Genomic DNA, 72089 nt, shown 5'->3' with positions numbered 1-72089 from the left:
TGAGGATCAAAGTGGCTTTCAGTTAGCAACCAACCTTAGAACTTACTGCCATTCTCTGTTCCTTGAGTGTGGGCATCCCATGGAGCTAGGAAACCTCAGGGGATGCTTATCACACAAAGCTGTCCCTCAGAATCTACTCCCGGTCTGATTTACTGCTGGCCCCGGGATTCCCTCTACTGAGCTTTATGCCAGCTTTATGACCAATCTAGTAATGTCAGACCACAAGAGAAGGACAGAATATGATATCTCTGGAACCCAACAAGATGAGACCACCATATAGTTTCACAAGCAACCCCTTGCCTATGATCTTCTCAGTTTAGTCATTTTGGCTTCAGAATAGTAGCAACCTTGAATCTTGTCTCACTGAGATACCACGGGAATCAGACTCATGGGGAATTGCAAGTTGGGTCTTGTATTAGTCAAATTCCCTGGGTTGTAAACAACAAAACTTGACTTTGGTATGTGTTAGGGGAAAGCCTACTTTAGAACAATATACTGAGTGGTTTGTGTAAACATGGCTTAGGAAAGACAGGGTCCCTGGTATTTCTGAGGATTTGATTTGCAGAAATTTCCAGGAGATTTCAAACTATTGATCTTCAGCCATTTTATGCCTTTGGGTCAGTCAGTCAGACTGCCATGGACATCTTTAAGTAGTCTCATTTCAGTCCATTCACAACTCCAAGACACTGTTGGTACTATGTCATTTAACTTGAGAGGAATTTGCCTCACCTAGTTCGTGCCAGAATTACACTCAAAACATACTCAGAACCAAAGTTCCTAAGTCAAAATTTTATGTTCTTTATCTTCCCATATTGCTTTCATGACTTAGAAGAAAGTTGCTGGAAAGACATTGAAGTTAATTGTGGTGTGTTCTCTTCTCCCAGGAGAGTTTGCTGTGAGATGCTGAGATGCTACAGGGAGGTTTAGAAGAATGAGGGCTTTCCTAACAAGCAGTATCAGTTATGGAAAAGCATGGCCTTGGGAATCCTATAATACAAGTTGAATTCTGGCCTTTTCTCCTATTAACTGCATGACCTTGAACAACCTTCTTGTATCTATAATCTAGGAAAAGAAATACCTATCTTAAAAGAATTAAATGTGATGATGTAGGCAAATCTCCCAGCAGAGTGAACCTAAGTGACTTTAATAGAATGAAGGAAGAAAGAGAAATAGAAAATAATAGAAACTAGTAAAAAAATAAAAAAGAATAGAAATAGGGAAAAGCCAAATGGGAATAGAACTCATCTAGGGAATATATGTCACTAAACCAGAGGCTTACGTTGTCTGAAGATGATACAAAATAGAGATAATCAACAGGGCTGTTAGGGTTTGATCGACTGGCCTTCTTAGAAGTAGAGGATACAAAACTTAGGGACCACTGCAAGAAGCAAAAGATAGCTGATGGGGCACTGTGATTATTCACCAAGGAGGAGATGAGATTCCATGCAATGCCAGAGATGGAAATATCACCTTAACAAGCATGGACAGCCCCCAATGGACTATAAAATTCATTTGGTGGCTGTGATAATTCAAAAGAGCCAGGTGGCACATCAGTAACAAGGGAAGACATAAATTTTAATTTATGAGGCTCATCAATGTCCTGGTCAGAAAGGGACAAACTCTACTCTTCGGCTCAATAATCCAATCTAAAGGGAACAGAAAGTATTTTGAAGTGAAACTCATCACTACTAAAGAACCCTTTAAAAAAATTATTGTGTGTGTGTGTGTGTGTGTGTGTGTGTGTGTGTTTGGTGGATAAATTGTTGACAGGGTAGTGTGGTAGGGAAACAATCAGTAAATTTTTGAATTATATATAAGCTAACATTTCACATCCTCAAGGCAATTTCTTTACTGAAAGTCTGATGGCTTTATGAGGAAAAGTAGGGCTGACCAGGCTTTGTGTCCTGCCAGGAAAAGAAAACTTGCTTATATAATACAAACATGATTCTAAAATGAAAATACATTTTCCTTTACTAACACACTCTAAAAAGTAATTATCTTCTTTGAGAAGACACAGAGAACATGACAGGCACAATTCATGAATTTGCTAAGTATTCTTTGCGGCAGACACAGTCCATGTTGTTTTCTACACAACAGACCTTCCTACATAAATTCTTGTGTATCTACACACATGTACCATACGTCTGAGTGTCTAGTGCATGGGCCAAATCAAGCAGCTGCTCAATAAAGATTTAAAGAATGACTGAGGCCTCACTAGTTTACTTTTAAAACTTATACCATTTATATATTTATTCTCTATATTTATCTTTTATCTACCTATTGATCATCTATCTTCTATATTGATCTATATACATACATATATATGATATATAGGTAAATATACATACATATATATACATATACATATATAGATCTATATATTGATATAGACTGTTCTGTATCTCACGGTCACCCCCATCCCAGCCACTGCCACCTCAGCCTGGTACAATTACAATGATACCTAAACCCCAGCCCCATTCCACCACTATCCAAACTGCCCCTCAAATTTATCAATAGAGCTCTTTCTCAAGTACAAAACCACCCCTAAAAATAATATCACCATTTGCTTCCTCTCAAATGTATCTCCATACCCTCACTCACTTCCACTTTCCTAGCTTTATTTTCCATCGTATCGCTTGCCAGCATCTGATGATATTTGTATGTTTTTATTTTAGTTTACTTGCTTATTGTCATTCTCTGTTCATATTACGTGAGCTCAGCAGAAGCAGAGACTTTGATGTATTCACTTCTCTATCATTAGTGCTTGGAACAGAGCTTGGCACTAATAGGGGCTCAAAACAATTTTTTCCAATAATGAATGAATTTCTCTACTACCTAGGTAGAGCACAGTGCCTGATACAGAGCAAGCAATCCAAAAATGTTCATTGAATAAATGAATGAACACACGGACATATCAAAATTGAAAACATGTCTTAGAGGTATCTAAAGACTAAATCTCCTCCTCTCTTTATTCTCCCTCCTTCTCTGATTCAGTCTTATGGTTTTGCAGCTAATGATCAAATCTGTGTGAATGCTCAGGTTGAGCAAGACACAGCAGGAGAAGGCATTGGGCCTCTTCTGCCTACCTAACCAGCCCATCTGGGTCACAGCATGCCTTTACTCCCCACCCCTTGAAAAACTGGCATGAACCAGAAATTAATAAATTGACAATATTCTGCTTATATGTGTAATCAATTAACACTCTGCCTACTCATTCATTTCTTTCTGGGCTTCCTCCAAAAGCTCTAAATCTAACAGACAGTGGGGAACAACTGTGAGACTATTATCCAAACGATTTAAATGAGAATAAAAAGCTTCCAAAAACAGAAGCAAAATATTCACAAGATCCACACTCCCTCTCCACTGAACTAAGCCATCATATGCACATTTGCAGAACACACTTCACAAAAAATCTAAAGAATTTTGTTGAAAATCCTTTAAAAATCCATTTTTCTAATGTCAAGAATCACAAGAATTACATTAACGTAAACTTATTTGAAACAGATTTCTCCCTTTTAAAAAAAATGGATGGAGATCCTCTAAGATCAATTAGTTAAGGTATTTCTCATCTTTATTACTATGATCGCCCTTCTATTCCTAATTTTACAGTTATATAGGAATTTTATTTTATTTTATTTTTTAAAGTTGTATTTATGAGAGGGGCGCCTGGATGACTCAGTGGGTTAAGTATCTGCTTTGGCTTGGGTCATGATCCCTGGGTCCTGGGATCAAGCCCCGCATCACCTGCTGGAGGGTAAATCTGCTTCTCCCTCTTTCTCAGTTCCTCCCCCCTACTCATTCTCTCTCTCTCTCTCTCACTCAAATAAATAAAATCTTTAAAAAAAGATTTATTTATGAAAGAGAGAGCAAATGAGCGAGCATGAGCAGGGGGAGGGGCAGAGGGAGAAGGAGAGAGAGAATCTCCAGGAGACTCCTAGCTGAGCACAGAGCCTGACAGGGTCTTGATCTCACTTCCCCAAGATCTCACGACCTGAGCAGAAATCAAGAGTCCAACACTTAACCAACTGAGCCACTGAGGCACCCTGGTTATATATGAATTTTAGTTTGTTTTTTAAAATGTAAGAAAAAAATAATCACAAATTTCTTAGAAAAAATGGTAAGAGATACAAATAACTCTAAAACAATTGACCACTCATTAAGCAAATATTTATTGAGTGTCTACCAAATGTCAAGTGCTGCTCTAGGGGCTGCAGATATAGCAGTGAACAAAAGAGACACGTATTCATGCCTCAAGGCACTTACATTCTAGTTGGGCAGGGGGATGTGGGCATATAACAAAATTAAAAAGTTAAAAAAGGTGTGCAAGATGTGCCAAACGAAGCAAGGAAAGGAAATGGGGAGGTTGAATGGGTTAGTTTATTTATTTTTTTATTATGTTATGTTAATCACCATACAGTACATCATTAGTTTTTGATGTAGTGTTCCATGATTCATTTTTGTGTATAACACCCAGTGCTCCATGCAGAACCTGCCCTCTTGAATACCCATCACTGGCTAGCCCCTCCCCCCACCCTCCTCCCCTTTAGAATCCTCAGTTTGTTTCTGAGTCCATCGTCTCTCATGGTTGGTCTCCCCTTCCGATTCCCCCCCCTTCATTTTACCCTTCCTGCTATCTTCTTCTTCTTCTTCTTTTTTTTTTTAACATATTATATATTATTTGTTTCAGAGGTACAGGTCTGTGATTCAACAATCTTACACAATTATTTTAAATAAAGGGCCATGAAACCCTTACTAAGAAGATATTATCTAAGTAAAGACTGCATGGAGGTAAGGGAGGCAGCCAAGTGGATATGTGCAGAAGGGACTTAGATACCATATCTCATCTTTGATTTCATCTGTGCACTTAAAAAGCACATCTCTGTGAATACTATGTTATTTATGGCACAGAGTTTTGAGTGAGGAGCAAAAGTTGTATTTTGGAAGTTTACCTGCTCTTTTCAAACTTGTAGCTCTCCTCTTTTCTTTCCGAACAATTCATTTTTCCTCACTGTACCTCTATTACTCATTTTTTTATAATGAGGGTATTAAAATATTTGGGTAGATCTGTCATGGGATTGATTCTACTGTGTAATGATCAAGACATTTGTTGCATAATTATCAGAAAACTGTGTTTTTTAGCACAATTCAAGGTACTCACATGGTTCATGATCCAGAAACAGGTTGAGGAGTCTGAATATTCATTGTTCTCTCTGCCCCAAGGCTCATTAAGTTTCCTTCTCTTAAACTTTATAAAGGAAATACATAAGCAGAATTGGGGGGGGGTAGTTATTTTCTTTGGGCAACTTGTTCAGGCTTAGATGCTCCCATCCCTGTTGGACCCTTCCTGTAGTCAACTTGATACTGACCAAGGCATATCAAATTATTTGTAAACAGAAGGTCTGTATGGATAAGTTGCACCCAAGACTCATAGAATAAGAGATTGAGGTGGAAGGAGACTGCAGGTGAATCTCTAATATTTAGCCTTTTAGGAATACAAGGGATTCTAAGACGTGAGAGGTAAGTGGCATGTCAGTTACATCAGAAAGGAAAGCAAAAATGTGGACATTACAAAGAAGAGAAAGAAAATGTGCTAAGAGGGACATAACCGAGAAAGGCACAAGAATTCATCTTGTTAATATGGTATGGTTAAAGCATATTTCATTTAGAAGGAGTTGAAAGTTATGGGCTGCTAAAAGAAAAAGGCAATGCCCTGCTGTTTGAGAATATTTTATTTATCATATTCTTGTGTGACATCATCCTAACCTCCAAGGCATTCCTCTTCTCTTACCTCTTTTCCTTCCCTAAGCGCTACTGCTTTTCCACTGTTCCCTCTCTGGGCTAATACCATTGCCATACACTCAAATGCTCAGGCAAACAATAAATTAAACTAAACTAAACTAAACTAAACTAAACTAAACTAAACTAAACTAAAATAAAATGAAATAAAATAATAAGATAAAATAAAATAAAATAAAAAAAGTTATCCTTGACTTTTCTCTTTCATTAGTGCTTGGAACAGAGCACCCCACATTCCTACCTTTCCTTCTCTAGATTAGACAGCCACCTTCTCGATTCTGAAACATCTCTTTTTCATCTCCCTACTTCCGGTTTTGCACTATCTTCCAACACCAATCTATTTTCCATAACGTTGTCAGAGTCATCTTCCTAAAACCCAAATCACATCATGTTTTGTTACTTCTTTAAACTCTCAAAAAAAAAATTAAAAAAAAAAAACCTCTCTAACATCTACCTATGAATTTCAGGTTAGGAGCCAAACTACCAATGTGCTATCCTAGGCTCTTCAGGGCAGTCCTGTTGCTACCTCTTAACGACTATCTCTTGACACTCCTAGTCCACACACTGAAAACTCCATTCCTGTTAAGCTTTCCCACTTCTCAGAATGGCCATCCTCGAATGCCCAGTCCTTGGCTTGGCTACCTTCTCCTCCCCTGCAAGACTCAGCTTAGGAATCGTCTCTTCTAGGAAATCTTTCGTCATTCCCCAAGCTGGGCAAAGGGACTATCCTACCTTGTCCCACAGCTTTTTCTACATAGCTCATACTAAAAAAGGAAATATGATATTTATTTATCTTTAAGCCCTGGAATAGTCCTGGCATATAATAGATGTAAATTAATGTTTGTTGAATGCATAATTAAATGCATGCCAATCTATTGGGCTCCTGAGTAACAAAGAAAAATAAAATAGGCTGACTACTTTCAAAGAGCTAACAGTTTATTATATTTGGTTGTGGATTTCTCTGATAGTTTATATAATGATGTAAGTTCCTTGAATAAAGATGCTTTTGAATTATGACGAACAGCCCTAATGTTTCATTTGTACTTAAATTTGAAGGAGCTTGTTTATTTCTGAGTTGGCTTTGAACACCATTTGCTACCACATTACCAAATTCAAATGATCCAACCCGCCTTTCAATTAAGTGAAAGGAGCAATGACTTACAGGAACTGTAAATGTATTAAAAATGTCACAATCACTTTATTTATAGAGCAACATAAAAATGTAATTCAGGTACTTTAAAAAAAAATTGACACAGACTAAGCAGAAAGATGAGCCAGAGGGGATTACTTAGTGATCTAAAACTCAGCTCTGTAATATCTTGAACCTCAGCTTCAAACCCAGCCTGGGTCAAGACAACCTGTCATTCTCCAGAGACCAAGCACTGCCTATCTCCTAGTTCACTGTGTGTGTTTTTCATATTGCTTGAGGACTCCATGTACTTAAAAAACCTCATGGAATTTTCTTATAAATGATAATGCTATCCCTAATAAGCTTAGCCAAATTCAGAGAGCTTCTTGATATATAACTGGCAGCTCTGGATAATGCCCTCGGGTTGTTAGCCATTCTACAAAAATCAAGTTCAGTCAACACTTCAGAACTTGAGTTTGCTAGAAAGTTACCTCATGCCACTTTTTCCGCTCACCCAATGTCCCATAATAAAATGAGTGTATAATTACTATTAACTGATTTTGCATGAGTAACAGTCTGTTACTTAAAAGCAGTGAGAAACATGTCTTTGTTTTTTCAAGCATATAGGAGGAGTGACCCAGTCAGGTTTCTCACTTCTATGCTTCCAACTTTCTGTGCACTATCCACATGGCAGAACAAACAGAATAGAAGGAGACATCTGCATATCTTGGAAATTTTATGATTGATAAGCCTTGCCCTGTCAGTTGAAGACATGTGCATGACAAGTATTTATCATATAAGGAGATTCCCAGTTATAGAGAAATAGAGTTTAGTCTGATAAAGGACTTTCAAGATTCCAAACACCATTTCCTTCAAGGCAAGAGGATTAGTGTTGATATTTCAGAACATAGTCTTATTATATTCTGAATCTACTTACTAAGTGGAAAAAGAAAAGACATTTGGCTCTCAGAATACCAACACACACACACATACACACACACACGAATACATAAACACACATTTAGAGAATTCAGAGTCATGGTATAGAGAGGGCTGATGAATAGGGACAGGGAGGGCCATCAGGCCTCAAGGGAATAGAAGCAGAGAAATTAAACAATTGTCGGACTGGCTCACAATTATCTATCAGCCAAGGATGAAGCTGTACAATAGCATCAAAGGAGCTTTCAACCATGCACAAACAAAGCTGTATTTAAGGAGGGCACCATAACACCCAGTGCTATATGCAACTAATGGATCATTGAACACTACAACAAAAACTTATGATGTTCTATATGCTGGCTAACTGAACAAATTAAAAAATTAAATTAAATTAAATTAAAAAAATAAAGTTAGGCCAAACAACTTGTGACCTTAGAGGAGAGATGGAGAATCTTAAAGGTAGACGTATATCAATGAGCAAATTGAATTTCAGACCATGAGGATGCTTGGATTCAATTGACAGTTTTCCTGAGGTTTTTCAAAGGAATAACAAAGCAAGTAAACTCTTTGGAAAATTATAACCACCTCAAACTAAAGAGTTTCACATTTTTCCCTCAAGTGTTCCAACCAATTTCTGAAGGAACTTTTGAATAAGACAGAGCTGACTTGCTGTGTTGAGAAGACTGAAGTGAGCTTGCAGAAATAGAAAATTTTACCAGCCTGAACCCTTTTTAGGTGGAGGCAACTGGGGAAAATCACCTCCATTGCACACCATAACACATGAAATCAAGCTAAGGTTCATCTTCAGAAAACAATTTGGAAAAAGTAAAAGGACAAAGTGGAGTCCAGGGAGTATAGTGAAAGGCCTTGACTTGGAGATGGATCAGGAATGATTGTATGTCTAAGTGTCTGCAGGCATATATCCATGCTCACTGGGTATCAGGCATATGTAAGCATGTGTATCAGCCCATAAATTTACCTGTGAACCCTAGGTGGTCTTTGTTTTTTGTTTTATTTATAATTTATTTTACACTAGCCATCTCCTACCTGCAAGTTTACGTTCCATTTTCCTTTCAGTGCAATGGGCCTAGAAAGTATTTGCAACTTCCAAGAAATGGTTTAATCCTGGGTGTAGTAGGCAGAATGCCACCCCCCTCCCAAATGTCCACATTCTAATCCCTGGAATCTGAATATGTTACTTCACATGGCAATTTTGTAGGCGTGATTAATTAAAGACCTTGAGATGGGGAGATTATCATGAATTACATTGGTGGGCCCAATATAATCACAAATTCCACTAAAGGTGGAAGAGGGTGGTATACCAGTTAGAGAAGGAGATGTAACAACAGAAGTAGAGGCCAACAAAAGGCCAAACCACAACACGTAGCCTCTGGAAGCTAGAAAGGGCAAGGAAAGATTCTCCTCTGGAGCCTCCAGGAGAGATGCATCCCTGTTGAACCATGTAAGACTTCTGACCTCCAGAAACAGAAGATAATACATTCATGTGGTTTTAAGCCACCAAGTTTTTGGTGATTTGTTACAGCAGCAACTGGAAAGTAATACACTAGGTGAGCCTCTTCTCACATATTCTTCCACAGGAATATCATGTTTTGACCATTCATTTTTTGGGCATTCATTTGTCATTCATCCTCTCATGTGCCTTGTGTTGACCCCTGTTATATCCTTCTTCTTCTTGGAGCTGGCAAGACAAACATCTGGATCCTGTCTTCAAACTGAATGGGAAGACATAATGGGGATAAGGATAGAACTGTGCTCAGCCTATGGGTGGGGTCCAAAAGAGAGAAGGTCAGTTCTGCTTAGGAAAATGATTGGCAGGTACTTTCTCAAATGGAAATTTGAAAGGTGTTTTGTTAGTTGTCCAGTGGAAAAAAAGACGAGAAGAAAGATCACGACAGGCAGGGGAGTAGGATGAGAAAAACTTCAGATGCTGGAACAGGTACACGTGGTTTGGGGGGTAATGTAGGGGTGTTAGCATGCATGTTGACAGAGACAAAACTGAAGGTCTAAGTCCAGAACATAAGGTCTGAATTTTACCTTGTGAGTGATAGGTAATATTAATAACAACAGCATCAACTTTAGATCTATGTTTTAGGAAACTGCTTGGGTAGTAAGTCAGAGTCAGAGAGACCAGTTACAAAGGTAAAAGGCTATTGTGATGGTCCAAGCCAAAGGTAATGCAGACCAGGCTAAAGTAGCAGCATTAAGAGATGGGCAGAATGATATTGAATCAAGAAATAGTAAGAAGGTAGATTCAGCTGGACTTGGTGACTGATGGGAACAAGTGAGAAGAGAAACGATGGAGTTCAGGTGAAATCTGAATTTGAGGCTCGGGTAGCTTGAGTACTGCTTTGCAAAAGAGGACATGTAGAAGGAGAGCCAGCTGACTAGACACAGATAATGGCTTAATCTCTATTTATAAGTCTCAGTTTTATGTATTCTTTCAGATTCTCTCTAATTCCTTTATGAAATAGCATATGTTGTCTCGAGAGGAGGGACCGTATTTTCTATCTTTAGCATTTCCCTTGCCTACCATAATGCTGGGCACATGATAAATTCTTGTTGAATTGAAAAGAATATTGTGCTCAGCAAGAAAGATGTGTGTTTTGAATCCAATTCAGATGTGGTGCTTGGGGTTTAAAATTGCCCTGAAGGTCAATCAACATAGCCCCAGGCAAAGGCATATCTCTTAGAAATGGATTAATGAACTATTGATGTTAGAATTTTTTTCTAGCATGATGCATTATCTTTAATATTAAGGAAAAGAAACAATTCCCCTTGTATTCTGTTACTTTGATTTTAGGCATAACTAATGAACAGGGTGGAATTTCAATATCTTTATTGTTAATCCAGGAAAGAGGACAAGTGTTTTTAAGTACCTACTGTGTTCATGGAGTTCCTCTGACATAGAGAAAGAGGTATTTTTTTTTATTCTATTAAAAATCAAATCAAATTTCTGCTAGGTTGATCAAATCCTCTGCTGTACAATTAATGACCAAAAGTTTAAAATATTGAACTACAAACACCACAGCTAATCCAGCCACAGTGGTAGACATGACAGAATGAAAGAAATGTTAATAATTCTCTCAGAGTTGAAACTACTTAGCCAAATGGATTTTTATTCTGACTTGAATCATATACCATCCCAATTCACCTGTTAATATACCAGTTTATTTTGCCTCTGTATTCAATTATGGAGGAAAAAATCATCCTAAATGTTTCTTATTCTAATATCAAATGGGAGTAAGACCTTCAACAAATAGTCCTTAGGACTGAATACTGAGTTATATTCTGAGTTATTATACTGAGTATAATATGCTAGAAAGACCTCAACACCACAGTAACACACTCAGGGGCCAAAGCAGGTTAGAGTCCTAATTATATGGTAATTTGCAGAACAAACATGGTGTCATGGCACTTGGGGAAAACAGCTGGTGAGAATTGTCTGGATGCTTTCATTGTGTCTTCCTGGCATAAAGCAAAAACAAACAATAGGTCAAGTTGTAGGAGTTCATTATTAACCCATGGCAACCAGCAAAGAAAATGGTGATACTTCCTGGCGAAGAATATATTAGCAAATGCTGTTTTGAAGATTTAATCTTATAACCAGAGTTAGTAATTGTTTCACTATTCCTTGAGCATGAAGAACTCAGAGAGTTAATGATTTATTGTTCTGACAACATAGAACAAATTTTAATGTTTTGAAAAAAAATTGAGACCTATTAATCCTGGTGTGTGTTACTCTTAAACCCAAGGAAATGAAGAAACATTGATCTAATTTCTGCCTTTCAAGAATGAAAGTATATATTAACCACAGAGCACCCAGCAGCATACACAACCAGCACCCCCAGAGACACTTAGCCTGACATCAGAATTGTGTTCTGCCAGCAAAATACTGATTACCTCTTGGTATTATGCAATTTATTTCAAACAGGCTGTTAGATCCAGCAGCTAAGAAGTCAGATGAAAATCCTCAGTAAGGACGTGCTGAAATAAAGGGGCAGGTCCAGGCAAAAAGGCCAGGCACAAAAAGGCAGAAACAGGAAGAATAAGTACCAACTGCTTTTAGCCGTGCCCAAAAGTTACTCGGTTTTTTTGTCGAATGCAGATTCTGAATCAGAAGATCGGAGGAGGTGCTTTCTAACAAGCTCTGGGGATATGCCACTTATCCCAGGAACGTGCTCTGAGTACCAAGAGGAGCACTTTGCTGGTGTTTGAGAAGGCTCAAACCACCATGATATACCTGCACAGCACACCTGCCTCCAAGTTTCTTTCATGTTCTCTTTTATGGGAAAGAATTTTGTTTCTCTGTAATATCATTTCACTTGTTTTTTTTTTTTTTTTTTTTGTCCCTTATTATGTCTGCTACTTTATCTACTGGCCTGGTTTTTGGACAAAGAATAAACGCAATGTCCTGAAACCATCCCTTCCTTTAACACTGGTCCCCAACTAGACTATGAAGCAGGCGTGGCATCTTTTGCCCCTTGCCTGATAACCTAGAGTAAGACTTCTTACCTACCCTCGAAAAGGAGAAAAAGGAGAGTAAATGACAGAATTCTGCAAAAATTAAGCCAGTGAAGAGGAAACAAAAAAATAAATAAATAAAAAACAAAGAACAAAAACAAACACACAAACCAAAAAACCCTGACTGCCAGCCTCCAAAGAGGAGAGTACTGTGATGATTAAAAGTAATTTTAAAACTTCTGAGACATGTCCTTCATGCTTCAGTTCTCCCATGAGAAAGACTGGATTGGGCCAGAAGTTCTGCCACTGGTGGGGTATACAAGTCTGTCTCTGCTGCTGTCTAAATATTTCTTCAGCTGAGGAAGAAACATTTCCTGTAAATCTTAATCATAAAAGCTAGACTCTCTTGCCAACTAGGAAGACGGGGAAAAATAAGGCGTAGGGTAAGGGTAAGGAAGAGAAGAGGCACTTCAACACCTGTTTCCTCTCTTAAGAGCTACTCCTCCTACTAGAAGGAAAACATCCAAGCCAGCTCTTTACCTTCCCCTTCTACCTTTTCTGCTAGGAAAAAAAAAAAAAAAAGGAAGAAGCTAAAAAAAGAGTAAAGGAATTAAATAAATATCATATTACCCAGAAGGCAAGAGTAGTATAGCACAATGGCAGTCAGCTTACCCAGATCTGTAGAGTGATGTTCTAAACATTTGACGTTTACTCCTGGGTAAACACTGCTGTGGCTCACATGAGTGGCCCACATTTGTGAAAGAGAGTGTGCTATGCATTCCAAAGGGCCTCGGTCTTCATCACTTTGACAAGGCCAGTGCAGGCAGAAGGGGTTTGCCATTGCCTGCTTCATGGTCAACATCTGTGAAATGGGAATCCTCACAGGAAAAAGCATGGCCAGCTCTCATGCAGGAATTAAGATGATGGAGTTTGTGACCAACAAGTGAAGTACTGTCACCACCACTTACAACTGCTGCCTATCCAGAGGGAGGACAATTATCTAGGAAAAGAAGAGGAGTGGAAGAAAAGCAAAAGGGGAGAATAAGCACTGGGCATGAGAAAGCCAAAGACCTGGGGAGGAGGGCAGTCAAACCCCAGGCAGCTGACTGTACTTTTAAAGAAGTGAATACATTTCATTTCCGTGGGTGACTGCACGTGGTCTGCGTGGATGCAGCAGCAGGCTCCTCAGTACTTGCCCACCCCTCGGCTGTTTTCCTGCTCGCATATTATCAGGCTCGCTCATCAGACATCCCTGGTTCTCTGTCTTCCACAAGCTGACAGAAAGCAAAACAAAATAAAACAAGGCAGGAGAAAAGAAAACAGGTAAAAAAAAAAAAAGCCTGACTCAGTACTTTAATACAAGGGAAGACAGAGGAGGGGCACAGGAGGAGAGGAGATTAGAAAATGTATTAAACTCGCCCCTAGCCTCAGGTATGGTGCTTTTGCACATTACCAGACTTTCTCCCGAGCAAGAGAATATAGTTTGCCCCATGGCCACAAGCAAGGTGGACTGGATAATAAGAATATTAGGGGATAGCAGTTCTGGAGATGTAAAAGGTACAGATTCAAAAGAAGAAATGAGAGAAAACACGGGAATGAAGAATAAAATAAAAGATTAGCAAGAGCCAGAGGAAGATAAAAGAAAGCGCAAGAGAAAAGGGGTTCATTTGTAGAATTGATACATTAAACTCTAAAACATTGTCCCAGGTTTCAAAGAAATCAAGGGGATTTTAAAAGAGGACAAACCTACCAGGAATCTGGGTAGATTATATAATATGTGAAGCTGACTTGCAGAGCAAGAATAAGAAGATCTACCATTTGTTGAACTCCTACTACGTGTCAGGCATTCTCTTGGGGCCTTACATTAATTAAATCCATCAATGTTTGTTGCTGTCATCTGATAGAGGCCGCTCAGAAAGCTCAAATACCCTGAAACTTCTTCCCCAGCCCCACCACAACCCTCACTTTCACTATAGCTTGAAATTGCAATTGAAAGTCCTTGATTTCTACTATTACAATATAGGAATGTAGAGTATAATGGCACATTTTTCAAGAAATAATTTAGCCTGGGTTAGCCATGAGATAGCTGAGAGAAGGTAAGGTCAGTGATAAAGTGGAGATGAGAACAATGAAGATACTGGGGAATAGACAGCATTCTCGTAGTTGAGGATCTGGGGTTCTGAAACAAGAGATGCATAACTATAGGCACCTATTTCCTAGTCCATCATTTTACCTGGAGCTGGTGCCAATGACAGGTATGTATGGGGGAATTTTAGAATTAATAATAAATATATATCTCTGAGGAAAGATTGGAACCCTGCTTTTGTGATAATTCAGAATATTTCCAGTATTCTGAAAGAGTGGGGGCAGTCAGATGTCTTCCAGTAAAACTAATTTAAACACGCATACACACTCCTTGAGGATCTGGCTTTGTTGAGTTGCAAGGCTGTTACAGGTAATCTCTTCTAATCTCATCTCATTTCATAGGTGGGGAAACCATGGCACAGTGAGATCAAGTGGCTTCCTCAAGCCACGCCATGCAGCAGTTAGCAGCATGCCTGAAATAGATGATGTCTGATGACATTCACCCAATATTCTCAACATTACTCACCATATCAAACACCTCTACATCACACTAAAGGAAGTATACTTTGGAGTGAAATTAAACAGAGTTCAGGCAAATTCTTTCAGACCTATATAACAATGGTTAATGGTCTACGGGGAATCACACTTATACAGTGGAGGAATATGGGCTTCCTAATCAAACAGGGGCAAAACATGCATAACCCAAAATTATACTAAAATTATGGGTGTTTTATTTTGCCAGCTGTATTATTTATATTTTATGTTATTGGATTGCATGTTGTGAGAATTAAATGAAATAACAGATGTAAGAGGCCTACCAAAGAACTGATTCTCATTTCTTTCCCCGATTACCAACGGATCATTTCTTTGGGGAAAAAAATATAAATGATTCTTTCATTAGTCTTCCTAGATGCCTTCAAGATCTCTTCCCAACATCCTAATTCTGTTTAAACTTCATTCTCTTTTTCACAGATGATGATCAAAAGAAGGTATAAGATTTTTTTCCTTGATTATATCCCCACCCCAATCTTAGAGGTGTGAGACGCTTTCTGCCTTATAACGGTTATGCAAAGAAACAATGACAAAGCAAAATATCTGTGATATTTCTCTAAGAGCAACAAAAATTCTGAAATACAAGTAATACTGGGGTTGCTTCTGCATTTTATAAGGAAGAGACTGCACATGTTGTCATGGGGAAGTATGTAGTCTGAGGTACTTGTGCACTTAACCCTTACTGTGTTATAACACCTACCTCGTTCTGGCTGGGCATGTAGGAATATAATTATTTTAGATTCTGGCTGGCTTTCACAAAGTCCTGTCCCTGGAAATTTATACGTTTCTTTCCCAATCTATGCTGAAGCTCAGGAGCAAAGAGTCTCCTGATTTGGGGCATTGGTTTTCGAGAAAATAGGGTAGGGAATGAAAAATGTGTATTATTGAGCATGCCCTTTGTGCCAGGAAACACTGTCAATGTTTATTTAATTCATACACCTGTCTTGCCCTCTGGAAGGTAAGGTAAGGTAGAGCATTTGTTTTCTGGCTCACTACTAGCACTAAGAAGAAGGCCTGACTCATAGCAGGGGTTGAATATATACTTGTTCAATGACTAAATGAGCAAGCTGGGTAGCATTCTCTTGGTACTGTTAAAGGCAAAGTGGAAATTGATTAAATTTCCTGGACATAGGTTTTTTTTAAATTTTTTATTGTTATGTTAATCACCATATATTACATCATTAGTTTTTGATGTAGTGTTCCATGATTCATTGTGTGTGCATAACACCCAGTGCTCCATGCAGAATGTGCCCTCTTGAACACCCATCACCAGGCTAACCCATCCCCCCACCCTCCTCCCCTCTAGAACCCTCAGTTTGTTTTTCAGAGTCCATCGTCTCTCATGGTTCGACTCCCCCTCTGACTTACTCCCCTTCATTCTTCCCCTCCTGCTATCTTCTTCTTTTCCTTTTTTCTTAACATATGTTGCATTATTTGTTTCAGAAGCCTGGACATAGTTTTAAAGTTAAACACTACGTAGAGCTTGAACTTAAATCTGAGCTATTACCAGGTCTCCATTCTGTCTACCCTGTTGCTTTGGTAAAAGGAGCAGTAGATTATACTTAGTTCATTAGTCTCATGGCTTAACAAGTTCAGAGGTGAAGCATTCTATACCAATCAAAAATATGTGAATTTGATTGTCCCTAGTCCATGATGTGACCTTCTTCTCTGCCCTCTGACCAACTTAAGTCTTACTGGAAAAAAAAAAAGTGCATCTTGCAGCCTGCAGATATAAAAGATTATAAAAGATCTTAAGCGATTGCATGTGCTGAGATAATTTCTAATGATCAAGGGCAGCACCATGTCTTGGCCAAAGATCTTGTATTCCAGACCTTGCAAAAGGTGAGTAGTGTGACCATGGGCCAGTCATTCAACATTTGATTCTCGCTTTCTTTATGTGTAGTTTCTGAGGTGTGGAAGAGGGTAAATGTTAGCAAGGGCCATTCCAGAGCGAAGGGTCTATGATTTCTTTTCCCTCAACCACAACCAGGCAGCTTACATTTTAAGAACTGAGAAAATGTGAATTTTACTTTGCTTTCTCTCTCCTCAAGGAATCTCATGCATTTTTATAATTGTTACATATTTGTCTGTAGAGTCTACTCAAGGACATTATGAATTGGGGAAAAAATGGAATATGTTTGTCCTTGCCTACTCACAAGAACAGTTAAGATTGTTTTCAATAGTGATCCCCTGTTCATTAGATAATTTTTTTAAAGATGTTATTTATTTATTTGGGAGAGAGAGAGAGAGTGAGCAAGATGGAGAGCACAAGCAGGGAGAGAGGCAGAAGAAGTGGGAGAAGCAGACTCCCCGCTGAGCAGGGAGCCCCATGTGGAGCTCGATCCCAGGACCCTGGGATCAGGACCTGAACCGAAGGCAGATGCTTAACCAACTGAGCCATCCAGACGCCTCTAGATAAACCTTTCTACATCTTTACCCCTTCTTTATTTTTAAAATTATTATTTTGATCAGGTTAGATTTTTTAGTTTCACTCATTATTTCCACTTTAAGTTTCAAAAATGTAAATTTCCTATAGATGTAGGTTTGTTATAGATGAAAACATGACAAATTTGAGTTGTAGTTACTGCCACTGAACAGGTTTAGCCAGAAACTAGAACATTTTACTGATTTTCCCTGACTCAAAATTATGGGTTTTGACCGTGGCCTATAATGGAACAGTTAAGATTGTCAATTAAATTAAATGTCAATTAAGCGAAGTGGATCAGGAAAAACAACGATAACGAAGTGATGAAGAACAACTAGCATGGCCTCCATGTTGGGAGTGGTAACAGGAACTTAATAGAGACTATGGTTGAATGAAGACCACAGTTCCTGTCTAAAGGAGGCAGTGCTTACTGAGTTTAGCCAAATTTTGTTATGTCTACTCATTGGTCTAGTGTATTGAAATCTTATGGTTTTTTTTTAAGCAAAGCCATAAATCTTGAACTTTCTATGAAATGTGCCAGTTTTTAATGATATCTTCAATTCTTAAAGTAAACAAAAACTGTATAGGCCAATAAAATACATAGTTGTGGAATGAATTTGGATAGGGTAATACTAGTTTGAGTACTTGCATTTAGAAAGATCTGTTTCTGAGAATTAATGTTTCCTTCTTGAGCAAGCAAAGTATGTATCTGTGTGTATACGTGTTTGTGTGTATCTGATTTAGCAAGTAATTTCTAGACACTAAAAAAAGGAATGGCGGCGGGTGGGGGGACATATTGATGAAATAATCTATGATCTCATGGGAAACAAAATGGAGTTCCGATGATACCGTAGATTGTTCTGTTAGACAAAAGCTACCCAAGTCTATTCTGGGCTGGCTTCTCTAGAAATAGATTCCACATTAAAGACAGAGAAATATCCTGCTAGGAGTAGGAAGATGGCTAAGATTAGCTCCTGTGGATAGAGGATGAAGTGCCCTGCATATGGTGGAGATGTGTGCCAATGGTTTAAACAAGAAAAGCCCCTCTTAAAAGTAGAAAGATCAAGGACTAAGACAGTAATGTTATAAACCAGACTGTACACACAGATAGATCCCCAAGCCAACACTAACTTCTTGAGCGAATTTCTCTCTTTTTTTAATGAAAATTATATATGCATATAAGTTTTTTCAAATTTAATTTTATTATGTTATGTTAGTCACCATACAGTACATCATTAGTTTTTGATGCAGTTTCTCTTAAACAATGAATGCTCTAGTATACAAGTTAAATTTTTCTCCATGTTTTTAATTTTAAAATAGTTTCCCAATGTTTTAGTGGTGTGATATATATGCACATATAGTTTTTCAAGTACTATTGTCGGGGAGAGTAATTGACAAGGGAATAAAAGAAGATCTACCCCTGCACTCTCCTCTTTCGCTGTGAGAGAATGGGTCTCAGCTTTACACAAAAATGTCTGCCACCCAGGGCCTCTCTGACCCACCAGCAACAAGTGTGCAGTGAGCCATGGCACAGCAAAATACGACAAAACAGAGAAAATACTAAGCAGAAAATACAGTTGAGATGAAGAAGCGGGAGAGGAGGTGGCACAAATCCCTCCTATCCCGGATACATTAAGAAGTGATCAGAAAAAAAAAAAAAAAAGTGATCAGAAAAGTGATGGTAACCATACAGTTGCCACCCAGTGAGATAACAGAGCTCCAGCTGGGGTTAGATTAATTTTCTGTCCCTTATTTATCTACTAAATTTTAAAAATTCCAAATATTATATCTATTATGAAAGAAGATTTTGAATGTAAGTACTACTTTTTATGCAATACAAGCAATTTTCTCATTGTCTCCTCTGAATCTTACTAGCAACACTGACATGCTTGCAGAGTTGAACCCTGTTTCTAAAGCAACATATTCTAGGAATGAACCTTGAAGATGAAAGAAATGTAAGGAGATATGATTATCTTTACCAAACAATGAAAAACAATGGTACATATTGTGCTTTTCTGTATAGCAGTTTCCATACTATCATCCCATGATATTCTCCCCATCTACGCTGAGAGTTAAAGAGAACAGGGATAATTATTCTATCTAAAGACTCAAAGGCATTTCCTAAGTTCCCATTTCTGGGTGAACTGAACCCAGACCTTGATTCCTTTGAATCCAATAATGGATGGAGCTTTGTTAATTTGCCCATGAATCTTTTTTTCTTTTAAGATTTTCTTTATTTATTCATGAGAGACAGAGAGAGGGGGAGACAGAGGCAGAGGGAGAAGCAGGCTCTCCACAGAGCAAGGAGCCCAATGCTGGACTCAATCCCAGGACCCCAGGATCACGACCTGAGCTGAAGGCAGACACCCAATCGACTGAACCACCCAGGTGCCCAATTTGCCCAGGTGCTCAGTTTGCCCAATCGACTGAACCACCTAGGTGCCTAATCTTGATTTTACATTCCCATCTCTCAAACCCTTATTTTAGGATAAAAGGTATCAAAGGGAAGATATGAATTAATAATTAAGAATAATCACTTTAACAAGGCCTTTATCTAAGAATCACCACTGGTGAAATGTGGATAGTATGTATAACAACACAACCTCAGAAATATTCTCAGAGTTCTAAGAAATAAGGACATGCAAACTTACTCTGGCAGCTCTCATGCTAGACAATGCATGTGCTATGAAGTAACCATCTTTTTCCTCTTCCTTACAGCACAAAGTAACAGATGGGCTATCTCAACTAAAAATGTCAGCACTTTATTGACCAAATTTCTACTGGATTTCATAACAGCAATATGTGAATTACGATTTCTCTTTTCAGGAACTAAGGGGGCATAATTATCATTCAGGAAAACGTGCTTGTTTTTTTTCATGTTGCCATTTCAAATGTTATTCCATTTTTAAGACACTTGTATTTTTCTCATTCTAAAACATTGTCCTATATAAGAAGTATTTCCTTTCTGACTCATAATTCAATGCTCAGACTATTAGACCATACCACCTGCTATAGGGTGACATGCATCTCATTAAAGATAGCTGTCATTATTAATGATCAAGCACAGTTCAATGAGTACAGTAAAAACTTTAAACAGAAGCATAAAGCAAAACGCTAAAGATAAATTAGGGTTGCAGTGAAACTCAGCTTCAGTAAAGCATCTGGCTGAAATATCTATATTCGGCTTCCATCTAATATACTAGAAAATACTGGCTGTCGAGTATTAACTATGGGCCTTCCAGAGAACAAATATTCATACTTTTATCTCTCACTCATCCTGCAAGTAAACCTAAACCTAAATCTTAAAACATACCTAAAACCTTTAATGGAAACTCTATATAATTTACAGAATTCATCTCTTTTGTGGGGCACATTTTATGAAACAGGTATTATCTGCATTAGCATGGTACAAGAAGTGTGTTAAATATTTTAAATGACTTGATTCAAATTTCCCTTCTGCTTTCATATTGAGTAAAATAACAAAAAGCACTTCTCAAGATAATATTGTTCATAGCTTACCATTGTTTCTCCCAAATGTGAGAAAGAGTCTAATTTATAACATTATGCTACAGTATTTCCTTATCTTATTAAATGATGCCATTTTCTGCCTTTCTCACTCAAACAGCATCTGCTAGTCACAAAACTAGAAACACATCTTTTAATTAAATGCTTATTTTATTTTCCCTTGGGACAATGGATTGTAGAATTACTTTTTCAAGATTTACTGTTTTCTTTCCCTTTATCTCAAGCCCCGATTTACATTCAACATTGTCCTCTGAAGTAACAACCGTCCCATCTGGCTGAGAAGTGATGGACATGGCTCCTTAATCACACCATACACTCCGTTCTTGGCACCTCCATGCCCGAAAGATATCAACAAATTGGATGGAATTCAGAGAACAGCAAGAAAAATGATTAAAGAGATGGAAGCACTGACTTATGAGGAAAGATGAAAGGACAAAATCTGTATAGCTTGGCAAAGCAACGACTGAGGTGCCGTATGATAACTGTCTACAAGTGTTTGAAGAACTGTAAATACCAAGAGAGGAGAGGGAACTTTTTAGGATGGTCTACAAAATAAGCAGAGCAAAAGAACAGAATTGAAGAAATGGGAGAGATTTCCTAAGAGGGGGTGTTTGCTCATCAGTTGCAGATTCTGATAAATAACAAAGTGAAGTCTAAAGAGAACAACTTGCATTTCATGCTTTTAGGTTGCAATCAGGATGGACCTACATTGAAAAATGGCAATCTGTTTGCATGTACACATATAATATCTGTTCTGTCTTGTTTAGTTTACCCAGTGCTTCCACATGCATCATCTCATTAAATTGACAGAATGACCTTATGCCATTGCCAATTAATTTTAGATAAGAAAAAGCTGGAGTTTCCTTCTTCATAGGTGTTGAGGCAAACAGGGAATTCACATGCCAAACATTCATAACCTTGAGTTAATAATCTGTTTGCTCTCACAACACACTATCTTCCAGATTTCCAATACAGTGTAGATCATGCTCACTCACAATCTAGAAAAAGTATTTAGAGTTATGTTGAAAGCAACAGTCCTCAACCTACCTGTTCTCTTGCTGTTCTTTGCTGGAATAGATCGATTATGAAGTATTACCTGAGGAAAATTGTGTAAGTAATCTTTTAATGCTACAGATGACCCAGTGTGAAAATGATTCCCATTTGGTTATTCTCTTCCCTTGGGTGATGGGCTCCATCATGCCTTGACTCCCTCATTCTGTCAGCTGCAGCCCTTAGATCATTCATTAAAACAAACTGTTGAGATCCACTTAATATGATACCCCACGCCTTCCAAGAATATGAGTTGTATAACATGAATCAAATTTTTTAAAGAGATGCTGTTCAAATGTGCTAAGAGATGTCATTTGTGTTTTGTTGATTGGTTCCAGGTTGTGAATCCTTTCAGCCACCTACCACATGTGAGGTTGCTCTTGGAGATCTTTAGAGATAATCCAGGTATGAACGTTATTGTTTCTAACTAGAGCTTTGGGTCCAAATCCCCACTGATGAACTGGTCTGGGATATGTATGAGTTGTAAAGACACTTCTGCATAGATAAGAGTCTGAACTATATTCTCTGTATCATGCTTCCTTTCCCTGGTCCACAAAATGATTTCCTATTAGCTTTTTCTAAATTATTGCTGGAAAGAAGGACACATTTCTTACCCATTAGGAAACCCCAAAGTACCTATACCATAATATATATTGGGGAAGAAGGAAAAGAATCAATCCCAAAGTAAGTAATCCAGTGAGAACAAAAGATCTCCCCTAAATCAGGAGAATCTTCCTTGTAGACCTAAGAGCTCTTAGAAATTTTTCTCTTCATCCTGAAATTTGTGGACCTTTGCACAAATGTGTGCCCTTGATATAGAACATATAAAACTCTCTAGGGGAGTATAAGGCAGTTGAGTTGGGGGTGGGGCAACATTGGCCTTCACTCTAAAAAACTACGGGATTTATCCTAAATACAAAGAATTTAGCAAGGGATGGTTTTGGTATGACAACATTTCTGAGATGCTATCATTAAAATAGTGACATCTACTTTAAGGTCAGTTCTGCCTGTTATATGTTAGATGACTTCAAGTTTTTGAGTGTATATGTTCTAGAGCAGTATGTCTCAAACTTTAACATATATATGAATCACTTGGGAATCTTGTTAATGTGCTATTTTGATACAATAAGTCTGGACCAGGGCCTGAGATGTTGAATTTCTAATAAGTTCCCAGATTAGGCTGTTGCTATTGGTCCATGTACTACATTTAGAATAGCAAGATCTATAGGACATTTTCATTCTAGCTGTATGACATAGCAGTAAAAAAATGGCTACAGACTAGCCATGCACATTTCCAAGAAAATTTATATTTGAAATGAAATTCTTCACTTCATATGGTATTAACAGACTGCATTCAGGTAATAAAGCAGGCACATGGGGCACCTGGGTGGCTCAGTTAGTTAAGCATCAGATTACAGCTGATTATGGCTGAGATCATGATCTCATGATCGCATGGTTGTGAGATCCAGGCTGGAGTTGGGCTCTGTGCTGGACATGGAGCCAGCTGAAGATCCTCTCACTCTCCCTCTGCCTAGCCCTCATGTACCTGCACAAGCTCTCGATATCAAAAAAAAAAAAAAAAAAAAGAAAGAAAGAAAAAGGAAAGAAAAGAAAAAAACAGGCACGTTTATTTGTGGTTTCATTTACATTAAGATTTTATAACATTTTCCTTCTCTTAATTCAAGCTCAATTTTTATAAATATGTTTCTAAGTCCATGCCCTAATAATAATCTTATCCTACAGAGCCCTGTAGAACAGCCAGAAGAATCAATTTGCCATAACTGTAACGGCAAAAGCCTCGCATGTAGATCATTGATGCTTTACCAAATAGGGTTAATGTGGAGTTGCTATATTTTTTTTCTGATAAAAGCATTAATTCCTATAATAGAAATTGACATTTAACATTTCCTCCTTTTTTCATATAGAAGACACTTCAAAAAAAGGTGAAAGAAAGAAAGAAAAGAAAGAAAGAAAGAGAAGAAAAGCAAGCAAGCAAGCAAGCAGAAAGAAGAAAGAAAGAAGAAAGAAGAAAGAAAGAAAGAAAGAAAGAAAAGAAAGAAAAGAAAAGAAAGAAAGAAAGAAAGAAAAAAGAAAAAGAAAGAAAAAAAGAAAGAAAAAAAAAAAAAGAAAAAAAAAAAAAGAAAGAAAAAAGAAAAAAAAAAAAGAAAGAAAGAAAAGAAAAAAGAAAAAAAAAAAAAAAAAAAAAAAAAAAGAAAGGATACAGAAAAAAAGTGGCTCCAGCCTGTCTTGACATCTGAGAGATAGTTTTGCAAGGAAATTTTAAGTTTTGGCCCAAAATGTGGTCTTTCGTTCTTCTTCCTGAAGGATAAGACACAAACCCAGATGAAGAACCCATCAGCTGCTGTTCTGAGGGGTGGAGGAGGGGCCATCCTGACCCAGTGAATCACCAAGGAAACCGAGGTCTATTTTTCTGTGAAGCTAAACTTCAAAAAAACAAGCCAAGAGATACAAAGGGAAAAGTGTGATTGCTTTGACAGCAAAAACAAGCAAATATCTCTAGAGGGGATTAGTCCCTCTGCTTCAAAGTAACCAAAACAAAGAGAGCCCAGCCAGCTTCACTGAGAACAACACCTGTCTATCAGACAAGGATGAGCTGATCGAACAGCAAACAGCACCTATGTGCACCACTCAGCAGCCTGGATGGCTATCCACTCAGCAGCCTGGATGGCTAATACCAAGTAACACATTTTCACTATCTAGATTTAACTTTCTAAACCCAATAGCCTCTCCTGGTATCATAGGGAGGTTAAAGATCACCCACATTCAGGCCAAACCCCCTTCTCCACCCTCCATCCCCCAATGCCAGTGTGTTCTTCTTGTTCATCCTACCAGCCTGCCTTCTAGGCTCCATCCTAGCAGGGTGATCCCTGTTTTACAGAACTTTCATTCTCGAACACACTTTAATTACTAGGGGAAACACAAACAAACAAAAAAAAAGAACTTCCTTAAATTTGAGCCAAAAGTTAAGTCTAATTTATGAAGATGGTTTTGGCCTTTGGAGAACAAGTTTAATTTCACTTCCACTCAAGACCTCTTGAAATAGGGACGCCTGGGTGGCTCAGTCGGTTAAGCGTCTGCCTTTGGCTCAGGTCATGATCCCAGGGTCCTGGGATTGAGCCCCGCATCAGGTCCCGCTCAGTGGGGAGTCTGCTTCTCTTTCTCCCCGCACCCCCACTCATGCTTTCTCCTGCTCTCTCTCTCTCTTAAATAAATAAAATCTTTAAAAAAAGAAAAAAGACCTCTTGAAATAGAAGGATGCCTCTCATGCCCCCATGAAATATCCTGCTCTTAGTTTAAGCAACTCATATGGTGGTATACAGAGTTATTTATCTTTTTTAACCATCCAATTACTATCCAGTTTTTAATGGGTCCTTTAACATATATTGGCTAAACATAAGGCTCCAGATGTAATCGAGTTAGTTCAGAGTATGTTTCTATTTTTACCTCCCCAAATCTGGATGTTATACATCTCTGAACTCAGTGTAAGTTCACTCTACTCTTTATCATAAATTGCGTCAAAAGTCATTTTATAAACGTTTTTATATAAACTGATGTTAAGTGCAATGGAAGTTTTAATCTAAGTGTGGGACTTCACATTTATTCCCGCTGATTTTCAGCTTGTTAGTTTTAGCTCACTGTTTAAGCTGACAGTCTTGAAGTTTTATTTTGTTATTTAGAATATGAGATATCCCTCACAAATTAGACTTTTGAAAATTTAATAAGCTGGCCCTCTATTTTGTTATCCAAGTCACTGCTAAAAATATCAAATACAAAAAGGCCCAAAGCAGGTATAAATGCAGGTTGATAGTGACTTTCAGCATATTTCCTCAGCCAAATACAGATTAGCTTAAACATTCCTCTCTCTCTCTTTCTGTCTCCTGTTTCATTTACTCGCCTTAAACAAGGCTCTTGTATTTGGGAGAACACACCAGACCTAAGAGAATCTTCACTTAGACTATTAGTTTCTCACCCTTCCTTCCAATTTCCTCCTTCCCTAAAGATAAGATTAGTACTCAAGAAAATACTCAAGTAAGATAATACTCAAGGCTAACTAGGACTTGCTCTTAACCTTGCATGTCTTGGACTACATTATACTGCTTCGCAGAATACAGATAAGTTCACTGGACATTCAAGGAGGTCAGATTAGAAAGTTAAGTGACTCTCATTTGGGGAATTTAAGCAATTGGTGACCAACTATTGCAGTAAGAATCCTCATGGATGGACTTAGGGGTGTGTTCCCTTTACTTGAATAAAATAAAAAATAATTAGAGAGTTGGTAAGTTTACTATAAGAAACAATGTGTTATTGCAGTAAGTCAGTAATTTAGGCTTTCAATCAGCCCACAAAGTTAGATTTTGTTGAAGGGGAAATGCTCAGCATAGTTACTAATCAGCACACTCCAAACATCCCCTGCCTTTATTTTCAGTTGCTTGCTACTTCAATTCACACGGATTTATCCTCCCTCACAGCTCAACCCACAACTTTCTCATTGCCTGACCTGAGGCATGGATAGCAATTTTCGGTGTAATCAGCCAGAGGATGTAATCAGTGCAATTAACAGATGGATTGGGAATACACATGAAACCTAAATTAAAATCCCACTAAAATTACTGTACTGTATCTGTAAATACTCACACTAAACAAATATTTCTTGTGATAAGTTTCTGGCAGTGGGATAATAATTTTAATGTAAAACTTTTGATGAGTTGGGCCCCCATGGTCTATTCACTGATTCAGTACACTTTATTGAGCACCTACAGTATGCCTATTCTTATGATGAAACAAAAGCGAAATAGGATGTGATATCTTTCCCCAAGGAAGACTTGTGTTAAAGAAATAAGTCTGAAAGTCATGAAAAAGTTCTGAAAACAGTAAAACAAAACAAAACAAAACAAAACAAACTGATAGACTAAAGAAGCAAATAAGAAATAGATTAGGAACCGGAGTTTTGTTTGTCCAACTAGTAATCTGTCTTGAATTCCATTGGTCAGTCATTATGATTGGCCTTAACTCCCTTATCTCTCTTCCTCTCCATCACACTTGATTTACCTCCCCACCACGCCCCACTTTGCTGAAACCATCCTCTCCTTTGCCTTGCCAGCGCAGGAGCCGCTAAATGGTGCCAGGGGAGGGGGGAAACAAGAACATACAACCAGCCTGACTGGTTTCACTTTAATTCATGACCATAAACTCATTTGGACCCTGACCACTGCCAAAATCCTATTACTTTCTTCAAGAAATATGCCTCCCCCCTCTCTGAATATATTATTTCATAACTCTTAACTTTCCTCAAACCTCCCATTCCCACTCCCCTCCTCACTCTAAGTTGGTGACCTGTCTTATACTTCATTAATAAAATCAACAATCAGAGGTATTTTTCTTACACACTCAGTAACAAATTAGAAAAACCAACTTGTATCTTTAGCCTTCCTAATTCATTATAAAAAAACATTCTTTCTCCCAGAAAAGGGAAAATCTCTCCACTTGCAGACCAAGTTCTATCTTCAAATAATTTCTCAAGGGCTTTGTTCCTTCATTTTTTCTTTCTTAACTGCTTGGTAAATCCTTCCTTTACCACTAAATCATTCCCATATGAAATTTAAACATACTCATATTCAAACTTGTCGTATCTCTCATATGTAAGGAGAAGGGAGGTAGGGAGGAAGGAAGGAAGGAGAGAAGGAGCGAAGGAGGGGAGGAAGGAAGGAAGGAAGGGAGGGAGGAAGGAAGGAAAGAAGGGAGGGAGGGAGGGAGGGAGGGAAGAAGGAAGGAAGGAAGGAAGGAAGGAAGGAAGGAAGGAAGGAAGGAAGGAAGGAAGGAAGCTCCTCTAACTTATCATCTCCCTCGGCTCCCTTACTATTTTCCTGTTCTCTTTCATACCCTAACTTCCTCATCTTTTATTCATCTTTTTTTTAAGATTTTATTTATTCATTTGATGGGGCGAGAAAGACAGCACAAGCAGAGGGAGGAGGAGGGACAGAGGGAGAGGGAGAAGCAGACTCCTCGCTGAGCAGGGAGCCCGATGGGGACTCAATCCCAGGACCCTGAGATCATGACCTTAGCTAAAGGCAGACGCTTAACTGACTGAGCCACCCAGGCGCCCTTCATCTTTTTGCTCACTCTAATCTGGTTTCCAACTTCACATTTCAACAAACTTTTTTTTTCCTTCTAATAACTTCCATGTTCCATATTCCAAGAATAAGTTCTTATTCTATCATAGTCAGCATTCCACAGAATAGATTACCCTCTCCCTCCTCAAATATTCTCTCTTCTAGACTTCGGTGATGGTACACAACCCCCTGGCGTCTTTCTAGCTCATTGTTCTTTTATTCTCAGACATCTTCGCTGACTTCTCCTCTATCAGACTTAAAAATATGAAGTATTTCAGTATTCCTTCCAAGCCATTTTTTTCTATCTTATCTCATCCAGACTTATGTCTTTAAATGTCCATCTCTATGCTGAATATTCCCAAATTATAACTCCAACCCAGATTTATCCTGTGAGCTCTGAACTGCCTATGTATATTCTATACTTGAATTTTACCAGGAATCCTCAGTCTTAATATGTTTACACTGGGATTCTTAATTCCTCATTCCATCTCTAAAATAGATCTATAGAGAGAAATGGATAAGTTAAGGGACCAGAGGGTAAAATGAGATCAAAATAAGATAGTTGGAGTAAGGGAATAAGAAAGTTGAAGGTTGTGGTTGTGGCTAGGAAATGGAATTTTGAAATGTAATATGAAAGAAATGAACATTTTAAGAGATGACAAATTTGAATCCATTATTAATGTGAGTGCTGAGAATTGCAGTGAGGTTGAATTGAAACGTATGAGTCAAAAAAGCCAAAAAAATAGGAAATTAGAATGTTGCACTGACCAGCCACATGGAACCTTAAACAAACATAGGATGATGACAGGATTTAGGTGGAGCAATGAGAAATAAACTACCTGGAAGGATAGAGACCAAGAATAGTAGAAAATAGATAGAAGGCATGAGAACTGAAGGGAGATCTGTTTTGTTCTGTTTTGAGATCAGAGAATATTGGTTAAGAATAAACAATAACAATAAAAGATAATCTAAATCCACAGGCAAAATGATCATTCTCTACTTTTTATAGGGGTTTCCTGGGTAAGCAATATCCTTGGAGTGAACCAGGCTTTAATTAGAGCAAGTGGCATAGGGGAAGGAGTTGAGTATGTTTGAAAATTAAATTATCATTGGTCAAACATTCCAGAACACAAAGAGGAAAATGTTGACAGGAAAAGAAAGATGAATTTGGAATAGACAGCAATAGAAAGATAGAGAGGAATTAGATGGTCAGAACAAGAATAAAAGTACGGGAGAGAGTGGATGACATAAGAACTTGGCCATCTTTGATTAAAGATGGCAAGGCTATGAGACAAAGTACATTAAATTCACTTAAAGTTTACAAATGGCACTTCAAGTTTATCCTCTCCTCTGATGTAGGTGCAAGATTTTCTAATGGCTGTGTGACTAAGTTGCTCAGACCTCTGCAATGAAATTTGTGTCATTAATCTATTTTCTTATTGAACTTTATAGAATATTTTAAACAATAAATACACGGGGTAGATAAATATGGTAGATTCTATCCTCAGTTTATTTTCCTTAGTGGACACAATCTCTCTCATGATATTAGTAGTCGAATAAACTCTTGGGAACTATAGATGGAAATGACATATATTGCATGTGTGACACTTAATCCATTATTTGTCATCTGGAGTATCATTCAAACTGGTTTGCTAAATGCATCAAGAAATTCTCATTCTATCCCCATATCATTTCCTTTTAAATAATCAATGTAAAAATACAATTAAGCATTTATGCAGTTGATTAGGAACATATGAAATACCTTTCAAATGAAAATTTGAAAATTCTTAGAATTTATTTGAGAATGTAATTTTATGAAGATTAAATTGAGTTAATGCTTCTAAGTATATTCAGTGAGTTAATTCTCTCTAGAATGGAATAAAAGAGATGAAACATTTTTATATAATGTAGAGGCTTCTGAAATTTCTTCTTGGGTGCCATTACTTAAAGTTCTTTCACCATCTCAAAAATCTAAGCAACCTGATTATGTGATGCCTAAGCTCAGCTCTCTAGCATCTCACCCCCCATCCCTTGATTCCTCAGCTCTTTTCCCAGACGTATGATTCCCTGTTCTCCAAGATCTTTAGAAGATGGAGCTGTCTTTGAATGGTAAACTTCCTTTATTACGGCCCCTAACACCATAGATTTGTTTTGCCTGTTTTTGAGCTTTGTGCAAATGAAATCATATGGGTTTTATACACATTTTTGAGTGTTTTAATTTTGGTGAGAAATATAAATTTAGAAATGTAAGGACTATCCTAGACAATTTCACTAGGAAAAATGCCTCCAAAATGGCCATTTTGTTTTCTTGCAATGAAGATTTTTCAAATGAAAACTGATATCAGTGCATTAGGAGAAGAGGAATATTATGTTAGTTAGGATACAGGTTATACATTGATAAGTACAACAGCATTTGTTTCTTTCTCACATTAAAGTTTGGGTACACGATTTGGGTATGGTATCGTCGTTTGACAGTGTTGGGTCTTGTCAGTCTTCAATTCTCAAAATATGGCTTCCATCTCATGGTCCAAGATGTTCTTTATGTCCCATCATTATAAACACATTCAGTCAGGAAGAAGGAGAAGGGAAGGGCATTGTCTCTTCCTCTTATGGAAACAGCCCATAGTATCCAAAAATCTATAAAGAACTTATTAAAGTCAACACCCAAAGAACAAATGATCCAATCAAGAAATGGGCAGAAGACATGAACAGACATTTTTCCAAAGAGGACATCCAAATGGCCAACAGACACATAAAAAAGTGCTCAACATCACTCAGCATCAGGGAAATCCAAATCAAAACCTCAATGAGATACCACCTCACACCAGTCAGAATGCCTAAAATTAACAAGTCAGGAAACGACAGATGTTGGCGGGAATGCGGGAGAAAGGGGGAACCCTCCAACTCTGTTGGTGGGAATACAAGCTGGTGCAGCCACTCTGGAAAACAGTATGGAGGTTCCTCAAAAAATTGAAAATAGAGCTACCATACGATCCAGCAATTTCACTACTGGGTATTTACCCCAAAGATACAAATGTAGGGATCCGAAGGGGTACATGCACCCCGATGTTTATAGCAGCAATGTCCACAATAGCCAAACTATGGAAAGAGCCAAGATGTCCATTGACAGATGAATGGATAAAGAAGAAGTGGTATATATATACAATGGAATATTATGAAGCCATCAAAAGGAATGAAATCTTGCCATTTGCAACGATGTGGATGGAACTGGAAAGTATTATGCTGAGTGAAATAAGTTAATCAGAGAAAGACAAGTATCATATGACCTCACTGATATGAGGAATTCTTAATCTCAGGAAACAAACTGAGAGTTGCTGGAGTGGTGGGGGGTGGAAGGGATAGGGTGGCTGCATGATAGACATTGAGGAGGGTATGTGCTATGGTGAGCACTGTGAATTGTGCAAGACTATTGAATCACAGACCTGTACCTCTGAAACAAATAATACATTATATGTTAAAAAAAAAAAAGAAGAAGATAGCAGGAAGGGAAGAATGAAGGGGGGGGAAATCCGAGGGGGAGACGAACCATGAGAGACTATGGACTCTGAGAAACAAACTGGGAGGGTTCTAGAGGGGAGCGGGGTGGGGGGATGGGTTAGCCTGGTGATGGATATTAAAGAGGGCACGTACTGCATGGAGCACTGGGTGTTATATGCAAACAATGAATCATGGAACACTACATCAAAAACTAATGATGTAATGTATGGTGATTAACATAATAATAAAAATAATAATAATAAAAAAGAAACAGCCCAAAACTTGAAAAAACATTCCTACTTACATTCTATTAGCCAGAACTAAGTCACTGGGCCATACTTTTCTGAAAGGAAGGCTTGGAAATGTATTCTTTATCCGGGTGGCCACATAACCAGTGAAAAACCCTATTATTGCAAAAGAAGGGAAGACTAGACAGCGAAAAACAACTAGGAGTTAATGTTACACATAAGCATTTTTTGCTCTAAAGAATGGTTGTATTTGTCCTGTGGTATCTTATAAAAACCATATTAGTGTGCAATTGATACAAATGTATATTTTGTCAATATTAATGTCTACCTCTTTGACTAGACTCTAAACTCCAAAAGCATAGGAATCATGTCTGCTTTTTAACCATTTTGTAATCTTCTTTCTACCACAAACAGTTATTTGTTAAAGAAATGAATATGAAAAGGAATCCACATTGAACAATGTTGACCCCTAGCTTCTTCACCAGGATCCAAGGATTACCAAAGTTGGTGATTATTGAAAGGAATCAAAACAGTAAAATTAGTTTCCTAACTTGTTGTTTTGCCCTCTGAGATCTATAGCTGACCAAGAGTTCCAGGCCCATGGTGGGCTCAGAGGAAAGGCAGATTCAGTCAGATCGTAAGGAAGCTTGTGACTTAGTTGCCCTCCCCTCACTCATGTGAAGCTTGGTTCCTGTGTCCTGTTCCTACCGCACTCTTATTTCTACCAATTTCAGATTCCCTTTTCAACTGAATACACTCATGTGCTTATGTATCTACTCCTAAAAATGGAAATATTTCTGTCTGCAAGCCACAGTGTCTTATAAGTTCTCCTTCAGATAAGAAAGTAAGGCAGTAGTTTTGTGCACATTGGGATTGTTTCTTGAAAAAGATGTCTTTTTTTTTAAGATTTTATTTATTCATTTGACAGAGAGAGACACAGCGAGAGAGGGAACACAAGCAGGGGGAGTGGGAAAGGGAGAAGCAGGCTTCCCGCTGAGCAGGGAGCCCGATACGGGACTTGATCCCAGGACCCTGGGATCATGACAGTCAAGCATCTAAGCTCAAAGTGAGTAATATAGGTAGGGTCATATTTTTGTAATAATTTTGTCACAATTTTCCAAGAAATATATCAAGTGTTCCCAGCATGGGTGAGGAAAACCATATGAGAACACTGCCTAGTATGTTCTCTTCCATTACTCCTAGTCACAGAATTCTCTAGTTTAGGGCGCCTGGGTGGCTCAGTTGGTTAAGCGACTGCCTTCGGCTCAGGTCATGATCCTGGAGTCCCAGGATCGAGTCCCGCATTGGGCTTCCTGCTCAGCATGGAGTCTGCTTCTCCCTCTGACCCTCTTCCCTCTCGTACTCTCTAGCTCTCATTCTCTCTCTCTCAAATAAATAAATAAAATCTTTTAAAAAAAAAGAATTCTCTAGTTTAACTTAGAAATCATTCTTTCATGTCATTCAGACAAAGAACTAAAGCACTGCCAAACGGAAGAGAGCAAGAGTAAAGAATGGAAGGATAACTGTCTTGCTACATGCCATGGGCCAGGGTCAGACCAAGTCCATTTGTATACAGAGACACCTCACTGTCCCTCAACCATTTCAGTTCTGTGTGACTTGGAGAGGTGAAGCCGCAGGACTCTAGGAAGCTATAATTAGGAAATGTTTCAGCCACTGTTTTGTTTTATTTTTTGATCTAGATATTTTCCTATTCTGCTTCAAGGTCTATGAAACTGAGTGCATTTCCTAGTCTCCAGCATCAATTTGATCCCCACTCTGAGAGCCCAGGTAAGATGGCAGAAGCACTTCCTATCCATAGCCACAGCCCACAGCTGGCAGCTTGGTTCCTGGACCCATAATCATGCCAATCAGTGCTTCCTACACAAAACCTTTTCAACAACCCCAGAGCCAAAGGCCCCAGTTGATACCACCAGATTTCTCGTTCAACTCAAGTCTTACAATTAGGCGGCTTTGTGTTTTTTCTACACTTATGCATTATGATGGTTATTTAGGCTGTGTACAATAGTCTCCAAGTATATCCTTCTCCAATTCATGCCTTCCTCCTACTCAGCAATGTTGCTAAAAAAATGCAGAGACATTCAATGAAGGTCACAAGCAATGCTGGTCGTTAAGGCAACAGGCAAATGGTTTATTTTTCTGCAGCTCTCCACTGGAAGAAAGCACAATATAGAAACCTCCATGGAGCTTCCTGCCCTGTCCTGCCATTATAACCTGGTCCCTCATCCTGATATACAAAAAATCCAAGCATTTTCCTCATGTAGCTGTGCCTTCAGAGTAATTGTGTTATCAAACCTACCCATAATAAGACACATACCCCACCCACTTGATATGGCTTAAAAAGTCTCACTAAAAGGAAGTGGTCATTTCTGTTGAAACTGCAAAAATAGAAGTCTTATTGTAGTATCTGACAGCTATACAATAAATGGGTAAGAACATTTTCGAAATAAGTAAAAGCTGTGATCATCTTTTTCCCTATACAAAGCAGTTCTCAAAAGCACTAAATACCCAGTAGTCAAAATGAAAATAAAAACTCAGAATTGAGTATGAAATTATATATCGCTCACCCTTGATGGAAGAATGACACTTAAAGTTTTAACACAGGAAGTATCATGGCATCCATATTTCTACACTGTGGGGATGGGCTAGAGGGAGAGAGGGAAGGATTTGTATTTATTTTGCATTCTAATAAAAAAATTACAGTTTTTTTGCAGCAAGGTAGAAACATGGATAAGAAGGAATGATGAAAGTTTGCTGGGGATCTTTAGGGAGAAGTAAGCAAAAACAGGTTATTCCTGAGATGTTAAGTAATGCAGACAATTGGCATTTTGCAGAATATTGTACAGTGTAAACATCCATAAGAATCAATAGAAAACAATTCCACTTGAACTTTCAGCATTTGAAGACACAATGGTTAAGAATTTTCTTCAAATCATTAAAAGAAGCCCCTTAAGTAGAATGAGTCCATTCCAGTATGTAAAGACAGGACATATAGGAGGGTATCAGAAGACTCCATGTTGGGCCAGAATAGATTATTCTTTCGGATATGCTAATGAACAGTCCTCTCTACAACTTTCATAAACTCACTGCCTAATTTTCATATTTTAGTGCTCAAATAATCCAGTATTGAATTTTCAATCCAAATAACATTGCCTCAGAACCTATTCTATCATGTGTGGGAAGTTCCACTGATGTTCTTCAACATACCAGTGAATCCATGGACCTCTCTTCTCATGATCATAACCCTCTACCCCTATGTCCTGCTTTCACAGTCTCTTGCTTGTTTTGCTTCCTTTGACTCTCTTATTTCTTTGTCCCACGTAGACTTAACCATGGAACATAGACCCTTTTCCATGACACCCAAGACTTCACTTTCACAAGATAGTAAGATATTAGACCCAGGGGTAGCAATTGAGGTGGGAGAAGACGTCACTTTGCTACATATTACAGCATATAACTTAATTCTTTCTAAAATGCTTCTTAGGTAATAACCACTACGTTGAATTTCTCACTGGTTGATTATCATTCTAAACTTTGACCTTACCATGTAGCTGAGTTCCTAAACCTACCTTTCAAATTTCCCTCACATATTCCCCTTTCATGTCCACAGAGAAGTAAAATAGGAAAATAGCAATGACTACAAAGTTGCTAATACTGTCTGGGTGGCCATGTGGTGCCAGGATGGTCCTATAGTTTATACTTTAGCTGCACCTGTTGAAGACAGAGAAACCTGACAAGGGTGGAGGCAGAAACTGTCCATGTCAGGACTCATACCAACACTGGAAGTACAAGTTGTCTTTCTGCATCCTTGATCTGTCCTGTCTTGGAAATTTGGCACTCAGACTTAAGAGTATCTGTGAACTTTTGAAATAACTCTTGCCCTTTTTTCTGGAGTAGATAATAAAAGGCCAATTCTGACTATGCTCATGTACACTATTATGGACTAAGCAATTAAATAAACTATCTTTAAAAATCCTTCTGACAGAGTTGATCCTCTCAAGAGTTTAGTAAGTAGATAGAGGTAATATAAAGTGCTTCCAAGAATATGGAAATCGGTTTAACCACTGAGAGTGAAATTAGTAAGAAGCAACACAGACTGGAAGAGATTAGTCATCTGTAGAAGTGCCAGGGAGAGTTTATAAAATGTGAAGCTAAGCAGATTTGGAAATGCTCAAGTTTAAGTAAGATGACTTGGGCAAAAGCTTACAGAAGCAGGACTGGAAAATGAAAGGTGAAACTCAATCACATTATTTAACCAACCTGAAGAACAGGAAGAATGGTTTGCATAGGTTCATAAAGGAAGCCAAAGGGCAAGGAAAGGATGTCAGTGTATCTTCAGCATTATCCAGGCCAGAGAGTTCCTTGATGAGCAAATATGGATCTCTTGTTGGCACATTTATGTCTCCTGATGGAATGGAGTAGAGATTATACCAGTATATCTTGATATATTTCACCACTAAGAAAATCTACCTAAATTGCATTGCTCTTGATCGATGCTTAGCAAGCAACCTTCCAATGATAATATCTGGTTCCCATGTAGATTTTCTAACAGAATAGGAAATACAGTGGCAAGCTGACATGAATTTTTGGTCAGCTTGGCACTTCCATTAACTTCTCTATGCCTTAATTTCCACTTCTATAAAGTGGAGTTAATAACAGTGTGTGAACGAATTAAATTAATTAATACATGTAAAGTATTTAGAGCAGTGCTAGAAGTATACTTGAATTCCAAATTAAATATTAAATCTTATCACTGCTGATAAGAAGCTGAGTTAGAGACAAGGGAGTTAGTCCCCAGGACTTGATAACCTTTGAGTAGGTTGGCAAAGTCAAGTACGAATAATGCTGGGGACCTGGGAGAGTAACCTTTGCAAGTTACTTTCACTTTGTGAAGACCTGAGCCAAGCTGTCTCCTTCTTATTTCTGTTTCTCTTCTATATGCCTTCAAAGGAATATGTAGTTTATAGGATGCTATATTGTTTTTAAAAGGTGGGGCACATTCTTTCTACAGCCAGGCTTGGTACTCAAAGTATATATGACATTTATCCTGAATAATTTTTCATTTCAAGTGAGATTAAAATGAGTTGGGGGAAACCACAGATTAGGAGTCAGCAAACTTTCTGTCCAGGGACAGACAGACAGTAATTCAAGCATTGTGGACAATACAATCTTTGTCACAACTACTCAACACTAAAGTCTTATCATGAAATCAGCCACAGAAAACATGTAAACTAATGAGTATAGTCGTGTGTCAATAAACCTTTATTTATAAAAGCAGGTTGTAAGCTGTACTTGGTTCACAGGCTATCATTTACTGACCCAAAGAGATGAAGAAATGTTATTAAGCACAGAGAAACTGAAATGATCTGGAACTTGATTCAGACAAACCGACTGTGATTATCTACCTACCTATGTACGAATTAGAGGAATGTGAATACTAATGAATATTTAATATTCATTATTCACACTAATTTACAGATTGACAGTAGTACTGTGGTTATGTTTTAAAACATTCCTATCTTTTAGAGGTGCCTGGGTGGCTCAGTCGGTTAAGTGTCCAACTCTGGATTTTGGCTCAGGTCATGATCTCAGGATTGTGAGATCGAGCCCTGTGACAGACTCCACACTGGGCATGGAGTCTGCTAAAGATTCTCTCTCTCTCTCTCTCTCCCTCTTGCCCCTCTAAAAAATAAAAATAAAAATAAAAATAAATAAAAACATATCTATGTTTTAGAGATATGTACTAAACTATCTCCAGATGAAATGATATGATGAAGATTTACTTCAAAATTAGTAGAAGAGAGATGGGGTGGGAATATATATGAAATAAAATTACTCATGAATTGGTAATTATTAAAATTTGTTGATAACAATGTAGTATTCTTTATAGCATTCCATCTACTTTTTAATATGTTTGAAATTTTCTATAACAAAATGTTTATTTGAGGTTAAAAATATATAATGCAGACTTTCTTCCTCTCTCCCTCTCTCTCTCACACACACACATGCACACACACACACACACACACACACACCCATGCAATAAGATGCAGGCTGACAGCTCAAAGAAAGGAGGGAAACAATTTCAATATAGAGCTAAAGGGATGGAGTATATGACATAGGATGCCTTGTGTTGACTTCAAAATTATTATCTTAAATGATGTAAAATTATAGTTTAATGAGAGGTGCAGTGGAATATAATTCTGCAAAAAATGAAGATTCTGGTCATAGGTCCACTACATGGAGTACCACTTTCTAATTTAGGGGGAAAGGAATCAACAGAAGATAGGACAAATAGGCATAATTTCTCCTCAGAGAACTTCAATATTGGAATAAAGCCCATGCAAGGAAAACCAACAGTGGCAGTTGGATGTGGGATCTACATGTTACTCTGGTTTACAAAGCAAAACTCCAGGCCTTCCCACACACTGCTCTCTCACTCTAGAATATTTTCCTTCACTCGCCATCATCAGTTTAAGACTTGTTCAAATGTCACCTCTAGGCAGAGTTTTACTCCCTAAGGTTCTGACTGCATTTATCAGTCATATTTGGTGGTATCATAATTTATCTGTTTACTGGTTTATTATCTTACTCCAACTATGTTCATAACCTTTTAAAACAGAGACAGCATCTTCTTGGTATCCTGAGTAGCCTGCATAAGGCCTGATTCATTACCATTTATCAAAAAATATCTTGAATGACTCCATGTTTATTGACAGAAGGGAAGCAGTACTAAGCACTGTTGATCCTGTACATATCCAAAGGGTCACACTTGGTCCTCAACAGGTTGCACTAGACTCTTCCATTTTGCTTGTAAAGGTATACCTGTCAGACCAGTATAATGTTACCTCTGTCATTAAATCTTTCCCAACCATCTTTTATGTCTTCCTTGCAATATCAATATTCTCTTGGCAGTGTGTGTGTGCACACGTGTGTGTGTGTTCTAACAGTAATTTTAAGACACTACTAGTTGAGGATATTTCTCTTGCCTTCACTAAATTGTGATCTGTGGAGAGTAGGGGCTATGCTTAACACAGTATCTTATGTGGTATTAATTCTCAATAAACATGTTTCAGTGTATGCAGGAATGAGTTGGATTGCTTTATCTGTACACCTTAAGCTTCAAATTGGTTTCAAGAGTTTCCAGCAAACCTTTTAATCAATTTATTCAGTCTATTTTCTAGGACCTGTCTGACCAGAAAAAAAGTCCCTTTAAGAGGCTTCTCTCCACTTTCAAGACATATCAACTTACCAGTAAATTTCTTCCTTTTCTGCTTTCTCAAAAGTAATAAAATGATTCCATTGTCCCTCCGCAGACTTCCCATGCTTCCTAACTTTCTCCTTTTCTAGTAATTAGTACTTTATAACTCCTCTCTACTTTTGTCCCCTGAGCACAACTCTGTACTTGTCACCTCAGCCTTGGATAAAAAGCCAGTCCATCATGACCCAGTACATATGTTTATATTCCTAAAGTCAAATGTGCCTTAAAATTACACTTGCCAAAAGCAGACATGTAAGAACAAATTCATTTGAACAAAAAATGCTTTTCTTTTCCTGGTGCCAATAAAGATATTTTTGTTTTTAACTGCCTCCATCCCCACAGTTTACCTTCCTTGTCTCCACTAGTTATTTTTATGTTCCAGGATTTCTGCAACATTTCCCTATCAAATTTCTCCTCAAATAGTTTGTTGCTTTTCAGGTTTGGATTCTTGCCTTTTTAAGTCTGGGGAAGAAAACTCCTAATGTCTGAAGTTCAACTTTGTAGTTTTTACAGTCTAAGAGTGGTGCTTTTTTCTTGAAGAAGAAGAAGAAGAAGAAGAAGAAGAAGAAGAAGACGATGACGACAAAAAAAGGAAGCAGGCAATTGATAGATTCAGAGGCACAGAGTCATGCTGCCAGTAAATTACCTGATAGCTGGGACAGTAAATGACCAATGAGTTTCACTGCCAGTTATTTATCCCCTGATCTATTCTGTCATAGCACACAGTGGTTTTAGTTGGGTCCAAACCACTAGGTAATAAAATTTAGGGACTCTAAGACACTCCTGCATGGTTGCACAAACGAGAGCTATGCAAAAGCTTTGGCAGGAAGAATGTGACTTGAGATTGAAAACAGTTGAGATGCAACATACCATTACAATAGATAGTATAACTTCAAGCAGGTCTCATTTTAGACTTTAAGGAGAGACTTTAAGGAGAGACTTCTAGAAGCACAGAGTGAGAAGTCAGGCTGCCTGGATTGAAAAGCCAGTTCTGCCACTTAGTAGACATGAGCCAGTTACTTAAAAGGTCCATGTTCAGTTTCTGCATCTGTGAAATGGGGCAATGAAAGTATGGGTCTTATGAAGTTATTGTGAAGATCAATTCAGTTAATATAAGTAAAACACTTATGATAGATAAAGCCTGGCACATAGCAAATGTTAGCTATTGTTCCTGTATAATTAAACATTGGCAGATCAACATATTTGAATCATGTGTAAACCAAGGGGATCGGGTAGCTTATTGCTTAAGGAGACTTCCATATGAACTGCTGAGGGGTCTGCTGCAATCAGTGATAATTGTCACTTGCAGGTCTTGTGATCAAATTATTCTTTCCAAGGCAAGACTCTGTAAAATTTACTGTAATTCAGTTGCATGATGCTCTCTCCCTAGCCAGCTATTGTTCTCAAATTATTCTCATATTGGTTTAGAATAATCCGATTTGACCCTTACTTACTGTTGCCAGGAAGATTAAACTAAAGTCTTTGGCAGCCAAAAATGCAAGAGCTCAGACCAATAGTCCTGGACTAATCCCTGTCATTCACGGCCTTAGGGCAGATCTGTACCCTGCCCAAGGAACACCTTGGTAGGCACTTGGCCCAATTTCTTGAATGCACTGTGACAATGTTGTTAAAGGTCTCACTCAGGAGGACAGAAGCTGAATATGCCACTAAAGCTTCACTTCAAAACAAACATTTGACAAGAGGAGTTTATTTCTGGTTTAACCTCCCAAAGTGTGTGCATGTTGGGGTTCTGAAAACTGTCCTTATTAAAACAAAGCTTTTTAACCATTGAAACCTAGGTGGTATATTCCTAAATGTCTCCAAAGCCAACATACAGCTATGGTTTAAGAAAAATGTAGGATAAGAGAAATTTTTGCAAAATATGGGGAAAAGAAAATGCTAGCAACTTTATGGTTTGATACTTTAGGGCAAGCATTTGAAAAATATGCACACCTGTGAACTCTGAAGTATTCCATACCGCACATAATGTTTGATTAATCACCAAAGTGATTACGCTAAGTGGCATCCACAGTAATTTAAACAGATATATAAATGGTTTGTAATTACAGGATATTGGGCTCTATAATTCATTGCTTAGCAAAGAGGTATTTGTTGGGTAATTACTGTATCTTTGTGAGATATTTGCTGTGCATTTATGGTGTAGCTTATCCTGAGCTTGTAGGCTACCGACTATCTTTGGTTCCCTCATGCCTAAAATCAAGAAGTCTTTAATAAAGGGTAAAGCCACAGTTACTTTGCCAGATGAAGCACCCTATACTATGTGAGAAGTCCAGGAACATGGAGAGATTTATGATAACAATATTCAAAAAGCAAATACAGTTAACACTTGATTTTTCCATACCATTGAAGGGTAGGATTGGTGTGGCTAACAGTGTAGTTCAAAAACTCTGTGCAGCTTAACTCAAGTCATGGCCCACAATGAACTCATTTTGTGGACTCCAAGAGTGTCCATCTAATATGGCTTTGTAGTTAAAAAAAAAAACTATGCCCAGTGTACACTGGAAATGTACATAATGAAAATATATATGTACCCCCCACATGGATAATGATGCAGAGTTGAGCTGAAGGGAAAAGCTGACAGGCAAGAATGAAGAAGTTTTTTAAAAAATCAAAAATTTCCCTACACCCTATAAGTATAATGAATAGAGGTATTTATGCCTGTGAAACTGCTTGTTATGTAATGTGTCCAATTGTCCACTTCCACTAAGTAGAGAGAGAGGGAAAAAAAAGTGCCATGTGAAAAGAAGAGAGACAAACAGCAAAAGGAAATTTAAACATAAGGAGAGCTTTAGATGAATATTTGAGAATTAGTTTCTTAAGGAACAATGATAACTGAGATCAACACACAAATAATCCGGTTAATAGAAGGAAATAAATAGCTAAGTAAGAGATTTATATCTGATGTTAATGGAAAATTTGAGATTTCTGGATTTCCATCATAATGACAGTCCTATGGAGAAAGAGTGTAATGGGCTGCATAAGCTGGGCTTTAGGGAGCACACTTGGCCTGGAGCAAATTTGATATTGTCTCTGGGAGTCATAAAGATGATGAGCAGCTACTCCTTTCTATATATGAGAATGTATGAGATTTATAATTGTGCTTATACTCAATGATTATGCATTGCAAATGTTGTAAGGAAACTGTGACTTCCAAATTAAATGATGATAAATATGTAGATATTAGTAAAAGAACAATTTAGTCAACAAGAATAAATAACATATAATTAATGCTTTCAGGTAAAAATGACAAAGATCTCTGGAAAAACTTCTCTTATACCTAGAAATTAACTTGTCCAGTTAGGACAGGAGATACAGTATGTGGGCATATTTGAATAATTCCAAGCTGGGCACTCATAATGTTACTGTTTTCTTTAGAAAAATGCAAAATAATCATGTAAATAGATAGAAAAGATTAACACTTTCCTCCAGTTCTTTGGAAATTAATCACAAATGACCACAAATTTTGTTTTTCTTGTTACCGGGAAGAAAATATTAAACTACATCTGTACAGTTTTTTAGTAAATTTAAATATCTACAATCAAGGTTTGTGATAAAATGTGTGTGTGCGCGCGCGCGCGCACACACGCACACACACACACACACACACACACACACAAACCATTAAGGCGTTGGAGAAGTGTGTTTTAGAAGTTTCTAGGCATCTCTTCTATGATCTTTCCATCTCAGCCCTTGTAGAATATAAGGTTTCCTAATATTACAGCCTAACCATGGTAAAGGGCCATTGCAGACTTGTTTAGAGCCCAGACATATGAACATCAAGACATGATCCAGTTACTTGAAGATATATAGAGATAGAAAGATCTGTATTTAGATTTATAGATAGAAACCATAAAAGAATGGTTTTCTAAAACACCTCACTTTCAGATATCCTTTCTCACTGTTTAAGTAAACCTCTCAAATTTCTGGTAATTTCCTCCATTCCAGAAAGTAATCTACAATTTCCACTTAAGGCATAAATATTTTTCCGATGATACTTCCATATTAAAACATCACCAAACATTTACTCCAACTACATAAAAACCTTCAAACATTTAAGTTCAAAAGAGATCTGAAAACTTACATATTCAGGTTTTCCTTACACTTTCTACCCATGACTATGGCAGCAACTGCCTCTCTTTTTGTCTTTGCTTAAACGCCACCTTCTCAGTGAGGTCCTCCTTGACTGTCCTTTCAGAAATCGCACATCTTTCCGTGATTACCACCTCTGCACTCTCTATCCCCTCACTCACACTCAATTTATCACTCACTGATATACATTTTACATATTTATTACCATTTGGTTCCTCCTGCAAAAATGCCAGTTCTACAAGAAGTTGAAACTGTTTTGTATTTTGCTCAGTTCTAAATCCTCAGATTCTTCTAGGGAAGAATCTATGGCCTATAATTGACTTCCCCTAAATATTTCTTGAGTAAATGGATCAACTTCCATGATTTCAGTTGCAATTTTTATATGGATTCCAATTTGTTCCTCTAGCTTAGAACTCTTTCCTATGCTTAAAATTTATATATTCAACTGTCTGTTTGAATCACCCCAAAACATCTCAAACAGCATACCTAAGACTGAATTCATTATCTTGCCTCCCCACATCTCTTCATCATCCCCTCTGTCGCCTATAATCTTAGGTAATCTCTTCTATGGTGATTATGAACCATCCATCCAGATACCAAATGAAAAATCCTGAAATTATCCCACAGATTCTTACTGCTAGATCCTTAAGTGCTCTTGCTTCTGTGTCCTCCCTTTACTAACTTGTCTCAGCACCCTTGCTATGGTACCCTTGTCCAAATTAACACAGTAGGCTTTTAATTGGTCTTCTTGTTTCTGGTCTCACCTCCCAATGATCTCTGTTCCACACTGCCCAAAATATCCAGATCTGGTCACGTCACTCTCTAAGAAACATTTAGTGGAGATCAGTGATTACAAACTACTTAGTATCATAAAGAAACCCTATCATGATTTAGCCTCTACTCATCTCCACTGACTAATTTTCCTATGTATCTTGAGCTCAATCTCAATGTCAACCTCTCTTTCAAATTACAGGTTGCTTCACTTACCCAAACTCTTACTCGTGTTCACCCTTCAGCAAAGAAAGCCGTTCTTTAATTTGTAAGCTCCAACTTGATTTTAAGATTTAGCTTAAACTCTGACTTTTCTGTTAGTTTTACTCTCAGAGAGAATTTGAAATTCCTTCCTTTATACTGTGTCCCATATACACTCTATCATAGCATCATACATTTATTGTACTCATTTTTGTATATTTTTATTATCATATTACTAGGCCATAAGTTCTTAGATAACAGGGGCCATATCTTACTCATCTTTGCAAACTCTGTGCTGCTTATAGCGCAGGGTGGGGGGGGGTACAGCTACCTTAGCTAAATAAATGGATGAATGAAAGTGTACCTGGGTGGCTCAGTCCTTAAGCGTCTGCCTTTGGCTCAGGTCATGATCTCAGGGTCCTGGGATTGAGCCCCGCATCGGGCTCCCTGCTCGGCGGGAAGCCTGCTTCTCCCTCTCCCACTCCCCCTGCTTGTGTTCCCTCTCTCGCTGTGTCTCTCTCTGTCAAATAAATACAGTCTTAAAAAAAAATGAACGAATGAAGAGCTCAATTTAAAATGTATATGGGAATATAGTTATTATAAGTTCATGAACAAGGAAGTGACAGACTTAAATTTCTTTTTTTAGAATATTTGAATCTATTATCAGTATTAAGAGGCTTCATATGGAATGAAGGCGAGGTCCTACAATTAGCAAACCACTGAAGGAATCTAGAAATAAGATAGAGAGAAAAAAAAAAAAAACAAGTATCTCAATCCACCAGTTTGAATTAATCACTACCATTACGTCTCTCCACATCATTAGAGCTAAAATGCTTGAAGAGCACCTGCTCACTTCTCTAACTCTCCCATCAGATTGTAAGCTTCTAAGGTCAGGGCTGTATATTATTTGTCATCATAATGCAAATAAATATTTGCCACAATGTCTGATAAATGGTAGATACACAAAACTTTTGCATAAGTGAGTTAAGAAGAAAAATAACAGCTCAGATTAGGGTAATAACACTAAGAGGGAAAGAAAGAAAGACAGCATGCAAAATTTCATTGCAAGATTTTCTGCTGAGGTGGCTCAGTCTTGCCTTTTGGTGTTCTAGGCATGGGCTCAATGCTCATTCATTATACTGTATCTCTTCATTTCATCAGAATGTCTTCCTTTTCTCACTCCTGATTGCTAAATTTCTGCTTCAGTGCTTGGCTGGCTTTTTGGTAAATAAGCATTCAATAAATTCTGACTGAACTATAAGTCTAGGCTTTTGACAGCCACTATTCCTGCTTATCAATCTGAATCGTATCTTTAAAATCTGTGCTTATCTTCCACCATATGCAAGTCCCTCTAAAATGCTTCCCTCAGCTCATATGTATCTCATCCACTTATATCAGCTTTTTTATCAGCACCCATTACCACATCTTCCCACCCTACATACTCCCAATGCCCTTTACTCAAGTTGTGAATAAATGCTCAGGCTCTTCCAGGACCTGCTCTTATCCAGCCTCTTCTAAAAGTGTAACATCTTGAAAATGTGAACCTTAGGTATATGATCCCTGGATACCGACCCATGTGACTTTAGGTAGGATTCTATTTTTACTTGAGGCCAATTAACTGTCACCATCTGGTCAGAAAGCAAAGGCTCAAGTGTTAAATTCCATGAGCTCTGACCATATCATAGTCTGTGGCTGCTGTGTATTTGCTCTAGTAGAGTGAAAGACATCAAATTAGGCAAACCTATCTATGTATACATATTTATGTATTACATATACACATAGACTTATTTCTTTGATAATGAAAGCAATATATGGTTATTAGAAAAATTCCATCTGTACAGATAAAGTACAATGAGAAAAATAGATATCCGAAATTTCACCATCCAGAGATAATCAGTCAACATTTTATAGACATTTTTCCAGACATTTTTTCAAGTTCTATACAAGTGTGAGCATATACATATGATTATATACATACCCATATTTCCAAGTTAGATTACATAATGTATTTAGGCTTCAAAATTTGTACTTCTTATTTAACAATGTATTGTGGAACTCTTCTCATAACAGATTTTACATATATACATAAATACATATATATAAATATATATACACATATATGTATGTATTATCCTTGTTATATACATATATGCATGTATATGTATGTATTATCCTTGTTAAATGATGGTTATTACAGTGTTGTGTCAATATTTAGTTAACCAGTCTGTATTATTTTATTATAGATATTTTGCATATCCCCCTTTTCTTTCTTTCTTTCTTTTTTTTTTTTTACATTACAGTCTATGCCGTGATGCTTGCTTGCGCACAATATATCTTGGTACCCTTGTCTGATTAGATGCTTTGGACAAATTCCATGAAGCACAACTTCTAATCCAATGATCCATAAGATTTTTAGAATCTGAAGTGCCTCACTATTTTAGTAACTTCCTTTCCCTCTGGGTCATTGATGGCAAAAGACTATGGCCAGATATCCCTGTGTATTATTTTCTAGTACCAAAGAACTCATCTGAAATAACACCATTAAAAAACTGGTTTTTATAGTGACTAATACTGTTTATTATGGTTCTTTTTTTGTGTGTTTGTTTTGTTTTGGATTTTAATTACATGGAATGAAGAGAGATTAGAGGTGCTGAGATGTATATCTTAAACTAATTTAATGTAAAAGGCCTACTTGCGCCTTTCTTAATCAAATAAGTACATTAGGACAGGGCATGGACGGTGAATGAATATTAATGATAGAAACTTGAGGGTGAGTTCCTCCAAATACCACTTTCAAACAGAAAAACTGTTGACTGTGGCATTGAACTTAATCAATGTTGACTGATGGTTTTTAAGGGCCAAGAAGGAAGTTGCAAACTGCAGGAATTGAGCAATGAGCATAAATTTTCAACTGAAGAGCACAGAATTGTGTTTTGCCTATAGTATGTCCCCAATTCATGCACAGAAAGATTTAATTACTATAGTCTTTCTGACATAGCTATTGAATCAAATAAGGAGCTCAAGGCTGAAGGCAGTGACAACATTTTCAGTATTTCAAAAGAGGATTCTTAAAACAAAACAAAACAAAAAACTAATATAAAATAAAATAAAAAGAAGAAGGAAAGAAAACAGCACTGAAACTTAAATTCGTAAGTACACAAATATCGGGAATTTCACATTTCTGGTGCCCATGGTGACTATAATTTGGCCCCATTGTGCATATATAATAATTTAGAGTTAAGTGCATATTTGGTAATATGAAATGCTACATATGCTCAAGGGGAAAAAAGTTATGGTTGCTGTGGGAAACAGAACTCTGAATTTCCTGATTTTTGTGTTGTAAAATCTCAGCCATCAGGTTGCATTAGCATCGTTTTCTACATTTAATAATAGATTGCTCCATTGTTGCTTTCAAGAGAGAAAGGCTTTTTCCCCCTTTTCCTAATATATTTTAAAGTGATGGGATTTATTTTAAATTGAATTAACCAGAAAACACAGGTTCTTTATCAGATATAAGTGACAAGAAATAAGCCTGTATTCTGCCTCCAATTAAACAATTTAATCGAAATAGTAAAGGTTTCTTAATTTTTAAAATGTGAAATATATATTAACTGGGCTGACAAACACAAAACCTATAAATGATCTTATTCAAAGGTATTTAAACATATTATTTAAAATTTGTTTTCACACAAACCCTTTCCCTTAATGGCTACCTATAATACCAGACTCTGCAGTAATAAGTAGTATCGTCTGATTTTCCTCTGAAAGGCAGTCTGATATGGCTGTGATTGCATTTTGAATCATCTCCATCGTCCTCTTTATCCTCAAAGTAGTTTTCCTACATTGAGGAATCTGGGGCTTACAAAGGTTAAATAAATCACTCACAGTCAGAGAAAAGAAGTTGAGATTGAACATAGCCAGGTCCAAGTGATCCTAAAATCCATGCACTTTTTATTACACCCTTTAGCTCCTGGCCTTCTTCCTGTACTTGATCTGACTCAAGAATGTATACCCACTAAGGGCAGATGGTAGTAATAATGATGATGATCATGATTATATGCAAAAGCGTTGTAACACTAACAATGAACTGGTATGGTATCAGTATGCAAGAAGGTAAGAAGTTTGGGGGCCCAATACCTACATTGTAGCAGAGTTAAATGAGGAAGAGCCAGTCTATTTTGTACTGTGACAATGGATTGTCATGACATGGGCATAGCTTGATTCCAGGTGACATTCCAAGCACTTTACGACACTAACCCATCTAATTTCCATGACAACAGTATGATGCAGTGATCATAATTATCCCAAGTTTACAGATTAGAACTCTGAAGCACAGAGAGGTTATGTAACATACTTAAGATCCCACAGCTATTAGTGGTAGAATTAGACAAAGAGGGTTGTGAAGCACAGTGAATGGACAAGTTTATGTCTTCTCTGTTGGTGCTCGATTAGTTATGTACCTTCCCACAAAGCACTTTGGTACCGCCTCAAGGTCACATAAGATCTTGAAAGGAAACAAAAAATCATGAGCTAATTTTGACTCCCATTCCCACCTGTAAAACAGATCAGTGTTTAAAATATCAAATTTTGTTTCTTTCTACTGATAATGATTCCATAAGCTCTTCCCAAGCCACTTTTATAAAACACCTGTTTTTATAAGTCCATCTAACAGCTCATCTATTTCTCTCACAGTAAATGTGACTATATGTTTTTTGATTCTGCTTTCCTAGAGAATGTGACCATCCTGTCCACATATCATTAAAACAACCCATTACATGTCTTAATTGGAATACTTCCTTGTGCCTCAGCCTTCTCTTCTGCAAGCTTAAATGCCCCCGTGGATTTCCTGCTTCCTCCATGAAACATATATTGCAGAGATGTTCCCGAGTAGTAGAAAAAGATGATGGTAAATCAAACAATATACTCAAATTCATATTATGATCTTAGCATGAAAGAAATTATTTTCTCCCTTAAATCCACAAATTCATCAAGTCCTGGGAAGCAGGAAGGGAGAAATAAGACTTCGTTTTTTCATCTTAATTTTTAAAATTCTGAAAAACAGCCCCTATCCCCTTCCTTGCACCCTCCCAAATTTTTCAATTCATCACTTGAATTAACCTCCTAAGCACTGCAGCCATCAGATAGCTAAGGCACTATCTGGTCCATCAGCAGAGCCCGGCGCTCCAGCGAGGCAGTGCTGAGCCAGAAGCGCAGGGCCCCGGCTGTGTGGGCTTTGATAAGCGGAGCCGAGCCTCCTGCAGACACTGCAAAGCAATTAAAACCGCAAAAGGGCTTTTCCCCCCACCTCTTTTCCTCTTTTTTCTTCCTCCAAAGTTGAATAAAAATGATCTGATAAATTATTCTTTTCAGAGCTAACCACTTGAGAAAGAGAGAGAGAGAAAGAGAAAAAGGAAAGTCGCTCTTGAGAACTCATTATTAGCATGAATTCCCAGCACTCCAGCAATTATTATGGACCCACACGATAGTGAAGGCAATGGAATAAAAGAACAGAAGGGAGTTTTATCTCAAGGCAGGCAGGGAAGAGGGAAATGTCCTCCATAGGCTCACAGCCTGGTCAGCATTGGAAGCCCTGTTAGGCCTGGTGTCTTTGAAAGGCAAACCTCAGACCCTGAGAGTTAAATTGAATCTTGAATGGAAGGAATAAACTTCTGTAGTCTCCACTAAGACCAAGGGTATCCCCTGAATCCTGGCTAGGGAGTATCTTCACAGCAAGTTAGACCTGCATGTGGAAGTAAAAAACCAAGAGCCTCCTGATGAGTAAAAGGGAAGAGGGCTCTAGAGAGTTTAGGAGGAACTCTAGGGAGGGCTGGAAACTTCCAGGCAAGAATGTCAAAACAACAGGGAAGTTGGGGAGAGGAAAAATAAGAATTTAAGACATTGGTCAAGGCACAAAGTGAGAAGGTGCTCAATACAGATATAGTTGGCCCTTGAACAACGTTGCAATGGGGATGCTGGCCCCACACAGTTGAAAATCTCCATACAACTTTTGACTCCTCAAAAACTTAACTGCTAACAGCCTAGTGTTGACTAGAAGCCTTACTGATAACATAAACTGCTGATTAATACATATTTTATATATTTCAGGTATTATCTCTTGTATTCTTACAATAAAGCAAGCTAGAGAGAAGAAAATGTTAGTAAGAAAATCACAAAGAAGAGAAAATACATTTATAGTACTGTACTGTATTTATCGAAAAAATCCTCATATAAGTGAACTCCTGTGGTTCGAACCTTTGGGTTGTTCAAGGGTCAACTGATTTTGCATGACTGAGTAGCTTTCTTGCTAAAATTTGTGTGTAGGAAAGTTATACTTGTGCAATCTCTATGGTGTGAAGAAGAAGCAGAAGGGCCTTAGATTCCAAAACTACTAGAGGTAAGGTAACAATCACTAAAATCATTCCCCATATTTGAGGAGATAAAAAAAACTAAGGATTAAAACTCCCCTGGTCTCTGGAAGGCAACACAGAGGACAAGTTTTAGATGCTAATCTTAACTCAGTGTCCAGGAGGACTGATGGATTACTAACAATCTGAGTCACTTAGAAATTTTGATTCATAAATATCTGATATAAAAGCAAATGGATTGTCATGTGACGATTATGACATATGACATTATGGCACTGTGCCATAAAAGGAATCTTTCTTCCAAAACATTCTCCCCGCCCCCCCGGCCCTGGTTCTCAGTCATGCCTCACCTCAAATCTGGTCACTCCTCTGTGTTTGAGGGGAAAAAAAATTAGAATCATATTGCTTTCTTTGGCCCAATGGGATTGTGGCACTTTTTGAAATGGGATCACCAAAATTTGAAGTGTGATGGCAACATGCTATGAAAAAGCCTGAATGAACATAATGTGGGCAAAGAGCAAAATGGAGGCAAGGAATGTGAGTGACAGAATGCAACTGGGGAAGTCCAGTGCAGAAAGAAATATGTAATTATAGATTCTTTTCTCTTGCAATGGAAAATGATTTCTTCTAGATCTCCAGGTTAAGCAGACATTGGTGTCTCTTGAAGAGTGTTACTTTTTCCCAACTCCTTACCACATACTTTCAACCATCATGATGTTTCTGTTCCTTTCATCATCAGAATATTTGTAATATCAAGGTCAATAAGAGAAGCAGTTCAGTTAAGCATTGACTGAGTATCACTCCCCTTGCTAGGCATTAAAGCTATAGACATGGATACAACACAGCAGCTTTCTCAAGGAACTTTTAGCCCAGTTAAAATCTTACATATAGAAATAAGAAATGTTAGTATACATGGTATGGTGGAAGCTCACAAGGGTGGCATCTAACCAAGACCAGAAAAGAAATAGTAGAGGAAAACAAAGACTTCTTGGAGAAGATGAAGCTCTAAATGTTGAAGATGATGAAAGGCACAAAGGGTATTTCATATTAGGTGAGTAGAAGGAATAAAAATTTATAAGCATGCAATAGCACAACACAACTGGGAATCACAGTAAAGTTTCAGAAAGTGCAAAATATGAGAATAGACAGGTAAACAGGCCAGATTACAGAGTAAAATCTCTGTACTTGGAGATAACTTTGACTTGTAGACATCACTTCCATTCATTATCCCACTGCCTGGAGCTTAGTCAAAGGGCTAGATGCAGCTTCAAGGGATGCCGGGAAAAGTACTGTTGTTAAATAGTCAGTGTTCCAGGAACAAGGGAAAGATGAATCTTGAGAACACAATAGGCAGTCTACAACATATTTTATCCTATTGACTATAGATGGCTTCAAAGGATCTAAACATGGAAATACCTTAACCAAATTTGAAACCCAGAAAAAAAATGTTCTTGGAGAAATACAGAGAACGTATTATATAGTATACTGGAATCAGAGAAGCCAGCTAGCAGGATGACTGAGGTGCTGGAAGAATTCTGATGAAGGTGGCAAGACTCTGGCCTGGAGTGGAGATTAAGTTCATTTAATGGAAAAAAAAAAAGAGTCATCTTTTGTATCTTTTATATGCTTTGTTGACTAAAATTTACCCTTGCCATACGTTTCTCCATTATTTCAAATTCTTTTTGCCAAATTAAACTCATTCGGCAGTATCAGGGAGGATTCCAGGCAAAGGCAATGACTTATGTAAAGACCTAGATAAAAGACAGAGAGAATGGTTGGTATCAAAGAAGAATATGTTTTAGAGCCTGTACAGATAGTGTTTGGTGAGGAAAGGCACGGGAGTGGTAGGGAGGGTCCAGATTGTGTTGCCTCTCTTAGGCTATGCTAAGGATATGGGACTTTACCAGGTAATGCACAACCACTGCGCATGGGAAAACAAGGACGTTGCATCACTACATTTTTGTTGTTGAAAGATCACCTGGATGCTGAGTGGGAATTGGATTGGAGGTGAGACGGGTGAACTGGAAGCAAGGAGACTAGTTGACAAGAGAAGGTAAAGTACATAATGAGAAAATTCTCCACAAACTGAGAATGGGCAGAATGATTGGTCCTATTAGTTTACAGTGAAGGTAAGGAGGCAGACAGAAGTTTACTAGAGAAAGCAGATGTCATACAATGACTCAGGAGCCAGCAAAAGGGAGATTATCAGAACACTGCACAAACGGAGTAGTTAAGAAGGGGCGAGCCAAGGGTACTGTCTTAAAGACAGAATCTGAAGGGTCATCCATCAAAAGGAGCTCAGCCTTTCAGTCCCACTGCTAACAGGTGATGAAACCTGATTCATAAAACATTCCCAGGGTGTCACTGAATTGAAGTATTAGAGGGTTTTACTCACCCTGAATAAGAAATCACTTCCAGTGCCTCGATTTTAACAGATGATCTTCTCCCACTTGTCTAACACACACACACACACACACACACACACGCACGCACGCACGCATGCACGCCTTTTAAAGTGTATGACCACAGTAACTATAGACAAGGTGGGAAAGGTGAGAGACCACTAATATACTTGCTGCTGTTATGACTGATTAACTCATTCAATCATTCACTTATTTATACATTCATTTTCAGTATCCGTAAGAGTTTATTTAGGGAGTTTTAGAAACTGTGGTAGAAACAAAAGGTGATACAGGATCTCTTTTTGATGATCACTGAGCTTAAAAATCATAAAATCCCAAGTTTGGAAAGGAACTTTAGAGGTACCAAATTCCACTCTCTAAATCATGCATGATATTCTACCACAATATTCAGTTATATAGTGGACTAGCCTCTGAACAATTCCTGTGATAATGGATTTTTGACCACCTGGTAGCTTATTGATAGTTATTTATTTCTTGATTCAAAATTTAGTTTCTGAATTTTATCTGGTAAACTAATTTTTGTCATTTAAGATTTTTTAAAAATTGCATTCGGTCTCTCTTTCACGCTACAGCACTTCAAGATTTTGAAGACTTCCTCATCCCCTCCTCCATTATAATCCAGGTTAAATAATCAATAGTTATTTCAGTATATCCTCATACGTCATGAATTTCAGACCTCCCATCACCCTACTTACTTTTATCACTTTGCATCCGATATTTGTTACTGTCTCATTTAATTATGTAAAGAGAACTAAATGTAATACTTCAGGTGTGGACAGATAAGCTTCAGTATAGCTATTCTCTTGCTTTAGTTGCTCAAGAAATTATACTTCCTGGACTTCCATTTGGGGCAGTATGGCAAAAAAGATACTTTGAAAGACCCACCTATGATAATACAACTATATTCCAGATAAATTATAAGGATACTTTTTTAAATGTGAGCTAAATGACCAGTTTAAAGTACAGAAAAATAGCATCAGAATAAACCTCCCAAAATAGAAAAAAGATTTAAAATATAGTAGAATAAATTAATAAAAATAGCAAATAATGCTAAAATAAAGACATTCAACCCAGGTAAAATATATTCCTATGTAAAGACTAAAAAAAAAAAAAAAATAGGTAAAACTTTGTCAGAACTAATCAAGAAAAAGAGAGAAAATAGGCATTCAGGGATTAAAATTATAATAATAAAAGTAGGGCGCATGGGTGGCTCAGTTGGTTAAGCAACTGCCTTCGGCTCAGGTCATGGTCCTGGAGTCCTAGGATCAAGTCCCACATCAGGCTCCTGGCTCAGCAGGGAGCCTGCTTCTCCCTCTGACCCTCTCCCCTCTCATGCTGTTTCTCTCTCTCTCTCTCTCAAATATATAAATAAATAAAATCTTTAATAATAATAACAAAAGTATCTGAGCACTTTTATGCCAATAAACTTGAAAATTTAAGAAAATCAGACACATCTGGCACAAAAGCAACATATAAGAACTGATTCAAGAAGAACTAGAGTCTGAAGAATCCTATATCCAATAATTAAAATACAGAGTGAGCAGTTAAAAAAAAATCTTCCTACAAAGAAAAAAATTTAGCTTAGATAGTTTCATAGAAGGTTCTATCAAATTTTCAAGAAAAAGGTCATTTTAATCTCTTTTTTTTTCCAGAGAATAGAAAAAGAGGAAATTTGCCTGATTTCATTAACATAGGATAACATTGATACCAAAAGCAAGCGAGGATCATATTAGAAAGGAAAAATATAAACCGATCTGAAAAAACTTGGATTTAAAACTTCTAAACCAAATACTAATAAAAAAAATTTAGAAGTATGTGGTAAAGATAACTATAGCCTAGTTGATTTTATCTTAGGTGTCAAAGGGTAATATATTATAAGAAAATCTATAAATTTAATTTACTACATTCACAGATAAAGGGACAACAAATATGTAATTATCTCAATAAACACAGAAAAAGCATTATGATAAAATTAAATATTCCATAACAAAAAATTTAAGCCAGTTAGTAAGAGAAGGAAACTTCCTAAACTTGTCCAAGGATATCTAGCCCTCTCCCCCCACCCCCAAAATGCCCAGTGGGCAGCTGGATATGAAGAACTGGAGCTTAGTTAAAGAAAGCAAAACTGAAGATACTGACTTATAGTCATCTGGGCAGAAGTGATTTTTAAGTACACAAGAATGAATGCATTCCACAATACACCCAACTTCCCACTGATTTCAACATCAGTCAAAATCCCTAAGTGTTATCCATACCTGATACTTTTTAGCTTTTTCTTTCCTTCCTCTGGATGTTTAGCCTATACTTCTCTGACTTGTAGAAAACAAAAGCCAGGGGAAGACATCCCTGGAGGGCAACTTCTGATTGCACCGCCACAGACCTCCTCCTCGGAGACAAGAGAGGACAGGGCCTGACTACTTGCTCGAAAGAAGAAATGGAATGGTTAAGAGCATTCTGGGAGAAAAAAACAAAACCATCTCAGAAAGTTGGCCACATCAAGAATGGGAGTTAGGTACTTAAGATAATGAGGAGCAATTTAAAAAGTTGTTTGTTTGATTTTTAACAAAGTGATATTATGGAAGTGGGATTGTAGGAAAATTCATTTGAAAGAATGGAGGCAGAAACCAGAGGGGAGGAGGTTAGTATATTATAATAACCCAGTGAATGTGAACATAAATAGGCATTAACCTTTTTCCTACCTTATGAACATTTGTGTCTCCAGTCGTTCACATTTTTGCAGCTTTTGCCAGATTATTAAAAATAGTAGAAGAAGTCAGTTTATCCCAATTCATTGGCTGTGGTAGTTAATTTTATGTCAACTAGGCTGGCCATGAAGACTGGATATTATATCTGAGTGTGTCTGTGAAGATAATTCCAGTTGAGGTTAGCATTTGAATCAGTGGACTCTGTAAGGTAGATGATTCTACGCAACTTGGGTTGGCACCGTCCAATCCATTGAGGTCTTAAATGGAACGAGAAGCAGAGGCAGAGGAAGGAGGAATTTGTCTCTCTTTTCTTTTTTTTTTTGGCCTTACTGTTTGAGCAGAGATAGCTCATCTTTTCTTCTTCTGCCCTCAGATGGGGATTTAAACCATCAGTTGGGTCCCCTAGTTCCTAGGCCTTAGGACTGGCTTTCTGGATCTTCAGCTTGCAGAGAGCAGATTGTGAGCTTCCATAGTTGTATGAGCCCATTCCTCATAATAAATATAAATAAAGAGATAAACAAACATATGAATGCATAAATATTGTTTCTATTTCTCTGGAGAATTCTGGCGAGATACACTCGCTAATCCTATGGAAATGCAACTGTGATACCGATGAAGAAGGAAGGCATAGGCATTGCTTGGAGTGGAAATGTGGAAGTTGAAGAGCAGCAATTAGAAAAGAATTTAAGGGAAACTTCTACAAATTAGAACTCAATAATACATCTGGAAGGTCAAACCTTATTCTCTGCCTTGAAAAAAATATCTTCTGGGGCACCTGCATGGCTCAGTTGGTTAAGCATCTGACTCTTGATTCTGGCTCAGGTCCTGATCTCAAGGTCCTGAGATACAGCTCCATGTGGGGACTTCACATTCAGCGAGGAGTCTGCTTGAGATTCTCTCTCCCTCTCCTTCTGCCCCTCCCCCCACTCACAAGCTAACATGAGCACTCTCTCTAATAAATAAATAGATCTTAAAAAAAATAAAATAAAAAGTCTTTTCCATTTTTCTTTTTATTTTTTAAAAGATTTAATTAATTAATTTATTTGTCAGAGAGAGAGAGCACAAGGAGAAGCAGGCTCCCTTCTGAGCAAGGAGCCCAATGCAGGACTCAATCCCAGGCCCTGAGATCATGACTTGAGATAAAAGCAGACGCTTAACCAACTGAGCCACATACGCATCCCTATTTTCCATTTTTCTGTAAAAGTTTTTCAAATTCCAATTTCATATATATTAGAAACCTCCTTACCTATACAAAGTCCAAATAATCCTTTTATTCTTTAATTTTTATTTATTTTTATTATTTATTTATTTAATAGTTGTTCTTATTGTGGGAAATAAAGTAGAAAAAAGAGAATGAAAATGATACCTTGTATAATGTCTTTCACGTTTACATTTAATAACTTCGGAATGAGGTCATATACATATACTAAAGGAAGTTTAGCCATCTTTCAAATTCCCCCCTTTCTGATGATGGCATATGCATGCTCCAGAACCCTGCAGAGTTCAAAATCCTGTACTTGAAATCTTTTCTTTCCTTTGTGCACCACATTGAATCAGTACACAGACCCTTCCAGGCTTTCCCCCATGTTCCCCTGATTTGTCCATTCTTTTCATTTCCAAAGCATTCCCACATTTCTTAATTCATGTCTGGATTCCTCTAACCCTTTCCCGGCTTGTTCTCTCTGGGATCTCTCCATCCTACCCATAGACAGATGGCCAGCTGGAACACATTGTTCAATTTACTTTTCCAAAAACCTCTGGAGTTAATATTTTTAACTGTTTTTTTTTTTTTGAATTCTTCTTTTTCCCTTTTTCAACCAACATCTTATCAATCCCTTTTTTAAAAAAAAACATTTTTTATTTTTCATTTTTAGAGTCATATTTTATCCCTTTATAGTAGTTACCCTTATTTTTGGCATATATATATAAGTTGTTCTCTCTTTACAATTCTGAGACACAGTTTCTTCTAACAGATCAAAATATACCCTAAATCACTAGGGTATGGCTTTGTTCTAGTCTCCTGCCTGATCACATTCTCTCCCTTTTTTTTCTTTTTTTTTAATCTTCTTTCTTTTTTCAAACAACTTCTTATCAATTCCTTTTATAAAATCTTTTATAATTTTCATCTTTATAGTCATCTTCCATCCCTTCATTGTATCAACCCTTATTTTGTACATATATAAGTCTTTCTTCCTTTAAAATTTTAGGAGGCACTTCTTCTAACAGACCAAAATACGCCCACAATCTAGTGTGTGGCACTGATCTATGCACCAGCCCAATCATATTTGATCATATTCTGTTTTTATTGTTTTGTTCTGTTTTTGTTTGCTTTTATCTTTTTCTTTTTTTTTCTCTTTCTTTTTTCTTTCTTTCCCTTTCTTTTCCCCTGGTTTCAGGTCTTTTCTGATTTGTATAGAGTATATTTGCTGGGGACATTGTTAACCTGTTAGCATTTTGTTCTCTCATTCATCTATTCTCCTCTGGACAAAATGACAAGATGAAAAAATACACCTCAGCAAAAAGAACAAGAGGTAGTACCGTCTGCCAGGGACCTACTCAATACGGACATTAGTACAATGTTGGACCTAGAGTTCAGAATCATGACTTTAAAGATACTAGCTGGGCTTGAAAAAAGCATGGAAGTTATTAGAGAAACCCTTTCTGGAGAAATAAAAGAACTAAAATCTAACCAAGTCAAAATCAAAAAGGCTATTAATGAGATGCAAACAAAAATGGGGGCACTAACTGCTAGGATAAGTGAGGCAGAAGAGAGAATCAGCGATATAGAAGACCAAATGATGGAAAATAAAGAGGCTGAGAAAAAGAGAGATAAACAACTATAGGATCAAGAGGGCAGAATTCGAGAGATAGGTGATACAATAAGACAAAACAACATTAGAATAATTGGGATCCCAGAAGAAGAAGAGAGAGAGGGGCAGAAGCTATATTGGAGCAAATTATAGCAGAGAACTTCCCTAATGTGGGGAAGGAAAAAGGCATCAAAATCCAGGAGGCACAGAGAACCCCTCTCAAAATCAATAAAAATAGGTCAACACCCCGACATCTAATAGTAAAACTTACGAGTCTCAGAGACAAAGAGAAAATCCTGAAAGCAGCTCGGGAGAAGAGATATGTAACCTATTACGGTAGAAATATTAGATTGGCCACAGACCTATCCACAGAGACCTGGCAGGCCAGAAAGGACTGGCATGATATCTTCAGAGCACTAAACGAGAAAAATATGCAGCCAAGAATACTATATCCAGGTAGGCTGTCATTGAAAATAGAAGGAGAGATAAAAAGCTTCCAGGACAAACAAAAACTAAAGGAATTTGCAAACACAAAACCAGCCTTACAAGAAATATTGAAAGGGGTCCTCTAAACGAAGAGAGAGCCTAAAAGCAGCAAAGATCAGAAAGGAACACAGACAATATACAGTAACAGTCACCTTACAGGCAATACAATGGTGCTAAATTCATATCTTTCAATAGTTACCCTGAATGTAAATGGGCTAAATGCCCCAATCAAAAGACACAGGCTATCAGATTGGCTTAAAAAACAAGACCCATCAATATGCTGTCTGCAAGAGACTCATTTTAGACCCAAAGACACCCCCACATTGAAAGTGAGGGGGTGGAAAACCATTTACCATGCTAATGGACACCAAAAGAAAGCTGGGGTGGCAATCCTTATATCAGACAAATTAGATTTTAAACCAAAGACTGTAATAAGAGATGAGGAAGGACACTATATCCTACTTAAAGGGTCTATCCAACAAGAAGATCTAACAATTGTAAATATCTATGCCCCTAACATGGGAGCAGCCAATTATATAAGGCAATTAATAAAAAAAAGCAAAGAAACACATTGACAACAATACAATAATAGTGGGGGACTTTAACACCCCCCTTATTGAAATGGAAAGATCACGTAAGCAAAAGATCAACAAGGAAATAAAGACTTTAAATGACACACTGGACCAAATGGACTTCACAGACATATTCAGAACATTCCATCCCAAAGCAACAGAATACACATTCTTCTCTAGTGCCCATGGAACATTCTCCAGAATAGATCACATCCTAGGTCATAAATCAGGTCTCAACCAGTACCAAAAGATTGGGATTATTCCCTGCATATTTTCAGACCACAATGCTTTGAAACTAGACATCAATCACAAGAGGAAAGTCGGAAAGAACTCAAATACATGGAAGCTAAAGAGCATCCTACTAAAGAATGATTGGGTCAACCAGGAAATTAAAGAAGAATTAAAAAAAATTCATGGAAACCAATGAAAATGAAAACACAACTGTTCAAAATCTTTGGGATACAGCAAAGGCAGTCCTGAGAGGAAAGTATATAGTATTACAAGCCTTTCTCAAGAAACAAGAAAGGTCTCAAATATACAACCTAACCCTACACCTAAAGGAGCTAGAGAAAAAACAGGAAATAAAGCCTAAACCCAGCAGGAGAAGAGAAATAATAAAGATCAGAGCAGAAATCAATGAAATAGAAACCAAAAGAACAGTAGAACAGATCAACGAAACTAGGAGCTGGTTCTTTGAAAGAATTAACAAGATTGATAAACCCCTAGCCAGACTTATCAAAAAGAAAAGAGAAATGACCCCAATCAACAAAATCATGAATGAAAGAGGAGAGATCACAACCAACACCAAAGAAATACAAACAATTCTAAGAACATATTATGATCAACTCTATGCCAGCAAATTAGGTAACCTGAAAGAAATGGGTGCATTCCTAGAGATGTACCAACTACCAAAATTGAACCAGGAAGAAATAGAAAACCTGAACAGACCTATAACCACTAAGGAAATTGAAGCAGTCATCAAAAATGTCCCAACAAACAAAAGCCGAGGGCCAGATGGCTTCCCAGGGGAATTCTACGAAACATTTAAAGAAGAATTAATACCTATTTTTCTGAAACTGTTCCAAAAAATAGAAATGGAAGGAAAACTTCCAAACTCATTTATGAGGCCACCATTACCTTGATCCCAAAACCAAAGACCCCATCAAAAAGGAGAATTACAGACCAATATCCTTGATGAACATGGATGTAAAAATTCTCACCAAAATACTAGCCAACAGGATCCAAGAGTACATTAAAAGGATTATTCACCATGACCAAGTGGGATTTATCCCTGGGCTGCAAGGTTGGTTCGACATCCGCAAATCAATCAATGTGATACAATACATTAACAAAAGAAAGAACAAGAATCATATGATCCTCTCAATAGATGCAGAAAAAGCATTTGACAAAGTACAACATCCTTTCTTGATCAAAACTCTTCAGAGTATAGGGATAGAGGGTACATACTTCAATATCATAAAAGCCATCTATGAAAAACCTACAGTGAATATCATTCTCAATGGGGAAAAGCTGAGAGCTTTTCCCCTAAGGTCAGGAATGCGACAGGGATGTCCACTATCACCACTGCTGTTCAACATAGTATTAGAAGTCCTAGCCACAGCAATCAGACAACAAAAAGAAATCAAAGGCATCCAAATGGCAAAGAGGAAGTCAAATGCTCACTCTTTGCAGATGATATGATACTGTATGTGGAAAACCCAAAAGACTCCTCCCCAAAACTGCTAGAACTCATACAGGAATTCAGTAAAGTAGCAGGATATAAAATCAATGCACAGAAATCAGTGGCATTCCTATACACCAACAACAAGACAGAAGAGAGACAAATCAAGGAGTCCATCCCATTTACAATTGCACCCAAAACCATAAGATACCTAGGAATAAATCTAACCAAAGAGGGAAAGGATCTGTACTCAGAAAACTATAAAATACTCATGAAAGAAATTGAGGAAGACACAAAGAAATGGAAAAACGTTCCATGCTCATGGATTGGAAGAACAAACATTGTGAAGATGTCAATGCTACCTAGAGCAATCTACACATTCAATGCAATCCCCATCAAAATACCATCCACTTTTTTCAAAGAAATGGAACAAATCATCCTAAAATTTGTATGGAACCAGAAGAGACCCCGAATAGCCAGAGGAATGTTGAAAAAGAAAAGCAAAGCTGGCGGCATCACAATTCCGGACTTCCAGCTCTATTACAAAGCTGTCATCATCAAGACAGTATGGTACTAGCACAAAAACAGACACATAGATCAATGGAACAGAATAGAGAGCCCAGAAATGGACCCTCAACTCTATGGTCAATTAATCTTTGACAAAGCAGGAAAGAATGTCCAATGGAAAAAAGACTGTCTCTTCAACAAATGGTGTTGGGAAAATTGGACAGCCACATGCAGAAGAATGAAACTGGACCATTTCCTTACACCACACACAAAAATAGACTCCAAATGGTTGAAAGACCTAAACGTGAGACAGGAGTTCATCCAAATCCTAAAGGAGAACACAGGTAGCAACCTCTTCGACCTCAGCCGCAGCAACTTCTTCCTAGAAACATCATCAAAGGCAAGGGAAGCAAGGGCAAAAATGAACTATTGGGAGTTCATCAAGATAAAAAGCTTTTGCACAGCAAAAGAAACAGTCCACAAAACCAAAAGACAACTGACAGAATGGGAGAAAATATTTGCAAATGAGATATCAGATAAAGGGCTAGTACCCAAAATCTATAAAGAACTTAGCAAACTCAACACCCAAAGAACAAATAATCCAATCAAGAAATGGGCAGAAGACATGGACAGACATTTTTCCAAAGAAGACATCCAAATGGCCAACAGACTCATGAAAAAGTGCTCAACATCGCTTGGCATCAGGGACATCCAAATCAAAACCTCAATGAGATACCACCTCACACCCGTCAGAATGACTAAAATTAACAAGTCAGGAAACAACAGATGTTGGCGGGGATGCGGAGAAAGGGGAACCCTCCTACACTGTTGGTGGGAATGCAAGCTGGTGCAACCACTCTGGAAAACAGTATGGAAGTTTCTCAAACAGTTGAAAATAGAGCTACCATACGATCCAGCAATTGCACTACCGGGTATTTACCACAAAGATACAAATGTAGGGATCTGAAGGGGTACGTGCATCCCAATGTTTATAGCAGCAATGTCCACAATAGCCAAACTGTGGAAAGAGCCAAGATGTCCATCAACAGATGAATGGATAAAGAAGACGTGATATACATACACAATGGAATATTATGCAGCCATAAAAAGGAATGAGATCTTGTCATTTGCAATGACGTGGTTGGAACTGGAGGGAGTTCTGTTGAGTGAAATAAGTCAATCAGAGAAAGACATGTATGATATGACCTCACTGATATGAGGAATTCTTAATCTCAGGAAACAAACTGAAGGTTGCTGGAGTGGCAGGGGAGTGGGAGGGATGGGGTGGCTGGATGATAGACATTGGGGAGGGTATGTGCTATGGTGAGCGCTGTGAATTGTGCTAGTCTGTTGAATCACAGATCTGTACCTCTGAAACAAATAATGCAATATATGTTAAGAAAAAAAAAAGAAGATAGAAGGAGGGGAAGAATGAAGGGGAGTAAGTCAGAGGGGGAGATGAACCATGAGAGATGATGGACTCTGAAAAACAAACTGAGGGTTTAGAGGGGACGGGAGTAGGGGATTGGTTAGCCTGGTGATGGGTATTAAAGAGGGCACATTCTGCATGGAGCACTGGGTGTTATGTAGAAACAATGAATCATGGAACACTACATCAAAAACTAATGATGTAACATATGGTGATTAACATAACAATAAAAAATTTAAAAAAATGCAAAGCTGAGATGGATAGTTATTATCATAGATGAAAACTCATGATTGAACATCATTTCAACAGGATAAAAAATGGCGAGGCTCCTAAAAGATTAAGTTAATGGATGGAAGGGCTACACTTGGAAAGTATTGGGAACAGCACTGGTGTTGTCACTAAACACTGCAACTTCAGCAGGTCTATTTATCAACTTTCCTTACCTAGAAAATTGAGGTTGGGTCAGGTGATCCCTGGTATTCTTTTCAGCTCCAATCTTCTATGTAAAAGGCGAGGGACATGTCTTCAGTGATGTTTTCCATAGGAAAAATTATGGCCCCAATAACAACCCATACTCAATCCCTGGGGTTGGGGCTATGATACGTTGCATGGCAAAAAGAACTTTGAAAATGTCATTAACGTTACTAGCAAAGAGACCTTAAAACAGGGTGATTATCCTGGATTATCCAGTTAGGCCCAAGGTAGTCACACGGACCTTTAATAGCAGAAGAAGAAATCAGAGATGAGAAGTATGGGAAGGACTCTACCTATCATTGCTAGTTTGAAGATGAAGAAGGCCACGTGGAAAGCATAGAAGGAAATGAATTTTCCACAGCCAGTGAACTTGAAAGAAGTCCCTAAGCCCCAGATGAGAACCACAGCCCAGCAGACACCTTGATTACAGTACGATATGACTCTGAGCAGTATACTCTCAGCCATGCTGTGCCGAATCTCTTACCTACAGAACTGTGAGATAATAAATTTGTGTAATTTTAAGCTGTTAAGTTTGTTACAGCAGCAATGGAAAAATAATGCACTCTCTAAGAACAGAATAATGCATTTCTTGTTCGCCTAAACCATATTGTAACCAATATAGAGTAATCTTGAAATGTCCAGAGGGCAGCTGGACGTAAAAAACTGGACTCGTAAGACAGAACAAAGCGGAGATACTGACTTTAAGTCAGCTAGACAAAAGCAATTGTCGACTGTATAAAAATAGATGTACTTACTAAAACATTTGAGTAAAGCTAGGAGAACAGAAGCACTCAGGAGTAAGTCTTTGGAAAAATGTTCACATTTCAGCAATGGGAAAATAAAAGAGACAGAATTAAGGAGACAGAAGAAATGGTGAAAGATTAGGTTGCAAACAGATTAACATAATATATAAAATAAAATGAAAAAAAAAGTGTACACATCGGAAACAAAGGTTGAGGACTTTTAGAAAGAAGGGGTAGTCACACCAGATCGCCCCCATCATTTCAGTGAAGCCAGAAGCTAAATCATTACTGGAACACTGACAAGAAAGTTCTGCAATAGTCTTTGCAGTCAGTGTTCTAGAACATCTATTGAAAGGGTGCCTCGCAGCCCGTAGGGCTAGAATGATTTTGTGGTGAGCCAGGAAGATGAAAGTGTTTGCATGTTCTTCCAGGATACACTGGGATTTAGAACCAGGAGAGCCATCTGTGAGAGGCTTGGGCATTGGTACATTGTGTAGAGCAGAAGATCAATGAAGGAACGTTCAACTAGAACAGTGGATAGCATAGACAGGAGATTTTGAAGAGCTCTCAGTACAACAAGGAGAAGGCTGTATGCCGCGTTCAAGGAACTGAGATCCCTACGGGAGGGGTGAAAAGGCTTTGCTGTGCTGGAGAATAAAAGGGGTGACAAGGGGCCGGCCTTTCTGACTGCAGCACTTTTCTGCATGGATCATCATATTCCATCTTGTCAACTTTAGAATAGGCACTATTTATGCTCATCTTCCAGATACAGAAATAGAAGCTCAAAAGTTTACGTGGTTTATCCAAGATCACATAGCAGGTCAGAAGCAGAACTTGAGTTTGAAAGCTTTGCGTCTGCCTCGAAATTCTGCTGGAGGTTATGTGTTTGGAAAGCACTGCAGAAGGCACTGGGACCTCAGATTTCAAGGCCTATGCACTCACATTGTTTTTCAAAATCATATGCTTGGTTATATCTACGTTTCTTAATGAGCAGTTTTATATGCGTTGCTCATTTTATCCTCATGGCAAACTTGTGGTGGTGGGGTTGGTGAAGATTTTTATTCCCATTGTATAGATAAGGAAACTGAGGCTTTGTGAATGTAGGAGACCTAACCAAATAGCACGGCTAGTCAGAGAGTTAGTATTCTTATACTAGCTTTAACTCTACTACCAGATTTTTTTCCACTAAATACCATTTACCTACATTCTTTTCATGTTTCCCCCTTAATTGTTCTAGCCTTTCTTACTGTCCCGGAAGCAAAATTTCATGTATATAAAATCCCAGCACAACTGTGCCTACTTCCCACTTTACCCAATCGGAGACAAGACAAATGACACAGCCAGCATTTGGTCTCCAACCTGAGCTCAGAAGCTACTATACCCTCTTAGAGATCATCCTCTCATTTGGAACGAGAAGTGGAATTTGGGTGTGTTCTTCCTTACACAATTTCAAATCATAAGGAACTGATGCAGTACAATAGGGAGACTTTCAGAAAACTGACAGCTGGTTTAAAAAAGCTAAGTTAATTTGCATGGGAAGTGGCAGAATGCCTTAAAGAACATGAAGCAGTTGGAAAAAGAAAATAAGAAATAATAGATGTCTTAGAAGAGAAAAGAAGATGGAGAAGAGAAAATGGGATAAAGGAACAGAGAGAAAACAAAGACAAAATCAGAGGAAAAAATGGGAGCATATCACAAAGAAATAAATTCTTTGAAAACAGCAAATAATAATGATAGTAGTAATAATAGCAATCTCTTAAAATACGGGCTAAAAAGAACATATGTTGCCACCTATCTCCCCCCCTCCCACCCCCCGCCGCCATTCTTCTATTCCCTCCTTTCACTTAGAAGAGAATTTGTTAGGTAATATGCAACTAAAAAAATAAACTAAGATTTCCTTTTTCTACCTTACCTTAGGATATTTCGTTATTTCCAAATTTCCATACAATAGGGATGTATCCACATAAACATGCATATTTATTTCTTATTGTATCCTTTCTCCTGATCTAACTCTCTCCTTCAGGAATCCAATGAAATAAGATTATGGGAGGAGAAGACCCATTGAAGGTTAGTTGGTACCATTAGTCAGTATATTAATGAGGCCTGGAGATGCTATAGCGTAGCCTCAGGAAATAAAAAGCCTCAATAATGGCCAGGACCACACTGGCCATTTCTAGCCTTTGAAAAATACAATGAATCAGAGGCAACATCTGACACTCCACTGGAGTTCAGTAACTTTAATTTAGGTAATGAGCAAATAATGTTATGTATTTGCATCTAGTCAGCAAACTGCTTTAAAACTGGAGAGATTCTTCCCAAATACACTTGGAGATAATTTGTTTTCCTGGATCTCACTGGGTTCCCTTAGAAAAGAGGATTTTGCACCTTCTGCGGTTGGAGACTTAATTGTGAGATGGAGGCTCCCTCTACTGGACCTATGTTTAGTTGCAAATGTGAGTTTTAACCTGCTTTGAGTAGCTAATTCCTTGTGCCTAGTGTATGATTGTGGCCAATGAAGTGAGCACCAAGGACAATGTCTAATTAATATGCACACAGACCACTCTCCTCTGAAAGTCTAGAATGCAACAATCTATTATGAATAGCATTTATTCTCTGTTGCTCGCTGTAGATGTCTAGGTTAGTTTTGTTTTGTTTTCTTATTTCTCTAACTAGATTGTAAAGTCTAAGGGTTGAGTTTTTATGTTATACTGACCCAGGGTCAAATTACAATTTTCCACTTACTAGATTGAAAGCATGGTTTGTACACTTACTATTTGTATTACCTTAGGTAAATTAATTAACCTCTTAGAGCTTTGGTTTCTTGATTTTAGAAAATAAAGAAAATAATAGGATTTCCTAGGTTCATGAGAATTAAAAAGAAACAGATGTCAGGTGCCAGGGTGGCTCAGTCGGTTAAGCCTCTGCCTTCGGCTCAGGTCATGATCTCAGAGTCCTGGGATTGAGCCCTGCATCGGGCTCCCTGCTCAGAGGGGAGCCTGCTTCTCCCTCTCCCTCTGCAGCTCCTCTTGCTTGTGCTCTGGCTGTCAAGCAAATAAAATCTTAAAAAAAAAAAAAAGAAATATATGTCAATAGATACATAATTTTTTTTGGCATGGCAGAACATGATTGTCTAAGTAGTTAATAAATGCTTATTTCATGTTCATTCTCTGACTTCCTCTTGTGGCTAGGTCAATGGATTTAACTAGAAACATGTGACTCACAGTAACTAAAACAGAGTTGAATTTGTCTTAATACTGATAATGTCTACCCAAATGAAAATATCTATTTGGTATCTTCTCTGACAAGGCAATATTCTGGAAACATAGGCTGTAAAAATGAATGAGACAATGCTGCAGGTTTCTTTCCTTCCAGGAACACATGGAGGAGAAAAGGTCTGTTTCCCGCCACTGTCTCTGCTCCTGCTCTGAGGCATTCCTAGTAATACTCATTGTAATCGCTCAATAGATGCTTACTGAAATAATCTTTAGCCATCTATCTTGGTCTCCACCTTCCCCTTTGTGAAGTATAAAATACACGTACTTCCCATCCAGAACAGCCTGCCATTGAACACATGTTTCTTTTTCTACACCACAGCTTTTTTTTCCCATTCCCTTCTCCCAACCTTTTAATACACTATAATGGTGCTGCTTTTTCATTTTTTACCTTTCATGCTGAGAGTTCAACATATACTCTATTGTTAATCCATATACCTTATTGTTAATGTTTCTCCCTTTTGGAGTATCTTATTCCACAACAAAGAGCATTGCGCACCCACATAGAGAAGTAAATACATGAGACTACGACTCACTTGAACCTAGAGAACACAGTTCATTCTCTTAACCTGCCTTGAACAAATAGCACCAAATACAACTAAATCCATGAGAGGGAAACAAGAAATCTCTGGATTAGTGTGTTGCCACTGAGTCTTGGGAGTTTATAATGTTGGGAGTAGTCAAAAGCATGGCATGTAAGTATGATACATATTTCATTCCTAGTAATTTTAAGATATAACATGAACAGCACCTTAGAAATGCACCCTGTATCAATATACTGTAAAAATAAAACAAAAAAATAACAAAAACTAAATAAAACTTAAGATGCAGACTCCGAATAACTCTTTATCCACAAAAGCCTTTAACACATTAAATAGGTTTTTGCTATGGATTGAATGTTTATGTCTGCCAAAATTCATACATTGATATCCTAACCCCTGATGCGATGGTATTAGGAGGTGAGGTCTTTGGGAGGTGATTAGGTCATGAGGGTGGACCTTTCATGAATGGGATCAGTGCCCTTAGAAAAGAGACCTCAGAGAGCTTCCTCACCCCTTTTAACATGTAAGAACACAGCAAGAAGATAGCCTTATGAGCCAGAAATGAGTTCTCACCAGACACTAACTTGGCCAGCACCTTGACCTTGGACTTCCCAGTTTCCAGAACTGTGAGAAATAAATGTTTGTTGTTTAAGCCACTCAGTATGTGATAGTTTTGCCATAGCAGCCTGGATGGACTAAGATAATTTCTTTCCTTGGAGCTTCAAACATGATAATATGAATTATGACTCTCCAGGAGAGGTCAAAGTATATAATAGTTATTAATTTAATAAATCCCAGAACTGTCTTTATTTTACAGTTCATCTCACTTGAGTTGGATTTTCTCCCTTGCTAACATAAATCTCTCTAGAAATTACATGTTAAATGCTATCTTGTAGATTGGACCACAAGCTTCATAAAGGTAGAGCTGGTATTAGTTTTGATCTCTGAGGCACCCTGGTACTTATTACAAAGCCTAATATACAGCAGGCACACAATCCATACTTGTTGAATTTAATTGAACTCAACAGAGCATCTTTCCTTAAAATATTTTTTTAACCCAGGTACAAATGCATGATTGTGTTAAAAGCCAGATTCTGAAACAAACTAGCAGAGGCCCTAGGGTGTCAAGATAATTTGAATATATATAAGTTACTAAGGTTTGGTTTAAAAATGGTGGCACTGGAGGTGGGGGAAAGAAACGACTATTGTAATGATTTTCTGCCATTCACTCCTTATTATCTTTCACCTTACAGCTCTTTGAGTTTTTATATTTGTTTTTCTTAGTCACATGTAATAACTAAAAGAGAACAATTGAGTCAGACATCTGCCACATTTAGAATTTCAGCACAGACATGCTTTATATATGGATCCCGATAAAGAGGAAAAGGATTCAAGCCGACAGTCACTATTAATATCCATCTAAGTCTTCACCTAGCTGTACTTCTGTAGATTGACTATGTGTCTCTTCTGATGTATCTACCTAGTAACCTTGCTTGGCTGGAAAGTATTATATTTTCTGGCATTTTATCGCTGCACAGAAGTCACAAAGTATCTTCCTCACTTCCTTCTCACCCTAACAAGGATAAGATTTGGGACCCAGAGAATCGAGGAAGGGGCCAGCCACCCCACAAGAATATCTGCCATAAGAAATTGTCAATACTTCAAAGATCTGGGCAGGATAAAGGGCATGGCTGACAGAGCAAAGCTGAGAACATAAAACCAGTCTAAGAGCCACGCCAAGGCCCAAGGTTAGTATTGACAAGGCAGGATGCAATGCTTGCCACATAGCAATGAATTTGAAAAGACTGGGTCTGGGGCGTCTGGCTGGCTCAGTTGGTGGAGCACGCAACTCTTGATATCAGGGTTATAAGTTTAAAAAAACAAAATCTCAAAGAAAAAAAAAAGAAAGGAAGGAAAAGACAAGACTGGTTGTAAGATGGGGCACAGAGAAAAGAATAAAAAAGATGGCATCTCACATCCATGTTTGACTCACATTGACTCACACAGGTCTTTTCTCTGTTATGCTATTTTCCTTCTCAGGGTTTTGCCCTCCCAACTTCATTCATTATTTTCTTTATTTTATGTCTGTCTGTCTGTATCTCTCTCTCTCTCTCTCTCATGAATCTGTATGAACTGTCATGAATAAAAAATCAGAACTCTTAGACAACAATCTCTGCTAATTAGAAAAGAAAGGGTATGAACATACAAGAGAGACACCATTATTGGTTCTTTATGAACTATGAGAATTCCATCAGCATCATTGCTAAGTATTATGAAAAGGAAGAAGGTAAATGGTAGTGTTGCACCAAGGAGGAAACATTCTCCCTTTATTTCCTCTCAAAGTCATTGCTATTTACTCTCAGAATTACATAGAGCTTCTAGCCATCTACTTACAGTAGGACTCTTTCATCATCCACCAGTTCTGAGCACTGAAACTCATGTCCTTTGTGATAGGGGTAGATATTAAAGGGATTTTACCTATAAAGTACAGCTGAGCCTCTGTTTCCAAGCAGACATATCACATAAAAACTGGAAGTAGAAGGGAGCTGAAGGAGAAAATGCAATGTCTTGGCTTACATGTGGTCCATAAAACCAGACAAGTGAGTAAGATGGCTTTGATAACACAAGATAGTATGAAAAGGAAAGAGTATCCTAAATTGAGGTCTGAGGGATTCCAACATGTAGAAGTTAGGAGGGGACAAAGGAGCCAGCAAAGGAAACGGAGATGCAGACAGAAATATGGGAATAAAATCATGAGAACCCAGTGTCATGGAATCCAATGGAATGCAATCTATGAAAGACAATGTCACAAGAAAAAAGGCAGAAGTAACTGGGCTGAAAACTGCTTGGAGGTCAAACAAAATGAGGTTTGAAAAGTGTTGAATTTGGCCATATGTTTGTCGCTGGTGAATTTAGCAAGAAACACGTCAGTGGGATGGAGGTGGGTGGAAGCCAAGTTGGAGAGGGACGAATGATAGAAGGGAGAATATCATTCATAATTTAAATTTAAAATACTATAAAAAACACATGGACAATAGAGAATAGAAGTGAGAGATGGGGACAGCATGGGCATCTGTGAAGGGCAATGAAGAGGTAGGACTGAGGGCATAGCTTGGCAATCAAGGTTTTGTGTTTATTTACCTTGTTAGAATTTATATAATTGCTAATGAAATAATATAGTAAAGAAAGAATAACAGTAACATAAAGTAAAAAGAGACTTAGGAGATTGTATGTATGTGTGCATGTGCGTTTATGTTTGTGTAATAACTTATGGAATTGTGTCTCTCAGATAGAGAAGCAGATAAACATTCCAAAAATTTGGAGAGATGCACTTTTGGTAGGAGGAAGGTTGCTTCCTCAGTAGTAACCAGGGAGGAGAGAAATAATCTAATTGCAGGTGAAGGCACATTTGTAGATGATGTAATGGGAAGGCAGGCAAGGAGAGCTGTCCCATTCACTAGCTTGTATTTTCCTTATGTACACAGAAAGAGTGAGAGGTCCCCAGGAAAGAAAATGGTGAGACAGCTTTCCTGACACAAGAGAAGTCATTTTAGGCTCCCAGCCATTTTCTCTAATCTGTGCTTGATTTGCCAGAACACACCTTTTGCAGAACTTCCTAGCAGGAGTTAGAACAAAGAAATGCAAAAAACTCAGTAGTTAAGGATTTTAAGGGAACAAAGGGAATGCAAAAACTAGTAATCTCTACCAGACCAGGAAATAGCCTAATCATATCAGAGACAATAAATCAGTGTATAAAACTCCCAGTGCTGTTTCAAAAGTAAAGATTGACCTAACACACGTTCTTGAGTTGTTTGTGAAGGATTGAAACTGTGCCCATAGGGTTAATGAGGTTAAAACT

This window comes from Zalophus californianus, chromosome 1 (genome assembly GCF_009762305.2).
Source record: "Zalophus californianus isolate mZalCal1 chromosome 1, mZalCal1.pri.v2, whole genome shotgun sequence".
Classification (NCBI taxonomy): Eukaryota; Metazoa; Chordata; class Mammalia; order Carnivora; family Otariidae; genus Zalophus; species Zalophus californianus.
The sequence above is the reverse complement of the archived record's forward strand: the minus strand, read 5'-3'. Positions refer to the sequence as shown.